Here is a 65,147-nt window from a genome sequence, read left to right on the forward strand (position 1 = left end):
AGAGAGAGAGAGAGAGAGAGAGGGAGAGAGAGAGAGAGAGAGAGAGAGAGGGAGAGAGAGAGAGGGAGAGAGAGAGAGGGAGAGGGAGAGATAGAGATAGAGAGGGAGAGAGAGAGAGGGAGAGATAGAGATAGAGAGAGGGAGAGAGAGAGAGGGAGAGGGAGAGATAGAGATAGAGAGTGAGAGAGAGAGAGGGAGAGATAGAGATAGAGAGAGGGAGAGAGGTGAAGCGTGATGATGTGTGAGAGAGAAAGAGATATGCAGATAGTTACATGATGAGTAGCGCATAGTGTGGAAGACATGAAAAGACGTAACGTGTGTAAAAATGTGCCAGAAACACACACACACACACACACACACACACACACACACACACACACACACACACACACACACACACACACTTATGGTATGAGATTTGGAATGAGGATTATGATGTGACTTTTGTGTGTGTGTTTGTTGCAGATGAACCGACCCATTCAGGTGAAGCCAGCAGACAGCGAGGGCCGTGGAGGTGACACACACACACACACACACACACACACACACACACACACACACACCTATGTTTGTCTTACTATTCTTGTAAGGACACTCTTATACACTCTTCTTTTCTCTCTCCTTCTCTTCTCTTCTCGTCTCATTTATTGTTCTCTTCTCCTTTCAGCTCTCTTCTACTTCTCTTCTCTTCTGTACTCTTCTCTTTTTCCTTCTCTTCTCCTTTTTTCTCTACTCTTCTCTCACATCCATTTTTCTCTTCTCTCTTCTTCCTCCTCTATCTCCTTCTCCTCGTCTCATCGTCTCTCCTCGTCTTTTCTACATTATTCTCTTCTCTCATTTACCCTCCACCTCTCTTCTTTATTCTTTTTCTTTGTCTCATTTATTCACCTTTTCATCTCGTTTATTCTTTTTGTCTCTCTTCTCTTCTCTTCTTTCGTCTGTCCTCTCCCTGTGCTCGTTTTAAATCGTTTAGTGCTCAGAAAGAAATAAACTATGGGCAGGCAGTATGATACAGAGACGTGTTTAAGTGAATTTTATTAAGTGAATTATTGCTGGGTTGGAAAAAAAAAAAAAAAAAAAAAAAAAAAAGCTGGAGTTTTCCTCATGGGGTCCAACCAAATATCCCCACAAGGTCAAAACGCTCAGATATTCCTATCGTTTTGGTAATAGTCGCATCCCAACAAGCTATCAAAACATGACCACACACACACACACACACACACACACACACACACACACACACACAAGCATGTAAATCAAAGCAGTGCATTTACCTGAATGTTCACTTAATATTTAATGTGTTAGTTTGTTAGGATGCTGTATATATGCTGTCTGTAAAAGATAAGATTATGTTTACGTCAGATAACAAGAAACAACAGCGCTGTGTCAAGTCCCTGAACAATCTCTAATTATTGTTGATAAACTGACTGTAAGTGACATCATGGAAAACCTGATTGTTTCCTCTGGCCCAACAGAATGATGGAATATGTTTCCATGTGCACGTGAACACACCTTATAATAGATAAAGATGCATGCTGCTCCCTAGTGGATAAAACTAGCACAGCAGCTCAAAAGATGTATTTCAGTGATTGAATTCCGTTTAATCTGTCTGAGTACTTGACAAATTTAAAATGATTTTGGAATAATGGGAAAAAAATGCAAAAGAGTACAGTATACGCTCGACGCATTCTCATAGTCACGATATCTAAATTCACAGAAAAAAACAAGTTCATGGAAAGCTGTGTCATTCGGTCTTAATAATGACAACGTAGTAATAATAATGATACTTAATGATACTTAATAATAACAGTAATGCCGTACCTCTGTGCCTCCAGACAGGAAGCTGTTTGTGGGAATGCTGGGGAAGCAGCAGTCGGACACCGACGTGAGAAAGATGTTCGAGCCTTTCGGCAGTATAGAGGAGTGTACTGTGCTCAGAGGACCAGACGGAGCCAGCAAAGGTGAGCCGTCAAGAAACTCATCACTGTGTGCATATATACCTTCGCTTTTATTTGTATAACCATATTCCAAATAAATAGAAGTGGAAATAATTAGGTATGTTTAAAGAGAGAAAATGATACATAGTGTCAAATATAAACTTGCACTAAACAGACAGCAAAAATAAATAAAGTAATCAAATGATTCAAATACAGACCAGAATTGACAAGTATGGGGCGTGGCCTAATATTCTAATGAGCTGCTTGGACATTCATTCCTCTGTCCAAAAAATCCCAGGCTGCTATCACTCAAGTACGCCGCCGTTCGACTTGCCTCGGAAAGCAGGAAGCCGGAGGGCATGGGCGCCTGGGGGACATGGACGTGTTTTTGTTAGCAACAAGCTTCCGAGTGATGAGTGATGTATATTTACCTGCTTAAAACAGCGAACTGTATAGTCAGCGTTAAAGATTTAACGAGCGAATAAATCTAAAGTAAAGTACGTAAGTACTTGTACATACAGCGTAACTCATTTCAAAGGTAAGAAGTGCTACGGCGTTTTCTGATCACGTCGATTAAATGTCACTTGCTGAACTCGGGCTTGAGGAGACCGTCCCGAGTTTGTGAGTAGCTGTAGAGGTCTTTTCTTTCTTTTTTGTTCCCTAGTCAGAGGATTTTAAATGACGGGGTACGACTTATAGTCGAATGCAGCATTAGAGCAATGTCTTTCGAGACACGCGAGTGATTCAGGTGTGTAAGATGCTAAACTAGAGATTATAGGCCACCAGAGGCTGTTGTGAGTTACATTAAACATGTAACTCCAACACAACGCTCCAAAAAAGAAGCAGACTTCAGGCACCATGTCTTGGCTGATCAACTACTTTTACACTTCATTCAACACTACACAAGCGGAAATTTTTTTTTTTAAAAACAAACAAACAAACAAACAAACATTAAAAGCTTCACATTTAATACTTTCATTTTAATTTGCCTGACCAATCACAGCGCTCTCTGACCAGGTCACGCACTTTGCGCTTTCTTAAGGCATTGAGAAGGCACTAGACGGATTGTTTATTTGTTCACATGTGACGTGTTATATATTTATATATATATTTAAAGAAATGTAGACTAATCTATAAATGTTTAAAATAATAGAATGATAAGGCGCCATTAGACTATTCTGTTCCTCGTGTGAGGGATAACCATCACTTCATATACACTTTATATATATATATATATATATATATATATATATATATATATATATATATATATAATGTATATAATATACATACATACATAATTTATTGCTCCCAGAAGGAGCAGTTATTATATATCATCATCAGTCATCATTATAGTAGACATCAGTGGCACAATGAATGCATGTGAGCAAACAGGTTATATAAGCAGGTAAAATAAGCACAACTAAATAAACTACATGGGTCATGGAGGACGCAGCGAGGTGTAATTGTTGTCTAAAACTGATGTGTTAAAAACGACCACTCTATTATCTAATAACACGTTTTGTCGACTGGATGATGACAACATGCAAGACGACGGCTCTGTATTTTTAAGGCCAAAGTCTGAATAATGCCGTTTCTAACATAGGACTGCATTTATTTTTTGCAGTCTTGATGAAACAGAGAGAGAGAAAAGTCCGGGTTATGTTGTCAGTAGCATGTAGCCCAGGTTATGGTTATGTTTGTGAGATGTTGTATCGTGTGACATTAGAGATGATTTTGTTTGTCTGTTTGCAGGTTGTGCGTTTGTGAAATACCAGAGCAACGCAGAGGCCCAAGCGGCCATTAACGCTCTTCATGGCAGCCGCACTCTGCCGGTCAGTGTCACCATCTCCCACGCTCTCTCTCTCTCTCTCTCTCTCTCTCTCTCTCACCCTCTCTCTCTCTCTCTCTCACACACACACACACACACACACATTCTCTCTCACACTCTCTCACACACTCTCTCCCTCTCACATTCTCTGTCACACATTCTCTCTAACTCTCACTCCCTCTCACACTCTCTCTCTCTCTCTCTCTCCCTCTCTCCCTCTCTCTCACACACTTTCTCTCACCCTCTCTCTCTCTCTCTCTCTCTCTCTCTCTCTCCCTCTCACCCTCTCTCTCTCCCTCTCTCTCCCTCTCACCCTCTCTCTCTCTCTCTCTCTCTCCCTCTCACACTCTCTCTCTCTCCCTCTCACACTCTCTCTCTCTCTCTCTCTCTCTCCCTCTCACTCTCTCTCTCCCTCTCTCTCACACACTTTCCCTCACCCTCTCTCCCTCTCTCTCTCTCTCTCTCTCTCTCTCTCTCTCTCTCTCTCCCTCTCACCCCCTCTCTCACTCTCACACACACACACACACAAACATAGAAGGTCATTAAAGCTACTTTATTTAGCACTATAAATAGAGCACTAGGAAACTGTTATCTGCAACAATAAAACAGAATAGCCAAAAAAAAAAAACAGTCTGGGAGGAAATGAAACAATAAAACAGGATGTTATATACATACGTGCATGCATATCGCACAGAAAAGAAATCATAAACAGAAAAGATCAGAAATCACCGGGAAAAAAGAAGCAGTGTTTCTTGTTTAATGTTTGTTGAATTAATGTCAAACACACAGATGCTCAGTACATTCAGGACTCCACCCACAGTCAGATCTACCTCAGCAAACTACAGAAGCCTGTCGTGAGAATAGGCCTTTAGACACCACAGAATGAAATCATTGTTTTGGCCTCACCCACATCATATTTCCTCCTCAGCGCCGCTGTCTCAGCCATTACACTCAAGTGCACACCAAATTTTTCTCTTTCTCTTTGTTCAGTTCTATTGTTTATTATACCTACTGTATAATAAAACAAAAATAATATTGAGTAAATTATATCATACAGAAGCAGTGCAGCTATAAGTATAAGTAGTGTACTTATATATACTTATATATACTTATAGTATATTACAGACAGGTAGAATAGTAATATTTACAGGAGTAGATTGTTGTATTTCCAATTTGTTTATCCTACATATAGACATACTGTGCTGCTGCTCTTACTGATATAACTTCCTCTCTGAATAGAACATGTAGTTTATTTCTCTTCCTCTCTTTCTCTCTCCCACTCTCCCTCCTTCACTCTCTCTCCCTCTCTCCCTCCTTCCCTCTCTCCTTCACTCTCCCTCCCTCCCTCTCTCTCCCTCACTCTCTCCCACGTTCCCTCCCTCCCTCTCTCTCCTTCACTCTCTCCCACGTTCCCTCCCTCCCTCTCTCTCCTTCACTCTCTCCCACGTTCCCTCCCTCCCTCTCTCTCCCTCCTTCACTCTCTCTCCCTCCTTCACTCTCTCTCCCTCCTTCACTCTCTCTCCCTCTCTCCCACTCTCCCTCCCTCACTCTCTCTCCTTCACTCTCCCTCTCCCTCCCTCCCTCACTCTCTCTCCCTCCCTCTCTCTCTCCCTCTCTCCCTCTCCCTCTCTCACCCTCTCTCCCACTCACCCTCCCTCCCTCTCCCTCTCTCCCTCTCTCTCCCTCCCTCTCTCCCCCTCCCTCTCCCCCTCCCTCCCTCTCTCTCTCTCTCTCTCTCTCTCTCTCTTTCTCTCTCACCCCAGGGAGCCTCTTCCAGTCTTGTGGTGAAGTTTGCAGACACAGAGAAGGAGCGGGGCATCAGGCGCATGCAGCAGGTTGCCTCTCAGCTGGGCGTCATCAGCCCCATGAGCCTCCACCTGGGGGCCTACAACGCTTACACACAGGCTGTGAGTACTAACCTACCACTGTACTAATCCCTTAAAAAAGAGACTGCTATCTTGGTAGTTTACTACTATACCAATAATGTAACACGGAGAGGGATTATAATCATTAAAGACAGTAACTATTCACGCTTCAAACTCTGTGTTAACACCTAAATCCTGACATTAGCTTACAGTACTAAAAATCTTTTAGCTACTCGTATCACTGGAATAATGCACCCTTGTGTGTTTTTTCCCCCTTTAGCTGGTCCAGCAACAGGCTTTGGTGGCTCAGTCGGCCTATCTGTCTCCCGTGGCAACGGTTGCTGCGGTGCAGATGCAGCAGTTGGCTGCTCTTAACCCAAGCAGCATCATAGCGACACCCATCGCGTCAATCACCCCATCCTCAGGTGACCACACCCCCTAGACACCTCCTTAAAATAATGACCGAATTTTTCTCTTCAGACGTTTACATAAATACCGTATGTGCTGCCACTACCACAGCGTTGACGAGGATAACGTCAGTGTGATCTGTGTGTGATTTTGTGATAAAGGTGCGAGCACACCTCCTGCTATTGCTGCCACACCAGTGCCTACTCTTCCACCAATTGCAGTCAACAGTTACTCGGCCGTTCCTGCCCCACCCAGCGGGCAATCAGCCTCTGAAACACTGTACACCAACGGCGTCCACCAATATCAAGGTGAAGCTCCGCCCACTGTCTCAAGCGTTATGATTAAACGTTCAGTTTTTTATTTCTGTAACATGTTTCGTTGTTTGTGTCGGCATTCCCTACATCTCTCTTCATCCGTTCCTTTCTTATACATCTTGCAGCTCAGAGCCCTGCCTTGGATCCTCTTCAGCAGGCGTACACTGGAATGCAGCATTACACTGGTGAGGCATCCAGGCTTTATACACTTTCCTACATTCTGTATATTCTCAGCATGTTTTATGCAAATGATCATTATAGTCTTTATCTTTAAAAAAAATCTTTTTTTTTTTTAGACACGATCACTTGTTTAATGTTTCCAGAATTGCCTGCAATTACTTTACTAAAAGAGTTGAACGTATTCTTGGAATATTTATACACTGCATTCAAAGGCAATGCTTTTGGCTGTACAATTATGCAGTGTTCATGAACCATGAACCTGTCCACAGCCACATATCCTGCTGCGTATGGTTTGGTTGGTCAGCCGTTCCCACATCAGCCCACGCTAGTTGCTCAGCAAACCCAACAGCCTCAGCAGCTGCAGCAGCGAGAAGGTAACGATCACTTCCTGTTCCATTATCCACCGAGACCACAAACATCCCTTTTTTAAATACTGGCTGTCTTTTCTGGCAGAAACTAGCATTTTCTCATCCATATAACATGCTTTTTTTTGTTTTCCTCTTACTCATTTTTCTCTTCAGGTCCAGAGGGATGTAATATCTTCATCTATCACCTGCCACAGGAGTTCACCGACTCTGAGATGCTGCAGATGTTTCTGCCCTTCGGCAACGTCATCTCAGCCAAGGTTTTCGTCGACCGCGCAACCAATCAGAGCAAATGCTTCGGTGGGTTGAGACAGAGAAAATGAGAATGAGAGAGAATGAGGGAGAGAGAGAGAGTATCTTTAGAAGGAATAACAAACAATTCAAAACAGTGGGTGGTGCAGACATAATGGATCTGATTGTTTGAGAGGATTGTGTAGGATTTGTTTTCTGTGCCTCATGCTTTTGTGCTGCTCTTGTTTTTTTTATTATTTTTTTTTCTTTTCGTTTTTTTTTTTTGTTTGTTTTTTTTTTTTCAGGTTTTGTAAGCTTCGACAACCCCGCCAGCGCTCAGACTGCCATCCAGGCCATGAATGGATTTCAGATTGGCATGAAAAGACTGAAAGTGCAGCTGAAAAGGCCCAAAGATGCCAACCGCCCATACTAACATGGCCAGGTGAGAGAGAGTGAGAGAGACAGAAAAAGAGATGGGGGGTTGAAAGAGCATCAGTGCAGGCAGTTCTGACTTATTAGACCAGAAGTACTGTATCTTAACGATAGAGTAAAACATGATTACAGAATAAAACGGGCTCTCGGCCTCCATGATGATTTGAACTAAACGTATCACGACGAGGAACAGGTTCTCAAAGCAGTTCTAGACTGATGATTAGACTACGCAGTATATTTGAAGGGAATGTATTATGAACTGAGTGTAATGTGTTTAGAAATGCTTTAAAGTGAACAAGACAATAATCAGTTGATTAATTTTTACTTTTCATTTATTTTTTTTGTTTTTGTGCTGTGTCATCGCTCATTCTCCTGAAATCAAACAAACAAACAAACAAACAAACAAACCTCATCCCCACCCAAGGCTGCCCTGGCCAATCATAACTCGTGCGGAGACTACGTCGCTATGGCTGCGGTGGCCATAGCAACCAATAAAGCTTCCCCCTTCCTGTCACAGCGGTTGTTGTAAGTTGATTGGCCTGTGTTGGTTGCTGTGGCGATATTCCTGCCTGTGATGGTTGCCGTTAGCAGTTTTGTTATTGTTTATCTTTTTTTCCTCCTTTTCTTATCTTTTTTTTTTTTTTTTTTGGCCCTCTTGTCTTCTATCCTCCATGCTGAGAGTGCATGGCGGGTTACTGTGGTGAAAATGGAGTGTGTTTGGTGCGTTGTGCCTTTCTCTTTTTTTTTGTTTTTGTTTTGTTTTGTTTTGTTTTGTAAATACTGATCAATGACACTAAACTTTGAGTTAACGTCCTGTAACTGTAATCAGCCATTGCAGCAAATCAAAGTCATTCAAAGCTATTAAGTACTCAATCAGCCATTTTTTGAATGCCCTAGTGTTTTGGGTGGATTTTGTTTTTGATCAGTCTCCTCTGTGTTTTTGTTTGGTCATGATTATTATCTCTTTACAGCTCCTCCCATAATGTAGTCTGGTGGTGTTTTAGTTTTTGTGAACGTGGGGGATTCAGTGTGTATTCGATGACACAGGAAAGTTTGTGCTAGTGGGTATGGTGTTTTGTCTAATGAGTGAAAGAATGAATTAATTGTGTGTGTGTGTGTGTGTGTGTGTGTGTGTGTGTGTGTGTGTGTGTGTGTGTGTGTGTTTGTTCAGAAAGAGAAAACGAGAGAATGCTGGAACAATTCATTCACTATCTCTCAAACCTCTTGCGTGAGGCTTGAGGTGACAGCATTGTGCTGATCGATGAGCAGCATTTCCCTGTAGGAATTCTGGGTTTTGTAGAAGTGTACAATAAAATACATAATGAATTTAAAAAATATACAACTGTGTATATATGTGTGTGTGTGTGTGTGTGTATATATATATATATATATATATATATATATATATATATATATATATATATATATATATATATAATATATTACACATACATACATACATACATACATACATACACACACGTACATACATATACATTATATATATATATATATATATATATATATATATATATATATATATATAAAGTTCTGTTAACACATTAGTGAGTCCTAATATATAGTTAAGAAGTAAAGTGCAGCCCAGAATTCCTATGGTGCATGTTGGAAATTTGTATGCCTGCCAGAAGCCTTTTCCCACTGAGACACTAACACTGAACACACATTTTGACCATACACCCACTTTTTACTGGCTTACTACCTTAATTGCATGGAAGTAATGGTAAGCATAAGATCACTGCTAAATGCTCCAGCACACGTGCCATGTGTTACCCGTGTCCTCAGAGCACAAGTCATTTCCAATGATCTAACTCTTTCTTTTCTCTCTCCTTTTGCCCTCTTTCTATCATAGGTCAAAAAAATTAACAAAAAGAAGACGACTGAAGAAGTTGGTTTGGAGAAAAAAAAACAAAAAACAAAATTTCCTCAGCTGTAAATTAATTATGGGACCAACTGCTCATTTTAAAAACCTGCTACAAAAGAACACTGAATCAAATATATACATTTAACAGATTTAACACTAACCCGCTGCACAAGACTTGGGTTAATAATATACATTTACAGCCTCGTCAGTATACAGCATAATGACCAATAACTGTTTATAGGCACATTGTTGTACAGCTAATAACCGGCTCCACACTATTCCTGCAATGTCACACTCCTTTCATGCACACTATTTAAAAGTGTGTGTGTGTATGTATGTATGTGTGTATGTGTGTGTGCGTGTGTGTCTGAGTGTTTAGGAGTTTGGAGGGAAGGCTCCATCTGGCCTTGAACTGAAACTGCACATAAAATGGGACCAACATCATTGTGTAATAGCTGCACAGCAAGGCCTTTTGTGTGTGTGTGTGTGTGTGTGTGTGTGTGTGTGTGTGTGTGTGTGTTTTCTTCTGCTGGTTTGTGCTTACTGCACACTATGGGGATCTACTCAGCACCAGTTATGTGTATATAGAAATTTATTTGGGCTATGTGAAGGCATATCAGTGGAGAGGGAGGTGGGAGGGGAGGTGTGGGGTAATTCGGGTGGGTTTTTCAAGTAATTTAAGCTCAAAAGTGCAGAGCATCATGGGTATGTTAGCTAGGGAAGAAGGACCGAAAATGACTGAATATTGTCCCTCATGGTCAGGCTGTAGTTAGATTTTACATTTCCAGATAGGATGATTTGATGGGAAAATGTAATGAGCAAATAGAGTGGAAATCATTTTAAAAATTTATTTGTATTTCATTGTATATATCATGGTTTGAAAATTGAGGTTAAGATTATTATTATTATTATTATTATTATTATTATTATTATTATTATTATTATCTCCTTATCTAATTTTTCTAATCTTTTTTTTTTTCAATAATTAATTAACTTATTGATTTCCAGATTTTTTTTTAAATTATTATTATTTATGAAGCTTTTATGAAGGTTCACTGGCACATGTGTGCAGGAGTTAAATTATTTTTTAGATCTTTTATTTACAGAATAACAATTGAGGAACAATCATTAATATTTAATATTTATTTATTTTCTTCAGCCATTGTTTCCTAACCTGTCAATTACAAGAAAAAAAATAAAAGTTTTAAATAACTGGTTGTGTGTCTCATTTTGACATATCCTGGTCGTGCGTGTGTGTGTGTGTGTGTGTGTGTGTGTGTGTGTGTTTAAAGGAATGAGACTTCCACTCAGGGGATTCTTACATGAGCATATTTAATCCTTTATTGCATTTTTGTTATGCTTTTAACACACATTGTTTCCACTATAGTGTGTAGTGTGTTGTGAAAGGCAGGTTTTGAAAAGATTAAATATGTTGAATGTTTGCAAATGGGGCACGGTGTTGTCTTCATATTCCAGTTTTTAGGTGTGCAGGCTGAAGCATTGTGCTTGAAGTTTAACTACAAACATACAGTGGCTTGGAAAGTATTCACACCCCTTTGCTTTTCTGCACACTTTGTGGTGTTGTACGTTTCAATTAAAATGGATTTAATTGACATTTCTTTTACATTAATATACACACAAAAACCTATCATCAGAAAGCAAAAAAAAAAAATCCAGAAAAATCAGAACCTTAAACTGTAAATCTCTCATTTAGACACACATTCAGACCCTTTATTCAACAGCGATTACATCTTCACGCCTTCTTTTGTAAGTCTCCACGAGCTTTACACACCTGGTGGATTTAGGCAGTTTCTCTCATTCCTGTCACACCAGAGAGCCACTCTTTTTGATGGAGTATTTCTGGAGACGGTTCTCCTTCCAGCAGGTTCTCCCATCTCTGTAGAGGACTTCTGAAGCTCTGGCCATTGGGTTCTTGGTCACCCACTTGATTAAGGCCCGGTTACTGAGTTTAGCTGGACATTTCCATCATTTGGGAGCTACAGCACTGAACAATCCTCCCCCATTATGTTCATTTGGTCTTGGGAGCTACTAGCAAACTGGTATTAAATTATTATAATTTTATATTATATTTTATATATAAAACTATTCTTCTAATTGGAATTCATTCTGAAGGATTTACAAGAAAATTTCAACCCAAAGTGGAGATAAGATCATTTTCAAAGATTCTATTCAGTGATACTGCAGCAATCATGACCCAAATGCTGCAGTGTTAATAAGCTCCAAGTGACAAATTTAAGTAAACACTGGGTTCTAATGACAACCCAGCTATTATGTAAAGAATAAAACTCAATGGGTCATGCAGTTACAGGAAAATAATCCATGACATGCTGGTGTTATAAGGAAGAATATTTTCCAATAACAGCAGGTCCTGAAGTGCTTCATTCCTCGTATTCCACTGCAACTTGCCAACCATTACCGTTTTCTGTTTATTAACGAAGAACATGCCTTGTTTTTATCTATTTATAGTTACATTTAAGGCTATGGAAGTCCACCAAACAAGTCAGTTCATGTTATTGTTTACATTACAGCAGTTTAATCATCAAAAAACCCCCACAAACTTGTCACGATACCGAGAAAGTCCTGAAGACAGAAGACTTCCTCATTTCAGAAAACTTACTCCTTCCTTGAATGTTAAACAAATTTCTCCTTACAGAAAACTTCACCATGTCAACAATTACTCACTTTTGTTAAATAACAACACGTTTTTAGATCTGTTTGTTGTTAGTCTTGATGTGGAGCATCTGCCATACAGCTCTGTATGAATGAGTTGTTAGGCTACTATAGAGAAGATAACGTATTAACATCAATATAAACCTGTGATTTGAGTTATAGCCTGCACTGCTGTCAGAGCTGCTGCTATAGAAAATTAATCACCACTTTCTGACCAATCAGATTAGACAGATCAACAGTATGGTGTAAAAAATAAAACATGTTAAAGGAAAATAATCATTTATTAGGAGGTGTGATGTGATGTGTGAAGCTTCAGGCCTGTTTCTACTCCTGTGTGGATTATTTGATTTTCTTCTTACACCATAGCAATCTTCCTATGATTATGACATGCTTTTTAACAGTTTATAGTTGTATTTAATGTTGTGGAATATAGGAGAGACAAGTTAGTTTAGTAACATTGAATTCGGTAATAAAGAGTTAGTTAATGCTTTAAATGTTATCTGTATGATGGGGGGAAATCACGCTGATAAAGCAAGATACTTTATCAGATTACAGTGGATTTACTTTTATCTTGTCTTCAGAAAGTATCACATAATACAAAAGGCCACAAGAGCCTCAGCATATGTGGTTGTCACGTGACAAAAGAATGAAAGCCCAGTTGAGTGGTGAATTAATCATTTCTGTTTCTCATTATTTGTCCTTGGCTACATCACCATTTTTTTCCTTATTCTGAATATGATCAGAGTAAGTAGATGTGTTTGGGGGAATTTGACTATTGAAAATGTAACATTTTAATTTAGTTCTGCTCAAATTCGTTCGTACTGCTGAACGACATTCAAAGATCCAGGTCAAGGAAATGATCTGATCTCCCCATCACTAATAAAAATAGAGAGATATAGCCACATTTTAGTCATTTGGTTATTGTTAATTTTAATTAGTCCCTCAAAGATTTAACAATCGCAGAAATGAACACAAAATTGAGCAAACTCTTGTGATATTCGATGGAGCTCGCAATTTTTCAAAAATTTCCGCAGATTTGGGCCAAGAGGTATCGTGATGTTATCACGACACGCGTTCAACCAAAACCCTCTTCGATTCATTTTCTTTTTAACTAGTCATCAAAATGCAAATGCAAAAATCTCCTATGTTGTAATTAATTCATACGTGAAATACCAGATCATTTTACAAATGTGCAACTTAATTAAAAAATCCTCTCCTTTTTAAAAAAAAAAAGTGTGTTGGCTAAATGAAAGTTTTCCAGTGGCTGTGATCTATCATAAGGTCGAAAGAACCCCCCCAAGGAAACCCCCAAGTCAACTCTGAGTTCAGCAAGTGACGTCAAATCAACATGGCCGCTCACAGCACGGAGAGTAAACACAGTAGGATTAAATGAGTTACACTGTACATGCAAGTATTAGCTGTAGATTCATCGCCATGCAGACATGTCATGTCACACGTTAAATCTGTAACACTGAATATACTGCTCGCTGTTCTGTTCCGAAGAGGTAAATTTAGTTGTTTCTTCCGTCCCCACTTTGTCACTCGAACGCTCTGATGTAGGAAAACAACAAAAATGGCGGCGGTCGAAGAAAACGTCATTACATGTTAGCCCCGCCCACTCGTTATTGAACCCTCCTCCCTCTTCAGTCTGGCTGAATGTGAGTCTGCTGACTGGCTTCAGGCTTCAAACCAAATCCGGCCGGAGATATTTACCGAGTAACGCTCGGAAAGGTGGAAAACTGCTAACCTTACGTCACCTATTACCATCTGAAGAACAGCCGAGACTGGTGTAGTTTATTATAATTACTATTTTTTGTTTTTAAAAGAAGGGCGGTCGCTTAGAAACCCCGCCGAATGAACCCGAGGCGGCGGCGGAAGCAGCAGCAGAAGCCGACGTGGAGGAGGCGCAGCTCCGGACATAAACACTCCTGGTTTTAAAGTTTTCTTTAGAACTTTCAGAGAAAATGACTCAGGATTACGGAGCGCGGACTATACAGCTCGAGTGGCCTTGAACAACTCTGGACTGTGTACTTTGTTTTTGTTTTATATATATATTTTTTTGGGGGGCGGCGGATAGTTTGGTCTTGAATTCACACCCTTTTTGTGCCTTGTACCTGCGTTTGGCGGAAGTGAGTACCGTTATACAATACACACACACACATACACACATACGAAGCAGTTGTCTCCATTTCCGAGCTTTTTTTTGTAACAGCAGAAGGTCATGTTTTGTGTTATAACGTCTCTGTACACACATACATACGCATATATACTCACACAATGGCTTCACACCTAGTTATAACCGTGAGTTACCGCGCGCGCGTTCAGGGCCTGTTTAAAGAGACAGAGTTCAGATTGAGCGTTTGCTCTACTTCCGGTACTAGCTTGTGCTGACCTGTCTGTTGCGTTGATTCATCCCCCTGCTGATTAATCCCACTATTCAACAAACCCCGATCTGTTGACACGGACAAACCGAGATCTGAGCTCACAAGAGTTTAGGTCAGTTACTATGACAACTTGGTTGCGACGCAAACCAGGCTTAAAGCTCAGCTACGCTTCATCATTGTTTATCAGAGGGGGGTATGCCGTTTAATAGAGCTTTTAGCACCCACTTCATCCTTCATCCTGCCCGAGGATGTGGTGGACCTGGAGGAACATATTGGGCTTTCACACCCAAAACTTGACATTAAATTAGATGAACTCAGTGTTATACAGTGCTGTGAAAAAGTATTTCTTCTGTTTTTGTGTACATCTCCTACTAAATGGTTTTGGATCTTCAAATGAAATACAACATAAAACAAAGGCAGCTTGAGTAAACACACAATACAGTTTTTATTATTATTATTTTTATTGCCCCCTTAAACTAATTAATTAACTAATTGCCCCCTTAAACTTAAAATCTGATTATGCCAACTTTAGCAGCAATAACTATAACCAAACATCTCTCACTTACTTCTGGGACTAGGACTTACTCCTATGCTTTGGATCATTCAGTATGTTTACATGGACAACAATATTCCGATATTAACCCGATTAAGACGATACTCTGATTAAGAAACTAGCATGTAAACAGTGATTATTGATTACCTTAATCTGATTAAAGTCATACTCGAAGTAAACACAAATCGAAGTAAGACGTGGAGTATTCCTGTTTTAGTCGCATTATCGACGTGTGTTACAGACATGTAAACACCTTAATATAATAATATCGTGTGGGAGTTTTCGCAGAATTTTGCGGCAGGACACGTACGCGCACGGCAGTGCTCCTAATGTTTGACGGCAAACAAGAGAGCACGGCTGCGTCCGAAACCGCGTCCTTGCCTACTATATAGTAGGATAAATACATGTGTTTCGGCTACTATTTAGTATCTAAGTTTTGCTGTTTCGGAGGCAGCCCACGGCTTCAAGCAGTCATCTGTTTGCACGTACAGCATGACAAATAATTAACTGCATTTGAAGCTTTCGTAAAATTAAAAATGGAAAAAAAACCATAACTATATATGGTACCATGACAAAGACGAACTGTATGTCTATACGTGAAATTCTGGAGGGAACATCAGACAGCGTGGCATGGAGACGTAATGAAGTGAATAATTAGATTATTGTTGTCCATGTAAACGTAGCCACTGCAACGCTGCTTAATCCAGTTGCGCTTGAGTTTCAATTTATGGACTGAAGACCGGACATTCCCCTTTAGGATTTTCTGGTAGAGAGCAGAATTCATGTTTCCCTCAATTACTGCAAGTTGCGCAGACCCTGAAGCAGCAAATCATCCCCACACCATCACACTTCCTCCACCATGCTTGACCGTAGGTATGATGTTCTTTTTGTGGAATTCTGTGTTTGGTTTATGACAGATGTAACGGGACACCTGTCTTCCAAACAATTCCACTTTAGACTCATCAGTCCACAGAACATTCTCCCAAAAGGTTTGAGGATCATCAAGGTGTTTCGGCAAAATTCAGACGAGTCTTAATGTTCTTCTGGGTTAGCAGTGGTTTTCACATCGCCACTCTTCCATGGATACTATTTTTTCCCAGCGTCTTTCTGATAGTGGAGTCATGAACAGTGACCTTTATTGATGTAAGAGACATCAAAATTCCTCCAAGAGCACAGCAATGACTCATCCAAGAAGTCACAAAAGAGTCAAGGACAACATCAAAGGACCTCCTTTTGTGACTTTCTGGATGAGCCATTGCTCTTGGTGGAATTTTGGAAGGTCAGCCACTTCTGAGAAGGTTCACTACTGTGCCGAGTTTCTCCATTTGAAAATAATTGTTCTCACTTTAGTCCAGCTGAACCCCATTATGAATGCAGTTTCATAGGTTTGGGGAATTGGTAACTGTGGGGGCAAATACATTTTCCCACAGGCTCAGTTGGTATTGGATAACTTTTTGCTTCAATAAAAAACATTATCATTTAAAAACTGTATTTTCTGTTTACTCAGGTTGCAAATACAGGGGTAGTGGTCAGTAGTAGCTCAGTGGTAAAGATGTTGGATTTCTGATCGGAATGTCATGAGTTCAAATCCCAGCGCTCCCATCCTGCCACTGCTGGGTCCTTGAACAAGGCCTTTAACCTTCAACTGTTCAGTTGTATAAAATTAGATAAATCTTAGTCTGTCTGGATAAGAGCGTCTGCCAAATGTACGTAAATGTAAATTTAAATGGAAATACTTTTTCAAAGCACTATAGATTTAACAAGCAAATCTCTGTATGTTGATTGATGTAAAGCAGGGTTTCTCAACCTTTTCCACCTTAAGGCCAACAAGGAAGCAGTTTAAAAAAAAAAAAAAAAAACCCAGAAAACCTAACTTTTTTTTCCCTAAAATTTTCTCTTTTTTTGTGCCTCCAATTGAACATCATCATTAATGTGAAGGGGGGATAGAACAAAAAGAAAATCCTTTTCTGTTTGCTAACTCCAACAAGAACAGTTCTGGTATAAAAAGTAAAAATACTTGAGATGATAACTTAAATAATTGAATGGTAAGGAGTGCTGCTGCATTTTACTGTTCATGCTCTGAGCGACCATGTTGATTTGGTCAACTTACATAGCGCTTTTATCCACAGGGCTTTACACTGTGTCTCATTCTCCCATTCTCTCACACACTCACACACCAATGGTAGCAGAGCTGCCATGCAAGGCGCTAACTTGCCATTGGGGGCAACCTGGGCTTCAGTGTCTTGCCCAGGGACACTTTGGTATGTGGAGTCATGTGGGCCGGGAATCAAACCGCCAACCCTACGATTAGTGGACAACCCGCTCTACCACCTGAGACACAGCCGCCCAGTGAGTTCACGTCACTTACTGAACCCTGGGTTGAGGAGACCATCCTGAGGAGAAGTAGGAATTCCGAGTTAAGGGGGCGTTTTCTTTCTAAAATTTTTTGTTGAATGCAGCATTAACGGGTTGTTCTCAGAGGTGTGGGACAATTGCCGTGGCTTGCTCAGCTCACAGCTAATGTAGCTAGCTAGTGTTTGTGGTTGCCTCATTTTGTAGTATGGTGCAGTTCAGTGTGCTGTTCTTCTCCACTTCTCACCCACACCATTGCTAAAACTGGCCAAGCCAAAAGGCATCCTTCTTGGTGACAGAGTGAGCTCTGCCTTCTTGGATGACCTTCAATAAAGCCTGAGCCTGCGTATAGACGTCCTCATAGCCAGGGTCCAGTGTCTGCATGGTCTCAGGTTCACCCTAAAGCTGGGGAGTCCAATCTTGTCCACCAAAAGGTTGGTGTGGGTGTAGGGTTTCATTACAAGTTGTGGCATCTGCTTGATTGGAATGAAACCTCGGTCCTTTGGTGTGATTTACATTTACATTTACATTTATTCATTAGCAGACGTGTTTATCCAAAGCGACTTACAAATGAGGAATGGGAATGATGGGTTTTGATGTTGGATGCAGTTTGTCAGTGGCTGTGGAAGGACAGTAGTTAGGTTTTAATCCATTTGGCAAATGATGATGATGTTGGTTATAGTTGCTGTTGGCTAAAATAAGCCTAGGCCTGAAATTAGGTTCCAGTTAAGGAAATGATCTATCTATAAGCAAAACATCTTCACAAAAAAGGCGAATTTATTTTTTGTTTATCCACTGTTTTATTTTGATGGTAAATCCTAAAGTCAATGAGAACACCTTAAATGTGAAACATAAATTAGAATTGAATAGGTTTTTTTTTTCTAGAGGGATCTGGGCACTCGTTCTGGGCACAGGACACTCGCACGAACGAAACAAGAGATGGCACCGATCTGATACCTAGCTTTTGTATTGATCCGATACCATCAAAAAACTGGTGGATTGGATATCGCTGGGGGGTACATCGTGGAAAAACAGTGACGATTGGAATCGGAATTGGACTCCAACTCCGAAAAAGATGGGACAGTATGGAAAATGAAAATAAAAACAAAGAGGAGCAGTTTGTAAATGTACTTTGACTTGTATTTAAACAAAAATCATATAAAGACAGGGTATTTGACATTTTACCTAATCAACTATATAGCTTTTTTAAGGTAAATGTTTATTTTGAAATTGGTACATGTAACACATTCCAAAAAAGTTGGGACCGGGGTAATTTAGGACTAATAGCGATGTGACGGGCTGAAATAAGAAGGTGATGTGAAACAGGTGAGGCAATCGTCTAATCATAGTGTATATAAGAAGCCTCCAAAAAAAAGCCTAGTCCTTCAAGAGCAAGGATGGGTTGAGGCTCGCCAATCTGCCAACAGATTGTCAGAGAATAATGAAACACTTTGAGATCAACATTCCCCAAAGACAAATCGGTAGGATTTTGGGCATTTCACCTTCTACAGTGCACAATATGATTGAGATTCAAGGAATCCGGTCAAATCTCAGTGCGTAAAGGGCAAGGCCGAAAACGTCCGAATGCGTGTGATCTTCGATTCCTCAGACGTCACTGTCTTAAAAACCGTCATGAGTCTGTGATGGATATCCTGACATGGGCTCGGGAATACTTTGGTAATCCTTTGTAAGTCAACACCATTTGCCACTGCATCCGTAGATGCAAGTTAATGCTTTACAATGCAAAGCAGAAGCCATACATCAACACTGTCCAGAAGCGCTGCCGATGTCTCTGGTCTCAGTCTAATCTGAGATTGACAGTAGAATCATGTTTTGTGTCAGACGAGTCGACATTTCAAATAGTTTTTGGACAAAACAGCCGTCGTGTTCTCCGGACCATCCATTGCCATATCTCACTCAGAACAATGAACAAAAGAGTTGAACGAGTACGTATCCAGCTCTGTCACCCTATAGGGGATTGCATTTTTTTCTCTGAAATAATCCCTAAAAATTTTTTAGAAAGGTAAAACTGGACACTAGGCTTCTCATGAATACTATAATACTAGTAGCACTCTTGTGTAAACTGTAACTTCCTTGTCTTGCACTTGTACATTTTGTAGGCAGTTGTGTCATCGTTGCTGGAGCAATCGCTGTCTAAAGCAGAAGTTTTTGACAAAATAAGAGTCCTCTTGTAGAAAAAGGTGGATGTAATGCTGAGTTGCAACACAATATCAAGCATGACCAAGCATAGCTGTCCTTTATCCCACTCTTACCTGCCGCACACATGCTGAGGAGCTCGCATACAATCCTGTTTCTATAATCATCAGATAAGAAAAGTGCTCAATGTAGAAGAATAATGTACCAAAAAAAAAAAAAATGGATCCGCTCTCTAAATATCAATTTTTTTTCCATGACCACGACAAATGCTTAATACAGAAATCACCAAGTGCTTAGATTATCATCAAGATATGACCAACTACAGTATACACTCGAGTGACGTAGCTGAGGTTGAGGCTGTCCGAGCCAGAATCCACACACCATGCTGGCATTTCTACCTCAGGGGGTTTCTCCACAGTGTTTTTCAGGGTAGGGTTCATATTTAATTCCTAAAACACATCAGGTTTAAATCCAAATACATATATCTAAGAACTAAAAACAGAAGCGGTGTCCTTACATTACACCGCTAATATATAAATATGTAGACGAAACGGAAGTCTTTTATTTGTCACATATACATTACAGCGCAGTGAAATTCTTTTCTTCGCATATCCCAGCGTGTTTAGGAAGTTGGGGTCAGAGCGCAGGGTCAGCCATGAGACTGCGGGCGTTTCACACGAAGGTCTTTCAGCGGTCATAGGCAAAGTGCTTCTGAGGCTGCAGGAGCTGAAATATCCAGTGTATGTTTAAAGAGATGTGTATATAGTGTCTAATAATGTAATCTGTAGATTACATCACTGAAAATAGTGTTTCAGTTCACATTGCTTAGAAAGCTAAGATGATGGGTAGTTAAGATGACCTGCATCTGTGATTTTGTAGAACCAAGAAATAAATTGTGGTGATTCGCTTCCTCTTCTTCCTCTTCTGCTTTCATTCTGCTGTGAAATACGAGACAAGGTAGTGTAACGGCCAGATTTCCCTTCAAGTCACAAGTGATCAGGGAAGTTAAAGGACTAATTAAAGGACCGTTTTACATGATGGTACACATTTACTTGGAAAATTATTCATCACCTTTGCCTCTGGACTGGTTTGATTCAATCTTCTGTCGATTTAAAATTGTGTGTAAATGCTCTTTGTTGGCCGGATCAAACTTGAAATTCCAGCCAGATGGACAAATGTTTCAGTTTCATTAGTAACTTAGTAACACCTGGCTGCTAATTATTCTCTTAAGAATTGTGGAAATAGGAAGGGTGTACTTATTATTTCCCCAGCTGGTTTCTGTTGTTGGTTTCCTTTTTTGGGGGGGGTCTGTTGTGTTTTTATGTTGCCACATGACATTATTTGTTTGTCTATAGAAGTTGGTGAGGACTACTCCGTTGTTATTTAGGCCCTGGTAAATGTATGTATGGCCAGGCCCGCTTTTTCTCATCTCAGAGCCACAGGAGATACTAACTAACTATTGGTGACTCACACGAACAAGCTCTTTCTATAGAGTGCTGTTCCTTTTGTCTTTGTTGAATGGCTGGTCTTCGATGTAAAATATTGATCTTCTGAAGCCGTTGCTTTGTTGACTTGGTTTTGTGCGTTGGGTCGATATAGTGCTGGAGTATGAACATTATCTTCAGCTGTCTACCAGAGGCCTGCTGGTTGTGTGCCAGAATAGATTTGGAGTTATCGGTGATTTCCTCTAAATTGACTTGAGCCCCAGCTGAAGAGAAGCAGCCCTATAGCATGATGCTTCCACCACCATGCTTCACCATGAGTATGTTTGGGTATGTTCATTGTGTTCTTTGGGTGATGGGCAGCCAAACATATCTTCTTCCTTGCTCTCGTCAGAGCAAGGTTCTTCCTTGTTTCTACCTTGCTCACATCAGACCATAACACAATTTGCCACATGCTTTGGGATGATTTTGGTGGGTCTGGATGTTGTTGTTGTTGTTTTGTTGTTTTTAATCATGAGAAACTCACAGTGCAGCCATGTGAAGAATACGAGAGATTGTCACATGCAGGGAATGAGCAGTACTTACCAGATGTTCCTGCAGCTCCTTTAATGTTGCCGTGGGTCTCTCGGCAGCCTCCCTGGTGAATTTTATCTTGTCCCTTTTTTATAAATTTTAGAAGGTTGTACTGTTCTTGGTGATGTCATTGTGGTGCTCCATTTTCTCCATCTGTTGATCATGGTGTTCCATGGTACATATAATGATTACTAAATGAGATTGGTTCATTCTCAACACAGTCGCATGCTTATCCCCCCACCCCTTTAAAATGCTTCTGTATGTAATTCACCTGAATTGTCAGTTGCTATAATGCATTAAAGGTAGAAAAAGAGGTGAATTATCTTGATTTATTTATTTATTTTTCATCACAGAAACCTTCGATTTTAATGCGGGTGTGTAAAGTTTTGATATCCACTTTACTATCTGAAGTAGATCTGTCTAGGTATACACAAATGTACACAAACTCAGGACTTATCTACATTACTAAGTGGATTTTTATGAATGGCGTATTTCCTGTGTAAATACTCCTGCGAATGATTTCCAAATAAACAATTATAAGTAACAATACTAAGTAGAAAGCATTATCAATATCGCAGTATTCCGATTGTCCTTATCTCTGAGCACGATTGGACTTAAAGATCCTTACTGAATGTACATGTGGAAGATTGAGCAGCCTTCAGCCCTTGTAGTGTGAGGTACTAGCATTTATAACCTGGAGCACTAAATTGGTCTGAGATCTAGCTACTGTGTTATCTGTTACCTGAACTCTGCTGAGCTGGTTTGCTGTTCGAGCGATCAAAGTCCGCTCGGCCGGACCGGGAAAGAGACGTAGCTTATCTTTAGAGATTAAGAGAAGACGAGGAAGAAAACGCAGCTTTGTAAGGTGAGTAATGTGTTTATGTGGTGTATCGCTGAATGATCTAGTAGGAGGAGTTTCGTCACATGTTTTCACCAGCGGGATTAAGATTTGACAAATAACACCGTAGATGTGAATTGTACAAATGTAAATTTGGTGATCAGAATTAGCAGCTCTGTAAGCGGACCTCTGTATATGAGGAAGAACAGAAGTTATGTGAAGACTCGGAGAGGTTGTGGATGAAAACATTTCCACATGTGCTGTTTGGTTTATTGACTCTACCTGTCACTGACAGGACTGTGTGTCCTCAGCTCTCCTGACCCTTTACTCCTGTCCGAGTTCATCACGCACTGCTCACACAGACACTCACGTTTCACTGACCTTTGTCCATGTCATTTCAGAACGTGGGTGTCTGTGTCTCTCTCTCTCGCTCTCTCTCTCTCTCTCTCTCTCTCTCTCTCTATGTGTTTGTTTTGTGTCACCATTTTTCTTCTCTCAAATTCAAACAAGCTTTATTAGCATGACAGTGGTACAGTATTGGCCATCAAATGAACAGATAAATACGCCATGCATAAATAAATGAACAGATAAATACGCCATACATAAATAAATCTCATACTAAATAGTTTTAGATCTTCAAATGAAATACAACATAAATCAAAGGCAACCTGAGTAAACACACAATACAGTTTTTATTTTATTTTATTTATTGAAGCAAAATCCAAGCCATGGAAACTTTTAAAACCGGAGCATCCTTTGGTAGATTGTGTCTTCACTAAAGTGGACCCCTTACAGCATCAATCCTTTAGCGTCATCTTCTGCCTGGTTCCAGCTCATATTGGCCGATCAGGAAATAAACAAGCGGATATGGCTGTGAAGGAGGCAGCGAGGCTGGAGGTAGAAGAGTGTCCGAGTGTTTTCTTGTTTTGATAGTACCTTGAAATGTGGTATTTTTGATCTTAAAATGTGGAAGTAGACCGATCGAATGTTTTGGTAATGGTCAAACTGTAGTGGATGGTTGCTAGCCACCATCATTTGGATAGCTAAATTTGACTAGAAAGGTAGTCGGGGAGGTTGAACGTCATCACGCCGAATAGGAAAACTCTACTACAGCCTTGTTTTGTTTATACTCGCGCTCTTGCAAACGATTCCAACTCCAACAACTTTCCAACTTGAAGATTTCAGTTTATAGTATTTTCCAATTGTAGTGGGGTTGTTTTTCTTCTATTTTTAAGTTGTAGCGGTGGTGAAGTCATTCGAAGTCGAAGTCATGCGACCGTGTTGTAGCTCGTTTATAGTCCCAAGCTTTTACTTCTAGTGATTTGTATTTAGGTTTCAAAATCCATAAAAGTTGTGTTTATTTGTGAAAATTATGTTGATAAACAAAACGTATAAGAATCATAAAGTTGTTGGTCACAGAGTTTATTTGCTGCAATAACAATCCAAAAGCAAGTGGAAAAATCCTGTTGGTTTTTCGTCGAGGGCACCAGGGCGACGCTAACGTTCGGGTTGTCCTACAAAAATACATCACCCCTGCAGCACTCTGTGGCCAGTGGGTCAGAATGTGATTGCTGAGTCTGTATTTGGTCATTATTCTGGGGTTTTATTTTATTTTAAGGTTCATTGTAAGGGCCCATGTCTGACTGAATGTCTCTATGATGTCAAGTACCTGCTATAGTCCCTCTTCTGTTTTTGACAACACGATCAGATCGTCTGCAGAGAGAAGACATTTAATTTCTGATTCAGTCAGGGTTAGCCCCCCCCCCCCTCTCGGCAGTGCTGATGGTCGCAGGTAACAGTGCTGGTATTGTGCTGCAGTAGCCAGTGATGGTGGCCATGCCGTCATGGTGACTCACAGAATGACTCCATTGAGAGTTGAGGCGTGAAGCAGTGCTGGTGTCCTGTTGGTCTGTGCTGCTGCCAGTGTGAGGACGACCGGAAATCAAGTGATCCTTCTGGTGCATCTCGTTATAGTGGGCGGTAGCAAGCTGAACTTCCTTCGGATCAGCACTGACCTTTAAAAAGCGTCCCTTTTCCCTATCGCCACACCCACATTCTCCCTGTGGAGTGCTGAAAAGAAATGTAAAGTTCATTCAAGTGCTATAACCGGCACCATTTTAAACCCAGAAAGCGGTTTTGTGCGCTGTAAGCGTATTTCATTCCACTACTGACAATTTACACTTTACTACTTCATACACTCACTGTCCACGTTATGCTCATTTAAGCAGTTATTCAATCAGCCAATCATGTAGCAGCAACACAATGCAAACAGTTGTGCAGATACAGGTCAAAAGCTTCAGTTAATGTTCACATCAAATATCAGAATGAGGAAAGTGTGATCTGTAAATTGTGACTTTAACCGTGGTATGGATGTCGGTACTAGATGGGCTGGTTTGAGTATTTCAGATTCTCCTGGGATTTTCACACGCAGCAGTCTGTAGAGTTTATTTCGAATGGTGTGAAAAAATGGTGTTGAGAGAGATCAGAGGAGAATGACCAGACTGGTCTGAGCTGACAGGAAGTCTATAGTAACTCATACAATCACTCTTTACAATCGTGGTGAGCAGAAAAGAAACTCACAATGTACAACACCTCAAACCTTGAGGTGGATGAGCTCCAACAGCAGAAGCCCACATCAGGTTCCACTCCTGTTAGATAATAACAGGAATCTGAGGCTATCATGAGCCTCTACATCTGTACATTTATCTATACATTTAGCTTCTAACAAAAGCCAATCACCAACTAGTTTGTAAAAATGATCATAATAGTGTATAATACAGCTTAAAAGCATGTTGTGTTGTTTATTTTCATGAATTTACAATTTCTTGTTAAAATATAGGTATAAAAAGACAAGCAAGTTGTTTAGGAGATCACTGAATGAACCTCGTCATCAACATTTATGGCACATTTTATTTATTTTTTTTAATGCCGCAAGTGTGTGAAACAGCTCCGTCATTGTGTTGTGTAAGCTATCCAAACCTGTTCCTTAAATGTAGTAATAATTGTTTGATTTTGCCGGTGTGTGAGTCAATCACAGCATAGCGTTAATGGGTGAAAGTTCAGGTTCATGCCTGCTGTGTAATGTTGTGTAATGTAGACTTCTGTGTGGTTTAATAACTCAGTACAGACTACACAGACATCAGTACAAATGCATTTCGACAATGACTACGTTTACATGGACAGCAGTAATCTAATTACTGACCTTATTCTGAATAAGACAATATTGTGATGAAGGTGTTTACATGAGTTGCTTTTAGAATATTCCTTTCATGTTTTACATGTTATAGAACATAGATCGATTGATGGCACGCGTCATTACGTCACCGCGCCACGCCGTCCGACGTCCCTCCAGAATTTCACGTATCGACATACAGTTCATCTTCGTTATGGTCCCGTATACAGTTTTGGGTGTTTAATTTTACGAAAGCTTCAAGTGCGGTTAATTATTTGTCATGCTGTACGTGCAAATAGACGCCTGATTGAAACCGTGGGCTGCGTCCCAAACTGTGTACTTGCCTACTAGATAGTAGTCGAGATGCATGTTTTTCACTTACTATATAGCAGGCAAGTACGTGGATTGGGACACAGCCGTGCTCGCTCGTTTGCCATCAGACAGTTGAGCACTGCCGTGTGTGTACGTGTCCTGTCACAAAATGCGGGGAAAACTCCCACACAACGTTAATAATGTGATTAAGGTGTTTATATGTCTGTAATGCACTTCTATAATGCGACTAAAACAGGAATACTCCACATGTCTTAATTCAATTTGTGTTTACTTCGTGTATGACTTTAGGCGGATTACGGTCATCAATAACCACTGTTTTAACAGGCTAGTTTCTTAATCAGAGTATCGTCTTAATTGGGTAACATAACATGGTACTACAGCTATTTTTAACACAACCAGCAACCCAAAGCCCTCCCATTTGTTACAATTGGTGTGTGTATAGACGAGAACGAAAGGAAAAAAGGCGAAAGAAAAATAATTAATACATTTAGACAAAATAAACCAAACCAGAACAAAAAAAGGCTTGGAGGGGTGGGGGGCAAGGGTGTTCAATCAGGGTGTAGACACTGCATAGAGTTAAAGTACAAGATGGCCATCTACTGGTACATTTATCAGTTTCCAATTGAGTATCATTTTTCCCCCAATTTTAAAATTGACATGATGTCTTTAAGCCACTAATGATGTAAAGCCCAGAGTATATAATTGCTTTGTGTTGTAACGAGATAAATCCTCCACAGTGCGATCCCAAAAATCACTATACCAGGGCAGAGATCAGTTTGAATAGTAAGAATTGCAGACATGGTCATAAAGTAGTCACACCAGAATCTATCATTGGCATCATCCTGAGTGATTTATGAGTAATGTGTTTTTCTCTGTTGGTCTAGCTGTAACCATAAACCCACACCTAACCACCCACTGCTTGCATCTACTCGCAGCATGGGGGTCAAAGTGTAGCTCATGCAAGTTCATCATGTTTAGCAAGCGATTACAAATGAATCAACAGCTAAGGAGCAAAGTCATCTTTTTTCCCCCTTTTTTTTTTTTTTTTTTTTTTTTTTCCTTCTCTTCCTAGTTCCTCTTCTGTACCTGATTTTGAGGAAAGCTTATCCTGCACACAGATCTCGATTGCAGCACGCACTTATCTTGGGCACAGACCATAACTGTAACTCCTATTATTCAGATGTTTCGCGAATAGAAGTGTCGACTGCGTTTTCACTCAGTGTGTACTCAGAGTTGGCACTTTGAAGATTTGAGAATATCTGCTGTGTCGGCTCTCTAAAAGCCTGGCCACTTTTTGTGCCCCAGCCAAAGACAGATAGGTGAGGTTAAGGGAGGACACTGACCGTATTTTCAGAGCAGATAAGGAATCCTCAGTGTCATTGTAAATAGACAAAGAGACGACCTTTTTCAATTCTATATCGAATCCTAAATGCTGCTTTAATCAGGATGGATAGATGTGATTTGAAATATACATGCTCAGATAATAAATAGTTAACGCTCATGCTGAATGAAATAAATGAAGTAATCCTGGAATGGTGTCTTTGTTTTGATAAACTGAAGACTGCACACTTCACATTACTCCACGCTGGAGATGAATTATCACAGTGTGCTTTTCTGAGATATTGCGGCTATTGTGACAACCTGATATCTTTTGTTTATTTATTTATTCATTTATTTATTTATTTATTGAAAACATAATGCCTCCACCACTTAGTGGTTTTCTGTTTGTCCGTCCATCTGTCCATGCATCCACCCGAGATTCTCGTTCGAGCGGTATCTCAAGAACGCGTGATTGATCGTTTTGTAGGATGTGTACCGAATTATCATCGTAACCATCAGAGGATTGAACTGATTAGATTTTCCGGATAGAGCTCTTTCTTCAGTAGCTTCTTTCCTGTTTGAAGTGTTTCTGGTGCATGTAGAAATTGGTAACGACAAGAAGGACTGGTCTTGTTGGTGGCAAGGACGAGGAAGAGATTTTGAATTACGTGGAGGACATATGTGAACCGACACTAAGGCGAGTCACAGACTTCTCAGTCCGGCGTATCAAATCAGAAGGTGAATGGAACGAAATGATTGAAAGTTACTTAAGCGATTGCTTCAGCTGTGAACAGCGTTAACTTTGCCATGCTTGATTTATACTTCCATACATACAAAGACCAGAAAGATATTTAATACAGTAGGAACCCATTAAGTTGTTCACGCTAGAGGAATCATGTTCAGGTTCTTTCACCTGTCAGTGATCAGTGTTTGTTAGAGGTCTTTCTTAATGTTTGATATTAAGCTGTTACGTGTATGATAAGCTGCTTAGATTAGTTCTGAGCCCACACTGGCTTGTTTCAATTGAAGGGATTACAGGTCTGTGTAAATAGCTGACATTCTCCTGTGTTCTCTGAATAAGCCTGCGACGGAGGTCCAGCCATCAGGAGAGTACGGATTGCATCCACCGGGGTGTCGAGCCAGAGCCGACCAGCTCCTTGACTTTAAAGAGTTCAGCAGAGCTAGTTTCCTCATTATTCAGTGTTGCGCAACAGGTTGATGAAATTTACATCATGTTACTTGGTGAGCGTACTCTGTCCCAACACGTCAGCCAATCGATCAGGGTGTAGAAGGGTTCCCCTGGTGCTTAAACATTTGATCCGTCTTCCATATTCACATCACTCGCACTAGCTGAGAGAAAACAAACTAATCCATCACTGAGAATTGTTGTGAGGAGCAAAGCTCATCGTTCTGAAATTAAAAAAAAAAAAGTCTTTGAAACGCACCATCCATGCTCCCTCTGAGATGAATTTTTGAGCTGCTGCTCATGCTGCATCACAGGGCAGTGTAACACGTTCAGAGGAAAGCGCTATCCACCCTCTTCCACGTATATGAGCTCACAGACGGCCGAGATCGGCTCGTGTCCCTGTGATTGACAGGAGAGAGAGAGAGTAATGAGTCATGTGCGCTCTCGTAGCTGCGGCATTATCGAGATTCGACCTCACAAACTTTAGACGACTTGGCGAATGCTTTTCTGTTGCCCTTAAACGCATAAACACACAAATAATGAAACAAACATAAATGCAATTAAAACATTTTGGAGGATAGGATTTTGTCATTACAAATCTATGTTTTCAATTTAAAGTTCATGTGCCGGTATTTTACTTTAGGATTATAGAATGTATAATTTACTCTCTCCAGTATGTCTCTATTAATACCACACTATAGTGTAGTCTTTGTTTTTGTTTGTTTGTTTGTTTGTTTGTTTGTTTGTCTTCTTTCTTTTCAGCACTCGTCCTCCAGTCCAAGCAGCTTATTGAAGCCATTAATTGAAAGACGGCTTCAAAATTAATGACATTAAATGTTTCTACATAAAGGAAATACTATAAAGAGCAGTACACAGTAATAACTGTAACAGAGTCAATATTTGGTGTGAGGAATCCTTGCTTTAAAAAAAATAAAATAAAGAATTAGTAGTCTCAAGTACACTTTGTGCAGTTTTATAAGGAAATGAGCTGTAAGTTTTATTGAGCATCATGTAGAACCAGACACAGTTCTGGAGACTTGAACTGTCGCACTCGCTGCTTAGTTTTGCAGCAAAACCCAGCAACCTTCATTGTGGGTTTTTTTTTTTTTTTTTTTTTTTTTTTTTTGGGTGTGTATGAAAAGTTAAAAATAATACATTGCTTTCTGCTTTACTGACATACAAACATTTGGAAAATGTTTTTTGTACTGACGTGATAATGTAGAAGTCATCAAATAAACATCTAAAACAAAGTTTGTGCTAAAAAAAAGGGGGGGGGGGGGTGCCAAGACTTTTGTACAGTACCGTATAGCGCCGGGGAGAAAAGCATTTCAAATGTTACACTAAAATCTGCTTCCCTGGGTTCATGTAGAGTCTGTAATAAACATGCTTTTTTTGTGTTGGAACGATCTCGTGATCTGTACAGTTATATTTAATACTTAATACAGACAATTACCACTTTACAAAATACATGATCTGTCGGAATGCGTTTAGTGTTTTAACATCAGAGACATTTTAGTCAGGGTTTTCCTGTGTTGCTTCTTTATTCTTTACTTCTAATGTGCACTTTTCTATAAAGAGTTTTAGTTTTCTCCTAACTATGCCCCAGTTAATAGAAAGGTTTTATTCACTGATACTACAAAAAGTGTGAAACCCTCCTGGTCCTGGGATAATCATATGGCTGTTCTCTCTCTCTCTCTCTCTCTCTCTCTCTCTCAGGATGCTGTCCACGCTGAGCGAGTGGTTCTGGAATGAGCGGCTGTGGTTTCCAGAGGGTTTGGGATGGGCTGACCTAGAGAATCACGATGGTCTTTTCTACCCCAAAGGCTCTGACCTCTGGGTTACCCTTCCAATAGCCCTGGCCTTCCTTATCATACGCCAGATATTTGAGAGGTTTGTCAAGACTAAAATCTTTATACATCAGTGTAGAGGTGTATGCATGAATGTGTCTGTTTTTTTAAAAATTATTATTATTATTAATTTTTTTCAAATTCTGTTTTTGACCCACTTGCGATATTCTCTCATGAGCAAGCAGATTAGTCATTTAAACCACGTTGGTGCTGACTAGGATGGTGAATTTCCTGGATATGAATGAAGGAACGCAGCACACAGTGTACATTTATCAAGCAAGCTTCATATCTATCCCTCTACACCTGTGTGGGTCATGAAAGTGAAAGCCCAGACTTCGTGACGCACACGTTTAACTTGTTGGCTGTTTGAAAAGACAACGATGTGGAAAATTCCTGAAGGGGATTAGGGCCAAATTGAAATGTTATCACGTTTTCAAATGCGCATGCAGCTTTACGAGATTATAACTAGTCGCAAATTATTCTTTTTTTTGCACGTTTGGAGGGTGTAAGTACTAAGCGTGTGCAGATACTTGGTTAGGTAATACATAATATTCAGTATTATCACAGACAATATTCTAATCAGGAAGCAGTTGCCTGTGCGCAGGCTACGTTGACATACTCCCGAGATAACGTGTGTCTCATTCTGATGGTTTTTCCAATCCACCGTACGCTGACTAATGAAAAAAAATTAAAAAAGCAAATTCTAAGTCTGCGTTTTGCTCAGGAAGGAATATGATCACTCTGCTTACCACACGAGAATCCTGTACAACCTTAAAAATATGATAGTCTTTATTGGTCACACTTACAGTAGAGCACAGTGAAAATGTTTTCGTCGCATACCCCAGCCTGTTAGGAAGTTGGGGTCAGAGCGCCCTCATGATACGGCGCCCCTGGAGCAGAGAGGGTTAAGGGCCTTGCTCAAGAGCCCAACAGTGGCAACTTGGCAGTGCTGGGGCTTGAACCCTCGACCTTCCGATCAGTAACCCAGTGCCTTAACCACCAAGTGACCACTGCCCAATGCACATATAAGAGATTTTTATAGTAATTGTGAATTGTGTACGTGTAGGACAGTGGCACTTCGACTGGCCTCGGCGATGGGAGTGACTGAGAAGGTGAGAGTGCGGGCGACACCCAATCCAACGCTGGAGTCGTACTTCTGCACCACGAGTAAACATCCAGCACAGGTATGACATATATAACCTTCTGCATAATACAACAATAAAGAGTTGAGTACAGTGTGGTGTTATTTAACCAAGAAAGTGTATAATCATTGATAATGTAAAGCACAAGGTTTATTTAACATTCATGGAAGGAGTCTCCAGCCTCAGGACTTTGTACCAGTCTGATTTTAAGCTTTTCCTTTAGAGTTTTCCCTGCAGGAGAGAGAGAGAGGGGGCTTTTTGTTTTGCAGTTTATTTGTAACTTGACAAGCTGCATTTTTAAAATCTTTAAGCAAGATGAACTTTGATAAATTGCTGTGGTATAAGTGGAACAGAACATGTCATGCTACAGCATGCTAACCCATCATTGATTAGTTAACTGTAACATTGGATTTAGAATTATTAAACATATTTCTAGGCAGTTTTTAACACATTAAAAGCTTGAAATGGCCTATTGGAAGATATGTTTTGATCAATTTAAGCATATATTTAAATGGAGTGCAGAAAGTTCAGTTCTTTTAAATCTCTACTGAACACTAATTCGATCACGCCTGGATTATGGATGCATAGTGTATGGATCAGGCAGGAAATCCTATATCTGACTCTTGGACACAGTGCATCATCAAGGCTGGCATTAGGGACCTTTAGAACGTCACCAACTCTAAGTTTGTATGTAGAAGCAAATGAACTTTCTCTGGAGAACAGACGCCTCAAACTAGCCGTACAATATACAACAACGCTGAAGACCAATAAAGAGAACCCAGCTTACCATCCTGTTTTCTTAACCCCTTCTTCAAGCCTATACGAACAAAAACTAAGACATATTCGACCTTTTGGACTATGGATCAAACCATGTATAATCCCCTCCGGTAACTTTAAAAAAAACAAACAAAAGTAATTTCAGACCTAACAAGAAACAAAAAATCTCAAACTCACCCAAATGACTTTCAACAACAACTCTACATTAGAGCAATCTATCCATCACACCCCTAAATATACAGATCAAACAAAATCTGAAGACCATGTATCTTCTGCATTCGTGATCAACCACCAACAAAAAAGGAATATCTATCCCCAACCACAGCTCAGTTTTTACAGCAGAGGCAAACGCTATTGTCTTAGCACTGGACTTCATGAAGACTATGCAACAGAAAAACTTTCTGATAATTACAGATTCAAAATCATGTCTTCAAGCAATGTTATCCCTAAAAAATGATCACCTAACAGTACCTCCAATACCTTCCACTGACCAAAAACCCATAATAAACTCGTATATTAGCAACACATGGCAAGCCGAGTGGGACCAGTGTGCCATTAACAAACTCCAGGAAATCAGCCCTTTGTTGGCAAAAGAAATGTTTCTCTGTTTTCAAATCGCTGGAACCAGATGGTCTACACCCGCTGTCGAATACATCACTCCGGGATGACACACAAGTTTTTAATGGGAGATAAATCTGACTGTATTGTGGATATTTTCACTTTCTAAGATCTAAGATGTGAGTTTGTTTGTTTGTTTGTTTGTTTTTTTTAAAAACTTTTTTTGCAGTGTGTTTCACGCTTTTACTCCCCCTCTGTTTTCTGTATCTGTACAGAGTGTGGTGGAGAGTTTAAGTAAACAGACAGGGAATTCCCAGCAGCAGGTGCAGAGGTGGTTCCGGAGACGGCGCAACCAGGAGCGACCCAATCAGCTTAAGAAGTTCAGGGAAGCAAGGTACATGCAAAACATGAAGTATTTACATACAGGTGTTGAAAATGGCCATTAACAACTCTCTGACCCCTGGAATCTTCTGCCTTTGACCTTTCATATCAAGTGTACGTCAGACAGGAGCGCAGTTTTGGCTTATCTACGTGCAGGACAGGACAAAAAGCCTCCTCAAAACTTAACTTCTAGTAGTGATTATTTCAGCATTGAATTTATTAATGATGTCGCACACCACAATAGTGGTTAATGGCACATATGAATGTAGACACTTGAGGCTTTAAGAATTTCATTTGTCATAAGTATTTCTTTTATTTTACTTCGATGTTTTAATTGTATTGTGGCAGTTGTATACAGTGTTTTACCATCAAAAGCTTTAGTCGTGCTGTCCGTTTTATCTCTGCACCAGTGTTATTGGGTAGAAGTGTGAATTGTTTGCCCAGCAGGGAGCTCACACCCCTCCACTTTCCCATTGCCCTTCTCACCACAGAGTCACGATACTCTACACACAGAAACCCAACAGTGTCCTGGCTAATCTTATAACAGACTTGCGGCAATAACATAATTCATTTGTTTATACTGATTGAAAATATCCAGTGTGTTGTCCAGTGTACTGTGAGAAAGGCTTAATGATATAAAATAATTTAGTGAAAATATTTTACAGTTGTTTTGTTTTGAACATACCTTCATAGACAAATGAGCATTTCAAAATTGTAGGGATATTCTTTCTTTCTTTTTTTTTTTTTTAAACAGAAATTTGTAAACACTTATTTGTAACAATAACTGATTTGCTTGATTATGCATTTGGTAAGATTAAGGTATTTTAAGATCGAGCTACAACATGGCTGAGAATTTGCTGAGAATCTCTGTGTTTTCTTGCAGTTGGAGATTTACATTCTACCTTCTTGCGTTCTTTGCTGGACTGGCTGTTCTCATTGACGTGAGTACATCTGAACTTGGCCTGAACCCAGAGAAACTGCATTATGCGTGTATGTGAATATATAACACTGTGTATCTGTGTGCGCAGAAACCCTGGTTCTTCAAAATGGAGGAGGTGTGGAATGGATTCCCAACACTGGTAATGTTCTCTAACATCAATTTGGTCCAGAGGGTTGACATGAATCAATTATTTTGTTATGCTTCTTAATGTTTTTTTTTTTTTTTTTTTAAATCCAATATTCTCCCAGTATAGTTGTAGCCACATCTGAGTCACATCTATCACATGGTCAGGACTAGCACATGATTCCTTCGAGACGTGTGTGTGTCAGCTGCACGTGCTAGACGTGTTTGTAAGATAGAGCTGACTGCCCTGTTTCATAGGAATGAGCTAACAGATTGCTGTGTTTGGTGTCAAGAGAGAGGGACGCCATCTTTCCCATCCAGAACAGAACCGCTTTTGCTGTTCTTCACTCTCAGACACACAGCACACAAGGATTCGAACTCGAAATCTCCCAGTGATGGGGTAAGCGCGTAATGCTTAAGCTACGAGTCATAAGTAGCAGTTCTGGAGGGCCGAAGTCCAGCACAGTTTGATGATTACCTTGCTCAAAGGCTTAGCATTTCTGGTAGAGCAGGGAAATGACCCTTGTCTCCAGGAGTAATCAGTTATTCCAGCAACTAAAAGGACACTTTAGACAGCAGTCTCTTCCACCTTAATGAGTACGTCTGTGTTGTGGTTCTTATTTAGTATTCAGGATCAGATATTGCAGTATTTTCAGGACTGCAAGATGAAAGGTTTTTTTTTTTTTTTAGCAGGCTCTACAGTGCCTTTATATATAAAACTTTTGCATCCAGACAATTAAATCAACATGGGACCCACTATTTTTGGATTCAGGAATATGGCACAAATAAATACACAGAGTACACTATATGTCCAAGAGTATGTGGACACCTGTCCATCACACCTGTCTGAAGGTTCTACCACAAAGTTGGAAGCTCACAATTGAATAGAATGTCTTTGTAGCATTACAGTTTCCCTTCACTGGAACTGAGACCCAAACCTGTTCCAGCATGACACAAAGTACACAAAGTACACAAAGTGAGCTCCTTGAAGACATGGTGTGTCTTCATGGTCTTAAGGTTGGAAGAAGGTGGAAGAACTCGATTGTCCTGCACAGAGTCCTCACCTCAACCCCACTGAACACCTTTGGGATGAACTGAAACTGGAGCCTCCTCGACATCCCAACATTAGCACCTGACCTCAACCTCACTAATGCTCTTGTAGCTGAATGAACACAAATCCCCACAGCCACGCCCCAAAATCTAGTGGAAACCCTTCCCAGAAGAGTGGAGCTTATTATAACATAAAAAAGGGAAATAAATCTGGAATGAGATGTTCAAGTGATGGTCAAGTGCCTACATACTTTTGGCCATATAGTACAGCAATGTAAAAAAATAAAATAAAAACAACACATTTTCGCCTATGCCAGAGGTGAGGTAGCATCAGCCTGCAAAATCACAGAGGTATCAGTCAATCAGACGATTGCAGAGTTGGTTAAATAATAGTTTGGTCGGTAATTTTCTTAAGGGAGGGATCTGAATTTACCCCAGTAAATCTAATCCTGAATTTAACTGATAATGGTGGATTTAACATTTTCTCTCTCTCTCTCTCTCTCTCTCTCTCTCTCTCTCTCTCTCTCTCTCTCTCTCTCTCTCTCTCTCTCTCTCTCTCTCAGAATGTGCTGCCTTCTCAGTACTGGTATTACATGATCGAGCTGGGTTTCTACATGTCACTCCTCTTCAGTGTGGCATCCGACGTGAAGAGAAAAGTATGTATCCTACAGTAGATGTGTACATCTGCTACAGAGAATCATTTTCAGAAGTTTTCATCACCTCTTCATTTCATTTTAAAGATGGCATTAAATTAAAGAAATGTTTATGATGCTCTTCACCAGGCTTGTTGTTCGAACTGTAAGTTACCAGAATGCTCTTTTGATAATTTTTTTTGTCTGTCTTTGTTTTTTTTACTCTGACCTGGATACATGTCCTCTGCATAATGTTAACAATATATATATACACATACACATTTTTCATCATAGTATAGCGTCTCTCACACATGATTTTTAGTAAAAAACAGATTACACTATTGTATTAGAAGTATAGGTGAATAGCACAAAGCTCAATTGTGTGTTCAGGTATGGGTGGTTATGTATTTATTTTTAGCTTAGCATCTTTTAAATAATCATAATAATTCAAAAACACAGAAGCGATCGTGTAAAATCCAGCCTTAAACTCTTAACTAGTAACAACCAGTTGGCCAAGAAATTACACTTTTAAGTGTTATTTAAAACATCACTTCCATTTATGGCATTTGTCAGACAGCCTTATCTATAGAAATGAAAGAACGTTTATTTCATTTAAATAGCTGAGCAGTTGAGGGTTAAGAGCCTTTATTCAAATATGCCTTTATTTATTTATTTATTTTTATGAAGGCATATACATGTCGAAACTAAATGCGATGGGGAAGATTACTTGGGGTTGGGTTTTTTTTTTTTTTTTTTTTTTTTTTTTTTTTTTTTTTTTCGTGAAAGACAGTTTCGCTACAGACAGTCAGACACAAGTATTAAAAAGTATTTGGTTATCAAATTAGCTGCTTAGACACACCCTTTGCCTGGTGAACACCTGCAGTTTAGCAGAACAATTTTCTGCAAGAAGCTAGAAACTCACCTTGACAAATGACTACATACAAAATTACAAAACCTTGTTTTATATTTCCTTTCCGATGTCGGTAGCAATTCGAAAATAAATGATTTATATGGTTACTGGTATCTGTAGTTCTATTATAATCAGGCATAACATGAAGTCTAATATTCACAATAGCTATGAAGTCACTTGATCTCGAGCAGGCAATACAGTATTAAAGGTATTTGTTTATTTTGTTGTTGCTCAGAGCTGTAATTGGTTTATGTGATGCTGTGTAGTGTATAGTAGTGGTCGAGCGATAGTGGATTTTACCAATACGTAAGTTGGGCAGGACCTGCCGATAACCGATTAATTAACCGATAGTTTTTAAAGTTGATACTGAATGAAAACACAACATTCAAAGTAAAATATTGCTGAAGTTTATTACAGAAATAAGTAGTACTGACGGCACCATGAAAATGTACTGTACTTTTTAAAATATAAATATTACTATATATATTGCCTATTAATAAATATTAGAGTAAATAAAAGATATACATCCAAACGGAACCAAAAAGCAACACTCCAAAAAACAAATAAAAATATTGACGTCCAAAATGAATCCAAAAACACTTCAAATAACACAACAAAGTTTGTCAGTGATGGTTTTTATATCGCCTCTAGCGGCCGCTCTCGTACTGTATAATGACAGCGGACCTTCTCAGCTGCTCCACAATGGACGCAACCGGGAAAAACTTTATCGGTTCAGCAATAGTTTATCAGTGTTGATTAATCTTCAAAACCGCTCAATCGGTCATGCTCTAGTGTGTAATAAGTATTGTTTTATTGCTGGACTTTTGTGTTGAGCAGAATTCAATGTTTAAAATAAAGCAGAGTAAATATTGACTGGTTTGTTCATGAAATAAACCCCAAGTGCATCATCAACTGGGAAGCCATCTCCTGATATCTGGAATAACCGTAGTCCTGCTCAATACAAAACTATTTCTGTTTCCCATCTTACATAATCTCTCCTACAAAATCTTTTGGCACTCAGACTTGTTATTGTTTAACTCTGTAGCTCTGCTGTGAAGCTTGTCTGAACTTCGGAACTTTCTAATTCGACACTAACACCAAACCTCATTTAAAATGAGAATTTAAATCGTGCAGCTGGACGGTCGTGCAAACAGGAAAGCCTTTACAAGAATGAAAAGCTGCATTTGAAAATGCAAAACAAGCAGCGCACTTCACTCCGCTGGCAGTTTGGGTTTCGTCTCGCGCCTCGCAAACGTAGGCTAGCAGAGGAACGTTCATATTCTGTGTAAGGTAGTAAAACAGTTTGTGACAGGGTAACAATCAATGGTTGAATATGGTTATGTAACAAGGTTATGTAAATTGATGCACATGATTAGCGTGAGTAAATTCCTCTGATCATACTCCTGGCACAGGATCTCTGACATGCACCAGTTGTCTACTTGGTAACTTCAGTTCTCAGCACAGCTTCGGCTGGTGCAGAAAATGACAATTTATAACCTTTGCTTTGTTTTTAATACAGTAGTAAAGTATAACACCAGTACTATATATGTACAAATTATTCAGTAGATATATTGTCTTCTACTCCCATGGAGCTTTAAAAAGCATGGCCACTGCACGACAAGAAGTGTGGATCATTTGGTAGATAATTTGCTTCTGATGATGCATTCTCTCTCTTTCTCTCTCTCTCTCTCTCTCTCTCTCTCTCTCTCTCTCTCTCTCTCTCAGGACTTTAAGGAGCAGATTGTTCACCATGTTGCCACCATTATTTTGATCAGTTTCTCCTGGTGTGTGAACTACATTCGAGCAGGAACTCTGATCATGCTAGTGCACGATGCCGCAGATTATCTGCTTGAGGTATGACTTCAATCTCATCACCCATCACTTGATCAGGGTTGGGGTCAGGGGTAGAGCCGATCCCATCAGGCAGGAATACAGTCTGGATGGGACGCCGGTTTATTGCAGGTCAACACTCAATGCTCAATTTAGCATAACCAATCCAATGACCGGATGGGAGGAAGTTGGAGAATCTGGTGGAACCACGCATACACACGTGAGGGAGAACATGCAAAACTCTGCACAGACTGTAACCTGAGCTCAGGAGCTGAGAGGCTGCAACACAACCTGCTGCACCACAGGCAGTAATCTAGAGTTTTCTCATGTAGTACTCTGTAGAGCTGAGCACTGGGGCAGAATTCACTATTTCTGTCATTGTCGTTGTGTTCATATCCATCATATCCTCTGTTTGGTTATAAATAACATAAATATGTCATACAGTCACAGCAAAGAATGGGAAAATCATCAGTAGTGTGGCACTAATTAGGATTTGGTGATCTAATGATATCGATATTGTGATAAATTGTTTTAGAGCTCATGATATCATTTTATTATATCTAAAATTGTGACAGAAAAAAAAACCTGTTTTCTGTTGTTAAATTTTTTTTAAATATAAATGATGTAAATAGTTGCATAAAAATTTCTTCATTAATAATAATAATAATAATAATAATAATAATAATAATTTTAGATTATTTCTAATATGTTTAAAATGCTGGCCGTTTGTGAGCAAACCTATATATTGTGTTACATATCGTGTATCTTAGAAATGCCTCCTTGAGGATTGTGATAGATTTTCGTTATATTGCCCACCCCTACTCGTGAATAAGAATAAGTAGCCGATCGTAGAAAAAGAGGTTTTCCAGAATACGGCTAGACAAAATGATGTGCACTGGGGGAAATTCCTCTTAGCAGCACATAGCAGGAGCTTATTGTGCATCTTTCTGCATTAGTGTGTGAGCAGGGCAGCAAGCAGAACTTTGCATTCTCTTATTCACTGCAAGTTTTTTTTTTGTTTGTTTTTTTTTACTGGAAATTTCCAAATTTAGGATGGACATTTGAGAATTTACTTCTCACGTGCGTCATCAGGGGAAGGTTTTTAGAATATACGAACCGGGACGTCTTGCTGTAGATGGTAAGATATGAGCAGGCATGTTTACGAAAGCTGCCGTCTTGACAATAGCCACTTTTTATTACCAGTCCGTCCTGGATTTGACGATCGCAGAAATGAACGCAAAATCATGCAAACTCCGCAGTATTTTGAGGAGCTTGCAGTTTTACAATTTTACTGTGGATTTGGGATGAAACGAGTCATGTGACATCATCACAAGGCGCATTCAGTCAGTGCTCTCGTCAATTCATGTGCGTCGAACAGGAGTACAGTTAAAAGGTCTCATTTACCAACAAACAGCGCGAAAGTCCGTGCAAAACTATTTAGCGCAGTTGTGATTTCGCCAATTCTTTTGGGGGGGAAATGAAAGAAAATTTGAAAAGAGAAGCTGCAGGAATAATGAGCATTTTTGGCCTCAACAATCCAACAGTCACCAAAAAAAACCCCACAAAATCCTGTATGGACTGACTTGTGACTGTAATGGTATTGCTAATTCACAAGGCCGTAACCACATCCTGATCACTGGGGCAGACCAGACCATTTGGTGGGGATGGGGCCACAAATGTAATCATCCTTTTTAGTTCTCGATGTAATAAAGACCCAAATGTGTTCTCACATAATGCAAGTCCTTTATATTTAGGACCAAAATAGGTCAGTGTGTATTTCAATACAAAAACAAGTTAGATTACATGGCATTAGGTTTATTATATAATAAACTCTGGCATTAGGTTTATTATATTTCAGATGTACTCACTCTCTACCCACAGGCAGGCCTTTCATCTTATTATGCGCACATAATATGAATAATATGTTCCAAACAGTAGAGCAGACCAAATATGAATTACAAAACTTCCACTGTGTATATACTGCTAACCGATAACAGAATTTTCATATTTAGACGCTGTCTTTGGTGGTTACAGCCCTGCTAATACAAACGATAATATCGGGTTATTGTGGGTTTTGTGTCAGGAACTCGCGCCACAGTAGATTTCGATCTCGGAAAAAACCTGACCTCCGACTCGGGGAAAACTGCAACGAGACGATCATTCAACCCCGGAATTTCACCTTGCCCGAGTTCTCTATGACACGAAACGTAATGGTCAACAGTAAACAGATTTGCCTTTGCATCATTTACTACTTGGTAAAACTGTGTGTGAAAACATGTTTTAACAGCTTTGTAAGGTTAGATTTGTCACGTAAGTCAGTTGATTTCAGCTCTACTGCACTAATACCATGGTGAGAGATCATTTTTAGGAGCAAAGGAGAACAAGATCATTTGGCAGAAATAGAAATTCATGTAGATCTTTTTAATATGTCTGTTGAAATCAGAGACTAGCCGCACAAATATGACATTGCTCTGGATCAATCTGGGATACTTTTAAGTTTAAATCGAACCGTGTCCTGGAACTTCCCGTGTTTGGACTACAGTGGATTTCAGCATTAAACAAGGCTTTAAGATATACATGGTTCCCTGATAGATCAGTCTGAAACAAAAATATTCTAAACATAATACATTAGGGTTAAATGTGAAATTCAAGTTATTTTAATCAAATCCAGTTTGTTTGCGAGATCGTAAGGACAGTGTTCATCTGTATCTGTTTTAGTTTTAATATCACAAGAAGTAAAATGCAGTTTTTAATAAAGAGCTATCTAGCTCTGACTCCTGGTGTAATCTCAGAGACACGACACTGGAGATAACCGTGTCTCTGTCTCTCTCGCCCTCCTCCTCTGCCCTGTTTTAGTCGGCCAAAATGTTTAACTACGCCGGCTGGAGAAAGACGTGTAACTACATCTTCATCATCTTTGCTGTCGTCTTCTTCATCACACGACTCGTGATCTTACCGTTCTGGTGAGAGATTCATTTACTGGTCAGACGTCTCATGCTGTGATAGACATGTGGTGTTTTTTTCTTTTTTGTTACTTCATTATCCATTTTATTTTTAATCGACAAACCAGATTTAATTCGTTGTGATTTTATTTTAGTGCAACGAATCCAGTTCGTTAGTTTTACTTCGTATCTACTCTGTTTCTCTTTCAGGATCATGCACTGTACGTGGGTCTATCCAGTGACCATCTATCGTCCCTTCTTTGGTTATTACTTCTTCAACGGGCTTATGATGGTGCTTCAGTGCCTACACATCTTCTGGTTTGCGCTCATTCTGCGCATGGCCATCAAGTTCCTCCCAGGCAATGTGAGTCTCTCTCTCTCTCTCTCTCTCTCTCTCTCTCTCTCTCACTCAACACTTCTTTTATCCATGTCTTAAAAACATGCAGCTTTAGTTCATCCCCTTCCACTGATGAGCTGAAATCTTACACGATTATTTACCGACACCTGAATTTCTCTGCGGAACTGAGAATTTAGCCATACGTAGTGTAAAATATAACAAAAGATGCTCGAAATCTTTATCATTTATATTAATCGTGTCTGAGACTAGTCGACGGAAATGTTTTAACCAGCGTTTCATCAAAAAACTCGTCCGTGACGTGAGCTGTGAACTAGGGACGGGCTTATTTGATCGACAAGCCGATCTGGAGACCTGGTTAGAGGGAAAGAGCTCCATCTTAATCTTTGGATCAACATAGAGACCGCTTTGAGGAGGACAGCACCGTCTGCCCTGTACATGCTGTACTACTTACTCCTTTACTAATAAAACACCCAATAATTAGCCACAAATAAAGCAACTTAACCAACTGACACGTTCATATCAATGCCTTCAATAAAATAGATAAATGCACTGTATGGCCAAAAACAAGCGCATCACAAATATATCCTTATAAACATTTCCAGTGTGTCAGTGAGGAAACTTTCTTTTAGCTACTAGATTTCAGAAGGTAAGACCAACTCGCCCCGCTGCTAGAAAATGTAGATAAGATAACAGCTTCTTGTAATAACCTTTAGTAACACTTATAAAAATCTAATTGAGAGACTGACTCAGAGTTTCCTGTTATCAGGTTCATTAAATCCATATAAATGCACTGATTGATGTATAGGTGGACTTTTGCGTAGCTATCAGAATATCTAGTACTTTGCTCTTTATTAGATTGGCTCCTTGTGCTGGCAAATAAGTCCAGAAAGCTGTTGTGTAGTGATGCGATCACGCACTGGCAGCGTATAACCAAATAAAAGCTGTGCATTAGGATGCAATAAAATGAAATGTGAATGATTAAACAGCAGCTCTCCGGTGCACAGGGTTGCTAGGTCTTCGGCCGCTTCTCAAGAACCGCACAGATAGACCTGAGATTAGCCCAAACAATTCGGAACTTTTTTCTTCTTCTTCTTCAATGACATTTTTCGTCTCAAAGCCTTACTTCAAAACTCTGTCAATTGTGCGTATAAAGGACAATCCTGGCAACCCTGCTGGTGTGGTGGTTTTTTTTTTTAAACGTCTAAAGCATCTCCTGATTCCAGAGAACAAGGACATTGTTGTTTTTTTCAGAGGCTGCGTGGGTTTGATTAAATTTATACGTTTATTATACCTCGCGTAATGTAAGCCATATTTAATGACACTGCCAACGTTATTGCGCAGCGTGTTGAGCGTGTGAAATGTTAAACGTGCAGGTGTATCACACCATAAGAGGTGTATATACACCGTATCGTTCCACACCCCTCACTACGTCAACAGGACAATTACTAGTAATGCATCCTCTACTTTTTTTTCCCCCTCTACATGTCACTGAATTCTTTTTCATGCAGCACATTGTGGAAGACGAGCGGAGCGACAGAGAAGAGACGGACGACTCTGAGGACGAGGACAAGGCGCAGGAGAGCGAGAGACGGCCCAAGACGAAAAATGGACCGCTGCAGAATGGCTACTCTGCCTCAAACAACAACCACCGCAAGATGGAGTGATGAGGGGAAAGAGGATGAGCGGAGGTGTAGTTCTCCCATGCCCTCTATGATACATACACACACACACACACACACACACACACACACACACACAGACTAATATATTGAGGCAGTGATAGAAGCAGCTAGTTTGGAAAATTGGTTTAAACATATTATACAGTCACACGTTTTCATTACATTTGACCAAGTATTCGGTTCACTCAAACACTAATCACCAAAAACGAATTATGTTCCAGATGAAATCATCATAAAGGTCAACTTCAGTAAATGCACTAAATTCTGTGCGATCTCGAGGCATTGAATCTTCCTTGACCCGCTTCGCGCATGACCCTGCATACTGCCTGGTGAATGTGAAACCCTCACTCATCTTTCTTTCTAGCCTTACTGCTGGTGTTTCTCATCACACGTGATCTCGGTGTGTAAATACGTCTCGTGAAGATTTGCTAAGCTTGAAGGGTACCAATCTTTGGCTTTGTATTTTGCAAGCAACTTTACAGATTTTCCTGACATCGAACTCTCGCTAAGTCTCCAAACACATTCCTAGTGTATGTATGAACACACACACACACACACCTCTGCACTGTCGTCAGGCCTCCTGTGTACTGCCCCCATTTCAGTTGCACTATCGTATCGTTTTGCTATGCACTACCACTGCCTTAGAGATTATCTCCTAGAATGTGTTGTTCAAGGACCACAAACTAACCGATCGACATCCCGCTTAAACACACCTGATGATACCGTTCTGTTAAGTCGCGCTGTTCTGTGCAGGACAACTGGCAATCTCTTTACCCCCCATCTCGCCCCATCATGAAGCTGAATGTTCAATTATTCCTCGTTTGGTGCCTTGTTTCTCCAGCATCGCGATATCTTCATTGTCTCGCATCGGAATCTGTCGAATCCAGCTTTAGCTGTTATTGGCGAATTCAGTACACGCACACGTCGTGAAACTCCTCTCAGTTAAAGATGTGCTCCAAATCAATTCGTGACATTTCAATCTTCCTCATGTTATTTGAATGTTCGTCTCGGTCTTTATTTACAAGGATTACTCGGATTAATATGATTTTACTGTATGTTTGGGTTGTTTCTGATTTTTTTTTATGTTTGTTTTCATTATTTTACTAGAGGTCCACATTTATTCGTTAAGATTCCAAGAAGTTCCAGGGTTTTGTTTTTTATTTTAAAGAAAAACGCCACCACAGTTTCTTGGCGAGGACGCTTTCGTTGTTCAATATGTTGTGACGGATTATTCTACGTTTCGGTAAATTGGATTAAGAACAGTTTCTGCTCTGTATGGAGTCAGCTGTTGGGGGAGGGGGACTTTTTATTTCTGTTCAGCATCCGGTTCACAAACAGGAAAAACAAAGATGTTTTACCAAATAAGGTCTTAGAAGGTAACGGTCTAGTCTATCTACCTATCCAATGGTTTTCGTATCAGTCGTAGTATTAATACGATGAAGAGTCAGTATTCATCACTCGTCTGACTTCAGATGCACTTTATAAGACGTGGCGCGTAGAAATAAAGCCAGAGTTAAACTGGAGATTTGAAGTGCTTTTATAGTCGAGTCGGTTTGTAAGCACTGCGCATGTGTAAAACTCGTACAGTTCAACTAGGCTGAAATAGACTCCGGAGGTTTATGGGTTTCACAGTTAAACATCTGTAAAGTCCTCCTGTAACGCTGTAAACTGTCTCAGAGCTCAACGGCTCACAAACCCACTGAACTCTACATTATAATCCAGTGTTGGAAGTAAAAGATTAGAAAATAAACGAGACTAGGAATAAGATTATACGTAAGGTTTACATGTCGTGGTCATGTTGTTTATTACGCTGCAGCTGTTGACTGTGATTCTTTTTGTTTCTTGTTTTCTTGCTGCTTGTAAGCGCTTCATTTCTAAACTGCGATTGCGTTCGCTTCTACTTGCTCGTTCTTGTCTTGTTCTCCAAGCTCGCATCCTTTACCTTCACGGTACAAAGCGTTCATGACGGTGGGCTTGGCTTCATCCCGAATACTCTGAAGCAGCCACGTTTTATTTAACTACACGCGGTAATTGGAAGAAATTCTACGCGGTGTAGATGATGTCACCCTGAATCTAAAAAGCAAACCATTACCGACGCTGATCTGATGAGATTAAACTTTAGACTGCAATTACTCTCTTCTCTCCCGACCACCCCCCTTTTTCATTTTGGTTCATCTCTTTTCTGTTCTCGCCTCTCCTCCTTATCTAAATTAATCACCCCTTACATCCTAATGTCCAAACCAATCTGACCAAATGAGATCTCACCATCTGTTGTCTACATACCTGATACACACACAGAAACACATCATCAGTGTCAAAACTGGCAGTGTTTATTGTATCATGTTTATGCAACCTAAGATAAAAGACTGTGGATAACCAAACTTTTGGGCTTTGTGTATTTGTTTCCGCTGTGGTTGTGGTTTGGGGAAGAGGGAAGATCCTATTATCTGACATTATAGCTGAATCTGCTTAGTAGTAGAAATACAACACCTATTTGTATCATATGAGTCCATCCTTGATTTTATGAAACATCAAACACACAGAAAATGAGTGTGTGTGTGTGTGTGTGTGTGTGTGTGTGTGTGTGTGGATTTTGAATATTTGTAGTTTACTAGTAATAGTCTGTACGTTTTAAAGTAAACAACACCATTGTACATTTATATACAGTCATGGGGAAAAGAAAGTAAATCATCATCTTCCAACTTCTATAAACAAACAAATAACTTCAGGTGTAAACAACAACAAAAAACAAACAGCTTTCACTATGTAGTGCTTTTTTTTTTTTTTCTTCTTTTTTGTTATTAATATGAAACGACCGGGTGTTCCAAATGTACATGTGGAGTTGGAATAAATAAGCCATCATATGATTTGAATCTGATCGATCAAGATTCGCATTAGTGAGTCTGTTTACACGTACAGTGGTGCTTGAAAGTTTGTGAACCTATTAGAATGTTCTATATTTCTGCATTAATATGACCTGAAACATGATCAGATTTTCAGTCCTAAAAGTAGACCAGGAGAACCTAAAACTATTCTACTTGCTCGTTTATTTATTGAGCTGGTAAAAGTATGTGAAGCTCTAGGATTAGCGGTTAATTTTGAAGGTGGGCTGGCTCCAGGAAGCAGCTGTCTCTGGGTCTGTCCGTCTCGGGTAGGTCTGAGGGGATGTAGAGGTGATGTGCCTCTTATGTCTTTCTTGATGTCTGTCTTCTCTACCTGTAACATTAAAAACACTGTGTCAGTTGACAAGCAACCTATAGATTTCACTGTATGGCTTTATGTCTGTTTTACTAGTAACGTTTGCCTAAACACACCTTCTGAAACGGGTCATGCCACTCTTTCAGGTCATGTTTTCTCTTTTAAATTTGTACATATTTTACAGTTACTCTACAGTCAAAACAGCCCTGGTTACTTTCAGTCTCCATTTGTACCATCTTAGTTTTTGTTTGGTCATTTTTGCCCACGGCTTGCCCACAGTCAGTGGGTAGAAAGATTGAAAAGATGGAAATTTACCAGACAATTGGGTTCACATGTGGCGAGTAGCTTTACTTATCAAAACAAAAACATGTTTTTCTTTACTTCATAAACAATGTAGTAAAGTGAATTGAAGTGCACCTATCATGGTTCTGAAACGGGCCTAATTTTGTTTTAAAGATCTCATACAAAAATTTACATGCATCCAAGGACAAAAAACACTTTAATGTGCTTATAATTTATACTGCAGCATTACCTTTTTTTGCCCCAGTGTCAAAAACGACTCGTTAAATGATTCGTTCTAAAGGATTCATTCTAAACTCCTCCTTTCAGAGAGCACACTCTATTTGAACGCCCGCTATCTGAACGATTTTCAGCTCAGTTTGTTCGCGAGCAGTCGATGAAGACCAGAGTCGGGGCTTTTTGTTACAATTTTTGTTACAAACCTATGCAGGTTAGTACAGGAAGTAAAGTCTGGAATTACTAACGACTCGTTTCAGCTGTTCAGAATCGGCTCCTTCTTTTGGGAGTCATTACCGCCATTTGTCGTGCGTTTTGATTTTTGAAATTGTGCAGACTTTTTAACATTCACAAACAGCTCTATAACACTACATGAAAGATAATATTAAAAAAAAAAAACATAATAGGTGAACTTTAAGGAAACACTTGACTATTTTTACTGGAGCCTATAGACGTGCTTGTGTGTTCTTCACCAGCAACTTTGCAATCTCATTTATAGTCTCCGGTTTCTGCACCTGGACGCCCTCTTCAATACATTTACTTCAATTAAGTCATTAGAGAGCAGCTCTATGCCGGGTTTTACAGCACTTTCCTATGAATTACTGTACGTGAAAGCTTTTTTAGTAGGATTGAAATTTAATTTTGCACCGGCTTGTTTAACATAAAAATCCATTTTATGATCAGCAAACCATGCATATCTCAGTTCTATCATTTCCAATAACTAGATCAAACAGATGTTGTCAGAGCTCTATTGTCTATTCTGTTCTTTACTATGAAATAAGTTTACTGTGAGGAGGAAAAAAGCGAGGAAAAGTAGAGAAAATGCTATTTGAGAGAGTTTTATCTCCCTCTAAAACACAATTTGCAATAGAATGTAAACTTTAGCTTTTATTCAGGCCTAAAGCTGAAGACCTATCACTATTTCTTATTGTTCATTAGTTGCAGTAAATGTTTTATTAATGTTAAATCAAATTCATATCATAAATAAATTGGCAATTTTATCTAGTTATATTATCGTCATTTATTAATTTTGTATTGTATATTTACATAAAAACGGATTGTTCCTGTTTAATAAACTTAAGAGAGAGAATTTTCTCTCAGAAACAGATCTTTCTCGCCACCTACAGTAACCCCCTGGTACTTCATTGCTCATCACCTTGATATGCCCGAGTTCAGACGGTAATAAATTGGCTTGTAAACAGAAACTGGGAAAACATGCTTGGTCTTGATTGGTTGGTTACTTACTGTTTCTCAGCAGCTAGTGGCCACTAAAAACACAAAAACTAAGGAATTAATTGATTACAAATTAAAAATATTAAAGGGCCATTCAAACCAATGAATGTATACAAAATATGAGTGGACAACATGGTGCCCAGCCACTAGAGGGCCTCACAGGAGCCCCGCCCAGCCACTAGAGGGCCTCACAGGAGCCCCGCCCAGCCACTAGAGGGCCCCACTGTCTTATTACCAATCCCTTCTGGTCTAGTGGCATACACCAAGCTCAACTTATTCAATTTATTATTTATAAAGCAACAACTACCATTGTCCAATGTGCTTTACATTAAAGAATAAATTACCATCAAATACAATCAAGACTGACACAAAGTCACACATGAAACATAAACAGAGCATATACAGTAAAGCATCACATCACAAACTGTAGATCAGATCAAATAGAAATGTTTTTAGCTTGGATTTAAAAATCTTTAGTGTGGGGTCCAGTTTTAATTTGAATTGGCCGGCAGTTCCAAAGTTTAGGAGCGGTTACGGCGATACCCAATCACCGCTAGACTTAAACTTTGACTTTGGAACAACTAAAAGGCTTTGATCGGCAGACCCAAGAGCTCTCACTGGGTGGTGATCTATCAGCAGGTCGGAGAGGTGTAAGCCGTTTTGAGATTTAAAAACCAGTAAGAGCACTTTAAAATCAATTATATAGCGAACAGGTAGCCAATGTAAAGACCATAGAACTGGGGTTGACTGTCTCTTTAAACAGTCTGGAAGATTCTATGAATTCATGTACTGACTTTTAGAAACATCTGATTGGCCAATTGTCATAATTCAGAGTTAATTGGGAATGCACACCTGGCAACATCGAAGCAAGACCCCAGAAAATATTTTTAAAAATGGACATAAACAAGACCTTAGGAGTAATCTGAAGCCAAACATCTGAAGGTACCATGAACATTTGTACAAACAACTGTATGCATATATAAAAATCTTGGGACCACACATCATTCAGTAAAAAGGCACAAATAAACTCCCAGGTCTGAAAACTTCAACTGAACCCCAACAACAGGAACAGGAACAGGACCTGGAGGTATCAGGTATGTACACCCACCATTAAGAGTTTCCTTTTCACCATGGCCTGAAAGTGTTTCATGGACGGAAGAAGCCCCTACTTCAAGCCTGGCATCAAAAAGCCTGAGAGAAAAAGACTGCAGTTTCAGTTGATCAGCAGCAGTTTGTTGGAGCATTTTCCTGTAAGAGGAAAGAAAAATCAGACTGTTTGGACATAATTATCAGCGCTATAGTACAAAATAAAATGGTGAGGCTGAATAACACTACCCTGCTACTGTGAAGCACGGGGGTTTCAGCATCATATTGTGGAGGTGTTTTGCTGCAAAAGGGACTGGTGCACTTCAGAAAATAGATGGCATCATGAGGAAGGAAGATTATGTAGAAATACTGAAGCAGCACTCTGAAGTCAAGACATCATCAAAGTTAAAACTTGGTTGTAAAGGAGTCTTCCAGCAGGACAATGGTAATAAGGTAATAAGCAAACCTCCGAAATGACTTGCAGGCAGATAATACACATAAGGGAACGCTATAAAACCGGATCAGAACGCAGTATCAAAAACCCAATATCAGCTGTTTCAGTCTATGATGACATTTTCACCGATGATGACACGGACTGGAATATAATGGTGTCCAATACTAACATAAATTATTTGGTGCTGAAGAATTCAGACCAAACCTAAAGTGACCTCAGCTCCTATTTTGTGATTCCCCAATATTAAATGTATAAATGGAGTAAATTACATTATAGCGTAAAAAAAAAAAACCCAAACATTTAAGCATTTGCTAAGTGTCCTTTACAACAACCCATGTGTATATGTAGATACATAACTTACACATTAAAATACTTATTTATAAAAGTCTTATTTTTGCATTCATTTGACATCTCATGTTGAAATATCCTTCTCATGACTCACCATTTAAACAGTAACTTACAACAAAAAATTCATTCAGATTTTAGTGAACACATTCACCCCTATCAAATATCTGGAATACTGCAGTTATAGGAAGATCAAGAAATTTCCTGAAGATGACGGGATGATAATAAATAAAGTCATGTCATTCATTTTTGAATAAATATTGTGATATTGACTGTTGAGATCGTGCCATATAGCCAAAAATATAGATTGAAAGTCAATTTTAATTAAGTTTAAAAAAAAACCCTTCAAGACATTACAATGTCCTCATGTTACTGGTATGGATGCTAGTAGACCACATTTTGCTCATTTACACATTCACACGCAGAAACGTGAAAGACTTGAGCGCACATGATTAAATAACACTATTAACAGCACTTTTATATAGGAAACTGCATTTATGCAGATTTATTTTAATATACTCTTTAACTTTAGTAAAAGAAATGGTAAAAATGAAGGCGGAGCTAACAGCAAAAGAAATAAATGTTTAATTTAGATCAAAATACAGTTAAAAAAACACAGAGAGAGAAACTTAACAAATAACAATCACTTTTCAAATAAAAAATAAGACAGTATTGATTATTTCGCTGTATTGCAGATGGTCTGTCCCTCTTCACCCAACATTTCTTCATTCAGGAATCAGCTGATTGACAAGGTTTTGCATGATGCTTTATGAAGTGAACACTGAATATATATATATATATATATATATATATATATATATATATATATATATATATATATATATATATATATATATATATATATAAGGGTAAATTGATGGTGCACTTTGTATGAGTGTCCAGATGTTGCTGATCCCTAAAACATCAGTGTATGAATTTCAGCCCCTTCACTTCAACTCGGAACACGTGGTTCATCCAATGGTCACGCCGAACCCACACTGGAACTTGTTTTTACGATGGTTGAGGAAAGAACAAAGCGCCAAAGACAGGGGAAGAGGCAGCAGCTTTTTTTCCAGCGTTGCTCCTACTACCCAGTTACTGTCTATAGAACCTGCAGAAAATGAAGGTGTGTTTATTATACAATGTTCAGTACACCATATTAACACAACAGGACTACTGTACAATAACGTCTTGTTTCTGAATCGAGGACAACAACAACAACAACAACGTCACTGCTGCTAAGCTACTCAATTACTGAAGTACCTCACATACTTGGAGAGAGGATCCTTATGTTGCTTGCACTTAGAGCGTGATCATAGTGAGTGTATCTTCGTGTTGGTACTGTCTAGTATTTATTCTACATTATCGTTTTGTCTAATAATGTTGTGCAGTTATATCCTGTGTGTGCAATGTATAAGTATAGTCGCCCTTTCTTGCTATGCTCAGTGGGCAGTCCGAGTTTTTTCTGATCGTTGCGGCCAAAAATGCTTGATTTTACTTTTTTCAAAATTTGCTGTTTTTTGTGGAAAACCACTTGAATTGACGAAATTGTTTTCGCAGTGATGTGCGTTGGTAAATCATGTACGATGCACGCTGGCTGATTTATTTGGATTTACGGATTTATTCATAAATCACTCACAGGTGCATTTACACAAGAAATTTGAGTATTCATGAAAATCCAGTCGTTTTGGAAAAACGTCCGTATCCTACTCGTGCTTTTGAGGGGGTGTAAACCTGTGCATAAAAACACTAACTAATGTAAACCTCGACTGGCTTCAAATCAAATAAATCATGATTAACACACACAAACAAATGTAATAAATATTTTGTGAAGCCCAGTCTTGTCATATTAATGCCATTAACCAAAGAAATATTAAATATGGAAGAAAAAAAAAAGCAAGTAAGCAAACAAATCCACAAATTAAGACACAAGACTCAAGATTTCATCAAGAATGAAGCTGTAGGAAAGGAGGATGGAATCAAATAATGGTATAAAAGTCAGTTCTGTTTTCTGCTGACTCATAAGTAACCGATCTGGTGTGTCTCAAGCAGCGAATACACGTTTTGAGGCACTGCTATGCTGTTAAATAAAATATATTTTTATTGGTGTAGACGCGAGTCAAAATACCTTACACTCTTACCTCTGATAAAGTCTTTTTTGCTACATAAAATGCCAATTCTAGCAACAGTTTGTCACACTTGAAACCGTTACTACACATACTACAGGCCATCGGTCAAAACATTTGGCTGTGCTGTGTGTGAAATATCAGTCGCTCTGTATGAATTTCCTGTTTACAGAACTGCAGTATAAAAGCTGTTGCTCTGCGCTGTTACTCAGGTGATACTGCATAATTATCATTTTATTATGTGCTATTTTACTGACAGAATGGTGATATAAATCGCCTCAGATTTACAATAAGATTTGCAATTATTACAAATCATAAGACCGAACCCTCAAGAATATCACAATGTTCATTCTCAGTTAGTTTCTTGGTATAATCAAACTGCTGTTGATACATTTCCTACGACAGCACGGCGCAGACTTTTCAGCTGCTAATCGGATCGTTGATGCGCATAAAGAGATTTAAAGAAAACGTGTGTAAGCGTTGATGAGGCGAAGCTTTTTGGAAGGAAACGTTTGTTTGGCGATTATTGAAGGAGTCTCCAGTGTTAGTCAGAGGTAAAGCTGGAACTCAGTCTTCCTCCAGTGGAAAATCTTCACTGTTTAAAGCTGCTTTAAGGTAAGTGAGAACACGAACGAACTTGTCTCGCAGACGTTCCACGACAATATTTGTGACTATAAACATTTGGATCAAGCGCAAGGCGCATCATTCTTTCATCACACCGCCCCGTCATGTTTCATTAATTACTGGACATGACTCGTTTGTGTTTTCCATTAATAGTTTAGAAACCGAAATGATTTTCTTCCTCTTGTATAGAGTAAAATGGGTAGAACATAAGCATAAAGCTTTACCTACCTTTAAAGAGCAGATTGGCCTTGGGGATGTCCAGCTGGTAACCAAACAATACACTTGTTTCCTGCATACAAGTCCTGGCTTCCAGCTCCACCCCAATCTGCAGCTACACATCACCAGAGTAGCTTTGATTTTTATGTTAATGCGTACACAATATCAGGTATAATCTTCGCAGAGCTTCTAATCAAAGCAATTTCAGAAGAAGCGATGAAAATTCTGAGTACTGAAAGTAACCTTACCTGCTCGTTGGCTTTGTGATAATATGATGCATGTGCACCAGCACCTCCGAGGGTCAGAGTGGCAATAAAATTAGAACCTGGAGAAAGAAGGAAAAATGATATGCACAGATTAGGACCTGTTCATATCCGTCTCAGGCGGTTGGATCATGACGCTCAGTACAGGTGTGGACTGAGTCAAATGCTGAGTCAAATGCTATTTTCAGGCCCTACTGCTACATTAAGAACAACAAACTACGATATCTGACGTTACTTTAAAAATCACCAAATTAATATTGCAACGTTTCGCAATCGTGGACTTGAGGTTTAAAATGTATAGTGTTTATAAGAGGATGATTTGGGGTATGGCAGCGTACATTCAGCCTTCAGACAGCACTGTTAAAGGAAACATTATAATATGGAAAGAAATGCACAAATGGTCAGAAAGCAGGCAAATAATAACACTGAAACTTTTTTCTTTTGAGAGTCAATGACTCAGTTTGTAGTGCACTTTTTACATTCACAAACAGCTCTAATATATGAAAGGTACATGAAAGGTCATATCTGAAAAAGCATACATAAGAGCGGTGATTCAAGTCTGACATTTTCTTATTCTATTGGCAGATCATTGTCCATCTTTCTAGAAATAAATGCTTCAAAAAGAACAAAATTATCTACCAATAGAACAAGACTAGTTCAAGTTCAAAATTAGTTAAAAAAAAAAAAAAAAAGGTTTAACAATCTCATATTTGTTTTATGGTAATCTTATAATAGGAAATACTAGATAAATTTGACTAGATTCATATACTTTCAATTGCTAAAATGCAGTGAGCGGTGCAGGGCTTTTGATATTGTACAGCACTTGTTCCTTTTACTGGCTGACTTCTGTCTCTCTGGATATCTTATATACCTACCTGTATATCTTCCTGCCAACGACATTACTGTTCCCTCTTCGCCAGGACGGCGGTGGTACACCAGCTCTCCCCCCAGTGCCAAGGACGGCGTGATCGACTGGAGATAGTGAGCTATAACAATGCCTAAGAGATAAAGAAAGAAAATAATAGAGTGAGCATTCATACTGCGTTCTGTACATACAACTCTGTGACATCTGACAATGTCGTAAACTTTAAATCCACCAACATACACACAAACACACTGCGTGTATATATAGCAAAGTAATATGATAAATATGTAAGTATATGATCAGGTAACATGGTAGAGTACGCTACCTGATCCTACCACCATGTCTGGGTTTCCTACAGTAACTGTAGCAGTGAAGTCGTCTCCTTTAAACTCAGCATCTCCTTGCCAGTTGACAAACTTTTGTTGCTGGGTCTGATTATACAAGAGGGGATGGGTGGAATTACACAAGCAACAGGAGCTAAATGAATTAGTCGATCTATGCGAGAATAAAAGATTCTGGTCATTTTATCACCCACTCACCTGGAAGGCCAGCTTGGAGCGCACTCTGTCGCTTATTTGGTGAATAATCTGCGCATTGAGGCTGCCACTGTTGTCCATGTCACCCACCAGAACTGGAAATGCCTAGCAAACAGACAGATTTCGCATGTGTCAAAAAGAAAACAAGCAATCTACTGTGCTCTCACGGAAGTGTCAGGTAAAACTTTCAGTGAAGTTTCACATAAAGTAGACTGTCAGAGAAAGCTGTGATTTATCACGTATCATAACGTCATATCATCACAGCTTTCAGTGTACGCCCAGGATCCACTAAAACACTTACATTCATAGATCTCTCAACAAATACAAAATACAATGATGTATTCCATATTTACCAACCCATACAGGTTCCCTGGGTCCTCTGACCGCTCATGCAAACAGAATTAGAATCGTTTGAGATAAACGTGTGCATCCGTGTTGCCTGGAAAAGGCAGATATACCAATGACTGGCTAAAGAGGATGTTTGTTAAGGAGGACCTTTTTGTGTGTAAAACTAGTAAAATGCATGTGCAGTTTAGTTTAATGTGGCAAACCAAGGTCAACAAACTAACATCTAACAACACAAACAGGGTTTAAGTAAATTTATCCATATGAATTCATAACATCTTAAATGTACAATATGTAACCTTACACTAACGCCAGGAGACATAGCAGAGGTCGAGCGATAGTGGATTTTACTGATAACTAAGTTGGGTAGGACCCGCTGATAATCGATTAATCGACTGATAGTTTTTAAAAATGATACTGAATGAAAACATAACACTCAAACATGAGCTGAACTTTATTACAAAGTAAACAGTATTGATTGCACCATGAAAATGTACTGTACTGCCTTAAATAAAATAAATATATAAATTATATATATATTAACTATTAATAATGAAAGTAAATAAAAGATATACATTCAAACCGAACCAAAAAGTAACACTCAAAAAAGAGACGACCAAAATGAATTAAAGAACAAAATGAGTCGTGATAGTTTGTATTTCGCCTCTAGAGGTTGCTCTCGTACTGTATAATGACAGCGGACCCTTCTCAGCCGCTCCCGCAACCGGGAAACACTATCGGTGTGGAGTTTTTGACAACAGCTGATAGTTCCAGCAATCAGTTATCGGTGCAGATTAATCGGCAAATTCCATCAATCGGTCGACCCCTAGTGCACAACACTGCATCCCATTCCAACAAATTAACCAAAACATGGTCATTGCAATTCATTTGGAGGACGTGCGATAGCAAATTGAGAACAGGAAAAAAAATAAAAATCCATCATGTGAACAAATTACTGTCGTGACCTACATTTAGTATCTCGTTGAATCGTTGTCATTTTTTGCTGCAAAATAAAGACAAATTAATAAAAATCTAAAATATTAACCGTCTACAGCATAAGAAGCGCTTTGTTTGCATAGCTGATAAAGGACTTTAGTCCAAAATGCCATGTTTCTCTGTAATCTTTGTGTACAATCCAAGATCTTGTTCTGACACAGACCATACACTGCTTTCAATCTTACCTCCGCAGGTCCTGTCTGCTTGGTCCCTACATATGTAGCACCAAATCTGTAACTGGAATCTCCCGTGGTGCTTAGCATGATGTTGTGATTGACCTGCAAAGAAACAGAAAACAATTTCAACAACAACAACGAACAACACCCGAGGCGTGCGAGGCCCCATTGCGAGAAGGCAGATCACAGAGGGTGCTGTAAATAAACACAGATATATAAAAACAAACGCAATCTTGGTCTCCCCAACCCTTTTTCTTTTTATTTATTTTCCTCCTTGTATGTTGCGGCCCGACCTAGACCGGGTTCGTAACTACAGCATGACCATTAATGTCCTGTCTAACTTTTTCCCCACCCGCTGGGTCGTCTTCCTCTCCATAATGTTGACATATTTGTCTAACTAGAGAACCGGCTTGTGCTGTGTCCTTACAAGTGCAGATTTCTTCTAGAAAGCGTGCATCGCCCCCTAGTGGGCCAAAATACCACTGATTAAGCCTTAAAATTTTTAAATAGACCATTTCTCAGTCATTTTAATAGACACCGTCCCCCCCTCCAAACTCCACCTCCATCTCAGCCTGTTTGGAAAGAAAAAATATGGCTGACATTGATAACTCTTCTGTGAACAAAAAAATAATTAGGACATTGGAATTTGATTTCTATGGTGGAGTAATTTTTAATGGTGAAGGGGATGAATCTGGACGCAGCTTAGCAATGTCGCATGCATGTTGACAGGAATGTAAGTGTAATCTGTATAAAGCTTTGATTGGTCGGATTTACCTTAAGGCGCCTTTCAGCTGGTTTTACATTGTAAAATCTCTGGCCCAATTTTGCTGTCACAGACTTCTTTGGTTGCGAGTTTAAATTTGACTTTAAAAAAAATTAATCTCAGCATGAGCTCGCTGCTATTATATTAATCTGAGAGACATTACGCAAAACTCACAGAACAGCTACACATACAGTAGTATGGTGAAGGGACTGTTAAACTGGGACACTTATATAATGTGCCCTTTTACCAAGATGGACGTTTTGACATAAGAATGGCACCAGGGAAGCACATTCTGTGCTATCACATCATTAGATATTTAATGCTTAACCTGTTGCTGTACGCACCATTGTATTGTAGTTGCATATACTGTACATGTTTATCTTGACTAAGCCTTTACTTTCCAGGACAGAAACATGAGACAGCAGACAAACCTGGAAACAGCTGCTGAGGCCCTTGTTGACTGTTAGACGAACTCCTTCCATCTGCATGGGAAATACCTCTACAAGGTGAACAAAAAAAAGGATTTTCATTGTACAATATGAATTAGATGTTTTTGATGCGTTCTCATTAAGGTGGCCTTGCCATTGCGCTTAGGAACTTCAATGCGATGCGATGCAGCTAGCTTTAAGACGCCTGCTTTCCGGCACAGTCTGATCCATCCTGATGCTCTACTTCTGCTTGGAGCTTCCATGACGTGAGGATCACTCACTGCTGCTGAGGACGGCCCAAGCGGATAGCCTAAAGTTTGCAGTGAGGTTGCTGTGGATGGTACCACACACCCCACTGATACCCTAAAAATTCTTGTGGATGTTCTCACTCAGAGAGCCTAATGATTCACTATACAGGGAATAACTTCATCTGGATATTATAGACTTATAAACTCTACTAAAGTCAACAATGACCCTGATATGATTATACTGAACATCTTTCCAGCACTGCTTGACTCTATAGTATACAGTTATAGAATGAGAGTGATTTATATTCTTGCTATCTGGTGTCATACAGAAGAGGGTGGGTTCCTCGTGTCATAGGGAGTTTTTTTCTTGCCACCATCGCCTCAAGCTTGCTCATTAGGGATAAACCGAAATCTTTATCCAGATATCTGTAAAGCTTTTTGAAGAAAGGTTCCCCTGAGATGAACTCCTGCCCTTTCATTGTTTTTAGGTACCCTCAACCATTCTGAATATAAACTGAGCTCCTTCACAACACAGAAAGGAAGATGATGGAAGGAGGTTGGCTCACCTTTACATTTCCGGTGGAACTCCTCAAAAGCACCTGGGTTGGGTAGAGGCGGCTCGCTCTCCTGTTGCCCAGAAGAAGCAGGAGAGATTGGGGAGACAGCCGGCATGGTGAAGCCAGCAGGCACAGAAAGCAACCCCGGCCCAGCTTGCACTGGTGGAGGTGGACTGGGAGAACTGGCAGCCAACACATTACCCATGCTGAGGATCCATGACAGGGAGAGAGAGTAACTAATTTGTACATTTATGTACATTGTTTGCACTAATACACACACACATATATGTGTGTGTGTGTGTGTGTGTGTGTGTGTGTGTGTGTGTGTGTGTGTATATATATATATATATATATATATATATATATATATATATATATATATATAAAGCAAGTACAAAGGAAGGCTAGTGTAAAAACAAGAGAAAAGATACAATTTAATAAAATATATGTATAAATTTGATCTATTAGTATTTTATTAAATTTGATCTTTTTCTCTTGTTTTTACACTAGCCTTCCTTTGTACTTGCTTTGCTTTTGCAATACAAATATACAATTGTCATGCCAATAAAGCACATGAAAACTGAAAAAGTGAGAGAGAGACAGAGAGAGGGAGGCAGATAGACACAGAGAGAGAGAGCGAGAGAGAGAGAGAGGCAGAGAGAGAGTGAGTGAGAGACACACACACAGACAGACAGACAAAGAGAGAGAGACAGAGAGAGGTGTAGTAAAGAGGACATCGGGTGTAAAATGTGTAATAACAGGACATTAATAGGTATGAAATACACACTCCATGACTGTTATACAAAAACCAAATTTTAGGAGTTACTAGGCAAGTCACATGATCTTACACATATTGTCAAGGACTACAGCTACTGACAAAATTAGCTAGCATCACATGCACACGCGCCATTGAAAAGACATGCCGCGTTAAAAGCACAGAACATCCGGGTATTTCAACAGCTTTATTTAACATTTGTGAATGGCGAGTTTATTATCCAGCGGTCTCTATAGAAAACCTAATAAAGCTCATTCAAATTCATATTTGAGTCAAGCCTACTCACGTTGCACTTCACCCAAAGGACGAGTTCTCACCCGGAAGTAAACCGCAACGCTTTCTGACTGTACTCCGCCTACTTTCGACATTGCGCTTTGTGATTGGACAGCAGGGATCTCAAGAGGAAGCCGTTCAAAGCTATTACGTACAAGTCCGCCATATTGGAAGCTAGTGTGCTCGTACGTGTGCGCGTGTAGAAAGATAGGGGCTATACTGGTAAAATCCACTTTAACCTGCTTTATTTTAAAAAAAGTTATTACTATTTCTTCTTCTTCTTCTTCTTCTATTTTACAAACGATTTTTCAAAAATCACAGGTGATGTATACTATCCTTCAGAATGATTGGCACCCTTCAAAACAAGCTACAAAATAAACATTACACAATAATTCAAATTGTTGACTCAAACAAAAAACTATTTACGTTAGTTCTAACAACAACAACAAAAAAACATTCTCATTAGACAATAAAAAAAAAAAGTATTTGCCAAAGTCACTGACCCCTGCTGAAAAAAACAATACAAACCATCACAGAAATTCTAATGGTTTCCACCATAAATACCATTACAAACCATCAGTTAACCATTAAAACCATTACCAGTTTTTAATGGTATCCACTAGACATAACATGCCACCAATAGAAGGCAAGAAATTACCAGTGGAGACTCACAGTGACCATTGCAGTTTAAAGGCAGAAGTGTTTAAAGTGGATATGTGGTTTTTATTATTTAAAAAAAAAACTTTTTCCAGTGAAAAAGTGATACCATCGAACAGTTTATGATGCTTGAATATGTTGAAGTATTTCCAAAAAACTATATATTATAATGTCCTCTATTGACATGGAAAAAACAGAGAAATTTTAATCAGGGTACAGAGAAGGCATGCATCAAGACTCTTCTCTGTTCTGGCACCTAGATGTCTGAACAGCTGAGTCACTGACAGTCTTCAAACTAAAGACCTACCTCTTCCTAAAGTACTTAAATTAGCACTTTTCATATTTTAAAAAAATTACCTATATTACCTCCCAGAGTTTTAAGACTGATGGTATTCTTATTCCGTGACCAAGTGAACCAGTATCAGGATGTATTCATTGATGAGACTTCAAAGCACTGGATAAGGGCGAAATGCCGTAAATGTTAAAAAAATACCATTAGGCATAATTAGGGCCATAAAAAACCATTTCACATGCCAGAAACTGTTGGAAATTTACCAGGTATTGAACTCATGATGAGAACACTGTCCATTTTCTTGCAGTTTGGGTATTTGGAAATTCCCAACCCATTACATGCCAGCTATCAACCAGTGAGTGTGAAGGCTAGCACATGCTTCTTTGGAGACACTTATAACCAGCCACCACTTCTTTTCAACTGCTTCTCATGCTATGTCAAAGGACATCTGAACACACGCTGAGGAAAGCACTATCTATCCCTTTCCACATTACACGAGCTTACTGCTGCCAACAATTGGCTAGTGTCTCTGTGATTGACAGGGTAGAGAAACAATAAAATCCCTCCCACCCAGTGAGCGCGGCCAATTTTGATCTCATGGGAAGAAAATGGTGGGAAAATGGGCCAACTTTTCTGTTGCACCACTCAAGGGCTGAGTGGAAATTGATGGCATCATGAATTCTGCTACTTACCAGGAATTTTCCGACAAAAAACCTGGCTGCCTCTGCCAGAAGGTTGAGGAGATGATAATAGGTCAAACATATTTCTAAATCAACACAGAAATGCTTAGCCTTGTTAGACCTTACAGGAATAAACTCCATGCCGTTATTCTCTTCACAGCCATAATTTTCAAACTAGTTAATTTGTAGAAAGAAATTGCGCTACTTAAATAAATAAATAAATAAAAACATTTAATTAAATTTATTTTAAAAATCATACAATGAAAATGAATGTATGTTTGAGCTCAAAATATAACATATTACATGTTATTACTTTCATATTTCAATTGTTGCTCAGTAGAAAGGAGGGTGCCAGTAATTATGTAAGGCTTGTAATTGTCAATATCTTGATTAACACTAAACTGCAATAAAAGCTGTAGTAGCTGTAACTAAATCACAGAAATATTACAGTATGTTACCTGTAACGAGTAAGTGCAACAAATAAATGGTGCCATGTTACTGCTATTGAGACAATTAGGTCTACTACATAATTAATAACAGATGAATAATATACAGTTATAAGAAAACATTTTCTGAATTAATTACACAAAATGTAATCTGATCTCCATCCAAACCATAAAAATAAACAAACATTTCGCCTAAACTAATACAGCACCACTGTGCTTTTCATGTCTATAATTAAACACATTGTTTAATCACTGATGACCTGTAGTTCCTTTCCTCCTCTGAATGAAGCTTTGTTGTGAAGGGTGGATTCTGGAATCCCTGACCTCTTCAATATATATCCGTTGAGTGATTTGTAATGAGTTATTAATCAACATTTATCTAGTACAGGTGAGAAACGCGCCGGACACCTGTTAAAAACCTAAATGTACACTTCTAGTGATCCCTATCCCCGCCCACTCACAGGCAGTAGCAGTTCCTCTCAACCATTTTGTGAATTAAGGAGAAATTCTTTGTCACGAACCCAGCACCATTTCTTTGTGGTACAACAATTTAATTCCAGAATTCCGGACCCATTCTTGAAAAATTTAAATTATTTTAATTAATATTTTAATATATAATTATTATATTTATTTATTTCATATATCAATATATATTTATGTATAGAATTTCATATACTATATAATATAAAGTCCGTACAGGATTTTGTGGAGGTTTTTTTTTTTGCGATTGTAATTTTCTGTGGCTTTTTTCAAAATTTCCGATGCAACTTGGGAGTTTTTTTTTTGTGAAAAACTGCTTGAATTGGCAAAATTGCAATTGCAAAGTTGAAAATGTAGTGCATGCTCCTTCACGGTGATGTGTGTTGGTGAATGAAACTTATTAGCTGTACTCATGTTCGACACATGAATTGAAGAGGGTTTTGGCTGAATGCACATTGTGATGACGTCACATGATGTGTCTCGATATAAAATCTGCAGAAAAGCGCCAGTTAAAATAATTTAAAAAAAACCACAATGCAAGCTCCTCCAGATACTGCAGTCTGCTTGATTTTGCGTTTATTTCTACGATTGCAAAATAGTCAAATGCCGGAGGGACTGATAAAGTAACAACAAAACCTTTACAGCTGTACCAAGTTATAATTTTATTTATTTTGTTGTTGTTGTTCTTGTTAAATAAAAGTAATCTTTCCCACTTAATTTCTTATTCTTAATGTTACAATGCTTTTGTATTTGCCGTGGTATTTTTAGGACAATACTTCTATCCAAAGTTCTACACACGTTATGAATAAAACAATCAAACGTAAACTCACCTATCCAGCAGGTATAACTCTGCCGTAACCCACTCATAAAATGAAAACACATGATCAGAGCTTGACACGGAGACATTGGGGGTCTGAAATAATGAGAACACAAGAAGTGAGATGCAGGTAATAGTTTATTTTTTTCCCCAAACACATACCCTGCTTGAGTTTTGCTTACTTTAAGACACAGCATATCAGAGAAGGAGAGAGAGAGGGAGAGACAGTGTTCACAAGAACCCTGGTTGATCAGTGGTGCACAAATTCTGAGCCAAATCAACATTATTTAAGTCCTCATACTAAATTCATGTTTTCAGTTGTATTCTGCATGGGCCACAAGACATCAGTGATGTTGAGCGAATACGGGATTTCTCCATAGACGTATCCGTTCCTCTAGATCAGATGGAAGATGTGCCTGGAATACATCACTGAAACAATGCCAATATTTCAGTGTTTAGGTCAAGGAATCTTTCATGCTCCGCAAAATTGGCTCTGAGGATATTCATGCTTTGGACACAAACTATTTTTCCATCAGTGGATTAAAACAATAACAAAAGCACCCCTTTATCTGACTCGAGTTTCTGTGAACAAAGCTCAGCATCCCTCACTCATTGCTGAGGCAGCTTGAAAAGAACATTGGAGAATTTTTTTTTTTCCCAAACAACAAATTCTGGGCTGCAATGTGTGTACAAACAAGTAAAAAATAAAAGTAACACTAAGATTCTTTTACTGCTGCAGATAGGCCGTTTAGAAAATGAAGAAGAAAAAAAAAAGAGGAATTTATCTGCAATACAATGTCTACAGCTGAGCTCGAACAAAAAATAGGAACCCACCAAACTCCAGAATCGTCCCCGCCCCATCCAGTCACACTAAAAAAACTTTTATTTTTATTATTGAAATAATGAAAAGTAAACAAACATGCTGCTCAGATTGTTTAGAACAGAACAGTTGGTTTAGACAAACAGAGCAGTTCTTTTTTAAAGGTGTGTTTTAGGGCCAAAATAAAAACATAAGATTTCGAGAATAGAAGTTGAATATTGTGAGGAAAAAAACAAAAACAGACCAAAAAAACAAAAAAAACAAACACAACTTGAGAGTAAACTCATAATATTTGGAAAATAAAGTCAGAATACTACAGACAAAGTTGTGATTCACGAGAGAGAAAAAAAACAAAACAAAACAAAACAAAAACAACAAAAAAAAAGAGTCAATGTTAGGACACAATGCTTCATAAAGCATTTGCGTTTAAAACGAGGGAGGATGAGGATTTGGTGACGTTATAGTCTCTCTTACTGGAAGAGAAATCGCAGGCAGGGTTCGTCCGCAACGCTACTGATGACTACGTCTGCGTGCTCTTCAGCGAGGACGTACAGAGGAAAGCTCGACCCTGAAGCCCAACGCTTTATGGCGTAACACCTCGTACAATAAACGTAAACTTAATAATGAGTTAATGTGCCGTGACACATGAGGGTCATATCCATACTGCCTGCGATTCCTCCTTCAGTTCCTCCAGGTTCTCGTGGTGAAATGAAAAATGTCTTCCAGGGTTGTCTCATAATTCTCTAATATTAATAATTATCTGGTGCTGATCCACCAGAAGATTTTTTTATTTTTTATTTCTTTATTTTCACTGCGTCATTCTGTCATAGTATCATGACATCATTCTTGAAATAATGTGCCCCCCCGGTTTTTCCTAATAATAATAAAATTACAACCTTTTCTCAAAATATACTGTTTATTTTTATTTTTTTAAACAGTGGCCCTAAAATGCCATCGTATATTAGTGAAAATTATTGTTTTTTTCCCCAGTGAATTCGGAGTTTATTTGATTCACTTTGTAGACGAGGTGTTCTTTTCTAACGTGCTTCAAGACTAAGAACTAAAGCACGTTGAAATACTTCCCCGATCGTCACGGTGCATACTCAGCAACACACAGATTTATTCAGAAGTTATTGGCTCAGATTTTGACTTGGTGTAAAGTGTTAATTGTGTTTGCTGCGAATACGATCATTTGGGACTGAACTCGCGACACCTCGGTATACACTCAGCGCAGCAAAGCTTCCTGTGAGAAGACAAAACTTCAACAAGCTGGAATGTTGTCACTGGATTCGTTTTGGCTGAACGCTCCAATTACAC

At 39.2% G+C, this 65,147-nt stretch overlaps 3 protein-coding genes across 8 annotated transcripts in view; 2 read left to right on the forward strand and 1 right to left on the reverse strand.

Annotated features, from left to right (window-relative positions):
* The window catches only part of celf3a (cugbp, Elav-like family member 3a), a 39,399-nt gene extending 28,737 nt beyond the window's left edge, over positions 1 to 10,662 (forward strand). For 2 of the 5 annotated variants that reach the window (XM_053684316.1, XM_053684318.1), the window contains 11 exons: positions 466 to 514; positions 1,836 to 1,961; positions 3,693 to 3,772; positions 5,532 to 5,675; positions 5,914 to 6,058; positions 6,203 to 6,349; positions 6,481 to 6,540; positions 6,805 to 6,909; positions 7,057 to 7,200; positions 7,437 to 7,573; positions 9,434 to 10,662. In XM_053684316.1, the coding sequence (XP_053540291.1) occupies positions 466 to 514; positions 1,836 to 1,961; positions 3,693 to 3,772; positions 5,532 to 5,675; positions 5,914 to 6,058; positions 6,203 to 6,349; positions 6,481 to 6,540; positions 6,805 to 6,909; positions 7,057 to 7,200; positions 7,437 to 7,564 (1,128 nt within the window). In that variant the 3' untranslated portion in view covers positions 7,565 to 7,573; positions 9,434 to 10,662. Of the gene's footprint in view, positions 1 to 465; positions 515 to 1,835; positions 1,962 to 3,692; positions 3,773 to 5,531; positions 5,676 to 5,913; positions 6,059 to 6,202; positions 6,350 to 6,480; positions 6,541 to 6,804; positions 6,910 to 7,056; positions 7,201 to 7,436; positions 8,753 to 9,433 lie in introns of those variants that run through there. The other 3 variants (XR_008397314.1, XR_008397313.1, XM_053684317.1) reach the window with 3 other exon arrangements.
* Positions 10,663 to 13,762: 3,100 nt separating this feature from the next.
* cers2a (ceramide synthase 2a) lies at positions 13,763 to 45,996 on the forward strand. Of its 2 annotated transcripts, none has more exons than XM_017481224.3 (11): positions 13,763 to 14,265; positions 30,163 to 30,336; positions 31,360 to 31,477; positions 33,046 to 33,164; positions 34,035 to 34,092; positions 34,180 to 34,230; positions 35,828 to 35,920; positions 38,532 to 38,660; positions 41,493 to 41,599; positions 41,789 to 41,942; positions 43,445 to 45,996. In XM_017481224.3, exons 2-11 carry the CDS (start codon positions 30,164 to 30,166, stop codon positions 43,598 to 43,600), a joined length of 1,158 nt encoding a protein of 385 aa, XP_017336713.1. In that variant the 5' UTR covers positions 13,763 to 14,265; position 30,163; the 3' UTR covers positions 43,601 to 45,996. The 2 variants fall into 2 exon arrangements, with proteins under 2 accessions (XP_017336713.1, XP_017336714.1); XM_017481225.3 differs by lacking the exon at positions 13,763 to 14,265 and adding an exon at positions 22,332 to 22,462.
* Positions 45,997 to 51,290: 5,294 nt separating this feature from the next.
* Positions 51,291 to 59,747, reverse strand: tomm40l (translocase of outer mitochondrial membrane 40 homolog, like). The gene is made up of 10 exons (XM_017481228.3): positions 59,652 to 59,747; positions 58,600 to 58,796; positions 57,789 to 57,856; positions 56,604 to 56,696; positions 55,081 to 55,182; positions 54,867 to 54,972; positions 54,552 to 54,674; positions 53,662 to 53,738; positions 53,426 to 53,528; positions 51,291 to 51,558 (listed from the first exon to the last, which is right to left on the reverse strand). Exons 2-10 carry the CDS (start codon positions 58,793 to 58,795, stop codon positions 51,419 to 51,421), a joined length of 1,008 nt encoding a protein of 335 aa, XP_017336717.1. The 5' UTR covers position 58,796; positions 59,652 to 59,747; the 3' UTR covers positions 51,291 to 51,418.
* Positions 59,748 to 65,147: the final 5,400 nt, after the last annotated feature.

Source organism: Ictalurus punctatus, chromosome 12 (genome assembly GCF_001660625.3).
Source record: "Ictalurus punctatus breed USDA103 chromosome 12, Coco_2.0, whole genome shotgun sequence".
In the NCBI taxonomy this organism is placed as follows: Eukaryota; Metazoa; Chordata; class Actinopteri; order Siluriformes; family Ictaluridae; genus Ictalurus; species Ictalurus punctatus.

Coding starts and splice junctions, on each gene's coding strand:
- tomm40l (XM_017481228.3), bottom strand. CDS start 58,795: ATGGGTAATGTGTTGGCTGCCAGTTCTCCCAGTCCACCTCCACCAGTG. Junction 56,697..57,788: donor GCCTCAGCAGCTGTTTCCAG/GTTTGTCTGCTG, acceptor GTTTCTTTGCAG/GTCAATCACAACATCATGCT. Junction 55,183..56,603: donor AGCAGACAGGACCTGCGGAG/GTAAGATTGAAA, acceptor TCTGTTTGCTAG/GCATTTCCAGTTCTGGTGGG.
- cers2a (XM_017481224.3), top strand. CDS start 30,164: ATGCTGTCCACGCTGAGCGAGTGGTTCTGGAATGAGCGGCTGTGGTTT. Junction 30,337..31,359: donor ATACGCCAGATATTTGAGAG/GTTTGTCAAGAC, acceptor GTGTACGTGTAG/GACAGTGGCACTTCGACTGG. Junction 41,943..43,444: donor TCAAGTTCCTCCCAGGCAAT/GTGAGTCTCTCT, acceptor TTTTTCATGCAG/CACATTGTGGAAGACGAGCG.